The sequence below is a fragment of the Thermobia domestica genome, chromosome 6, assembly GCF_964235325.1.
Source record: "Thermobia domestica chromosome 6, izTheDome1.hap1.1, whole genome shotgun sequence".
Taxonomy (NCBI): Eukaryota; Metazoa; Arthropoda; class Insecta; order Zygentoma; family Lepismatidae; genus Thermobia; species Thermobia domestica.
The window spans coordinates 91,607,791-91,679,879 of record NC_137459.1 but is presented as its reverse complement, the minus strand read 5'-3'; the positions used below and the strand labels follow the sequence as shown (position 1 = coordinate 91,679,879).

The window sequence follows — 72,089 nt, the reverse complement described above, 5'->3', positions numbered from 1 at the left end:
GATAAGGGCAAAGATAGCTTGAAACGCTTTAATTATTTATTCATGGATGGTACTTTCAAGTGCTCTAGTAAACATTTTTCTCAGATTTACAGTATCCATGCAGATTTTGGCAGTACGGATGAAGAAACCAACATCAATCCGGTAGTTTTTGCTTTATTACCCAATAAGAACAAAGATACATATATAAGTTTCTTTCGACTCATCCTTCAGTCTGTTCCGGAGTGGAAACCAGAAATAGTGAACGTGGATTTTGAATCGTCAGCCATATCTGCGCTTCGCCAAGTATTTCCTTCGACAGAAATCAGCAGGTGCTTCTTCCATTTTAAGAAATGCCTTTGGCGGAAAGTTCAGGAGATAGGACTTTCGATGGAGTATCGACAGAATGAGGAAGTCTGCTTGCGTATACGCACGTGTACGGGTCTGGCCTTTTTATAACCAGAAGAAGTGTACAATGTCTGGCTGGAAATACACTCGGAAGCCCCAGAATCAACGAAGATAACTCTTTTCTTCGATTACTTTGTAAATAATTGATTGGAAAACGAGGACATGTGGAACAATGTGGAAATGTAATAATAAACGACACCGAACTAAAATGTCTTAGAGGGTTGGAACAACCGGCTGAACACAATCTTAGGAAGACCAAACCCGCGCGTTAAAAACGTCATTATTTGTTTGAGGGAAGAAACCTAGAGATCACACTGTGCACTTTTTAGATCAGAGTTAAACATTCAAAACTCCAAGAGGAAGAAGAAGTACCTAAAGTATGATGAAGGATAGTAAAGCGCAATTATGAAGAAAACGGAAGTCTAAGATCTTGCTTAAAGGCAATAGTTTAAATACAGAAACTGGAATAAACTACAACAATATTCTGGAATGACAAGACCAAAACATTCTCGCTGCTGATGTAAATAAAATGAAAAGCAAAAAATACACAAAAAAGAAAAGAAAAAGGAAAAATGTTGACAACAGCTTAGCCACAGCTGATTTTAAACACGCCAAAGTAGCTATATTTATACATTATATAGTTATTTTGCCAGTCCAAAGCCTGGATAAAGTGTGATGGAAATCCGCAAATATTCAAATAGTATATGTGCAAGATTCTTGCTGGTATTGGTGTTTCGAGAATCCTGCAGATGTGGTCTTGGTCTTGCATCCCTTAGTCTTGGTCTTGGATCGGTTCTTTTCTCACCACCAGTCTGTTCAACTTTTAACCTTATTTTGGCCGGTATATATGTACTTATATACAGTCCTATCAAGTGGTACGTTTTGTCGCCTATCATTATTTGATGGCTAATTGGAAGACTCTTCGCAAGTAGCCCTTCAGGTAAGTGGTACGTTTTGTCGTTTGTCATTATTTAAAGTGTTTTAGAAAACCCTTCACAAGCAGCCCTCAGGGTAAGTGGTACGTTTTGTCGCGTATTCGAAGTTAGTACGGATATACTCGACAAAGCTCCTATCGGAGCCGCTAGGGGTATGGATCGAATGCAATGTAATTATGTAGTTATTGCTTGTTTTTCATGCTCTTGAGAGGCATGTTATAGGTTCTCCAGACGTATCAACATATATTGTTTATATGTTTTGCATAAGTTTGTGTCCAAACTAAATTTTGTAGAGGTGAAGTGTTGCTTGAATATGCGTTACTTTGTACAGATGTGGTTTAATTTTAATATCTCATAAGTTTGTAGCCAATTGCATGTAGTTATTAAGTTTTTCATGAATGTGCGTAATGTTGTACTGGTTTTGTTTTATTTTCATATTTATAAGTTTGTAGCCAGTTTCTTATAGTCAGTTCCATTTTCTATGTAAGCAGGTATCCACCCCTCTGCGCACCTCGCCTCAGGTAGCGTGAGGATTAGCACGATAATAAATAAAGATAAAAATAACGTGCCGATGTGCACGAAAATCGTACTGTACGGATGTTCACGCGTGCCGATGTGCACCACGCCTTTTGGTGTGGGTATATAAACTCTATGAATGTTTGTAAATACTTAAAATTATTATTAGAACATTTACAGGTCTATTCTACTATGTAAAGAAGGAAATGTATTCTAGGGAAGTCAAGTGGTGATCATTATACGTTCACTTTCAGACTTCAAATAATTCTGAGATTTACACTAGATCTTACACGTAGGCCTTCATGTAGTCTATTTACAGTTACCACTATGACATTTGGAAGTTCTGTGAGGTGAAGGTGATGAGATGATGACCAAGATTGGCATTTTATCATATAATTTTAACATTTCATCTGTCATGTAGGCTAGGTATTGCTTCTATGAGACCGGCATTGTTTATTATTGTTGTACAAGATTATTTTTTTATGTTATTCTGCTCAATATGTATTTTTATGAGACTCACTGGTTTTGAATTGTTTATCTTATGTAGCTACATTTTGTTTGTATTAGCTCATTTAAATGAAAAATAAAAGTTTGTTTAATGAGCAGTAGTCCGTAAACGTATGATATAGAAAATGTCCGAGCGTTCATATGTATGTAATAAATTATTAGAGCACAACATATCTCGCAAAATCAATAAAAAAATATAATGTTGCAAAATTAGACAGCCCTACTGTAAAATAATGAACTATAACTGCGATATTGAAAACAAAAAAAAAAAAAAAATGTAGTCATCTTCAATGAAAATTACAAATTTCTAAAAGCAAAATAGTGGCAACATATACGCCTCTGTTCATTTTAGAATTAACTTATGACACTTCAGCATGCTGCTGTTTCTAATTTTGTAGTTTATAGCATATACAAAAAACAGATATATTACTGCGACTTTAAGCATACTTGCCCTATCTTGCTATTAAAAAAATCCTGATGATATCCCGTGGCCAATGATAGGGGGTCCTGTGGGAAAATCATATTATTCAGTCCGATGCACTCTAAAAATTTTCTGCCTATTTTTTTTTCGTGTTTATTTTTTTATTAAAAAAAATCTTTAATTGTTCGTGATTTATAAGCATTGAGCATTTTACCTGAAACACCCGGTATGTATAGCGTGTCTCTAACATCTGGGTCAAGTTTATACAAATGTAAAGAAGTCAACTATCTGTATGTTGAGATAGGGAACCTAAGATAGGAAACATCTATTGCAAGCGCTATGTTATCTAGGATAAGTAAGAAATTGCAGCAACTATTGTGCTAATCGTGTTAATTTTACATGTTTTATTTTGCATATTACTACATCTGATCGATTAATTATTACACTCTGTAAAGACAAAATAGCGACACTGGTTCGGGTATGGTTTTCGCAACATACTTTAATCAATATGATTTTTTTTACATGAATTCCTGATAATATTACAATGCATATTCCTAATGACCAGTTCATTCTTAATACTTGCGCCAGAGTTTCAGGCTTTTGACATGAATTTAATGAATTTATATGCATATATAAGTAGCTATGTGCAGTGGCGGCGTTTGGAGGTTAAAAGTGGGGGGCAAGACATGATCTGAATATTTGTATGTCAATCTTAGTTTTCCTGGTTGTTTCTAACACTTTGTTTCACGAAAGGTTGTATAACTAATAGGATACTATATTTTTAAGTTAAAATGCTGTATATCGTATTTCATATTTTATTAAGTAAATTGACAAAACCAACGCAAGTAGGTACTAGACCTTTGTACTCTGAAATAACGAAAATGTAAGAAGAGATTTGATTCCTTGCTCATGAACATCTTAAAATTCTGTCTGGAAAATTGTGTAATCAGATTATTTAATAACAAATTTGTAGAAGTAACAATATTAATTATAGTAATGAATAAGGAGTCTTGTTTTGTAGATGCTAAAATGAAACTGGAGATAATTGAACAACTTAATTTTTAGTTCCACACATGCTATTAAATGCATATTATTACTCTTAGAAAATGAAAGACAGTAAGTAGATACTACAAGCATGTGCTACGACATTTAAAGCAATATTTGCTTTTGCAGCTTCCCGAAACATATTCGTTGCCACTAGGTGCAGTTTTCACTTTCTGGAACACATCAAAAGACAACAATACTTAGAATCACCCTACACTTTAGCTATACAAAATAATCCTAAAACCTAGAATTATGTTGAATTCACTAAATTTAATTGTATATACAGTTAAACCCTTAACACACACCACTTCACTCGTATATTACATTACAAAACAATGGAAAAGGTAGAAGTTGTTTCTTATTACGCTCTTTTTAATCAATATTCTTTACTTTAGAAAGAAGATAAAACATTTTAGGAATTGTCAGTTTTTGCGCAATTAAAGAATAACTTGTGAAAGACTTCTTTTTTTGCGAAATATTCTCTCAATTAGTTTCAAAGCGGCTGACTAACATATCGAGCCCTTGTAAGAAGGGGATATAGAAGCAAAACCTGCTAAATCCATTTTTGAATTTTGTCTGGGAACGAAGAAAAAGTGACGCCCTCATGTTTTCAGAATTGTTGAACAACTGTTTTTGTTTAATGGTTGATTTCACTCATTTGTATTAAGTAGGGACCTCTAAACAATAAAATTGTTAAACAGTTCTGAAACATAAGGACATCACTTTTTCGTTTCCTGACAAAACTGAAAATGGATTTAGCAGGTTTGGCTTCTATACCTCTGGATTGAAAGTATGTTCGAATTGTTTGCTCCAATAGGTTAATTTTAGGTTGTTTTCCGTCGCACTTAAAACGCAATTCCTGTAGCTTTCTTAACTTCACGGGTAGACAACCAATACGTACTTACGCAACGGCAAATGTTACATAGCACCATTTTTCTTATGAAACAGTAATACATACATAAAATTTATATTTCCAAATGAAACTACGATATATACATTAATGGGTTGCTTCAAAAAAGTGGGGGGGGGCAACTGCCCCCCTTTGCCCCCCTAATCGCCGCCCATGGCTATGTGTGTTTTGAGCAATAGCAGAAAACAAGAAATGGAATTTCTTAAAGGTAAGACATATTGTGTGCAAACATCGGGTAGTACCATACACCAAACTAGTATTTTGTATGTGCACCATGGGCTTTCTGCAGTGCAGCGAATCAGCGGAGCCCTTTGGTAACAAGGCTATTGCAAAATGCAACCTCGATTTCACGGAATAACACCCGGATTATCTGTTCCTTGAATTCCATTCTATTTGAGATAGTTGTCTATTGAATCTTCTGCTCATATTTATCCACAAATTTTCAACTGGATTATTGTCAGGTGAGTTTGTAGGCCACATGAGTCTCTAAATAGTCATGTTCTTGAACCACGGATTAACGATTTTCGCTCGGTGACATGAAACATTATCGTCCTGATGAAGGAAGTAGTCCAAATTTTCTTCAGAAAAGTCATCTTTAGTTGTTGTAAGAACTTTACGTACCAGAATTTGAAGATAGTTTCGTGCATCAAACGATCCTTCACACATATCCGTCGTTCTGACGTCTTTAACGGTGAACCGAGCCCATACCATCACTCAGTAACTGAATATTTGCATCTCTTAAACAAAATTCTTGTCAAGTTCCTTGCTTGTTCGTATCCACAGCTTCACACCATCATCGCTTCCCACTATTCTAAACTTCTTTTCAACGAAGAAAACGACGTGCTTCCAGTTGTCATAAGTCCAAGTTGCATATCGACTCACAAAACTACATGTTGAAGTCCTGTGTGTTTCGTCAGTTTCGACTTTCTACGCGGTTTCTTCTTTGTAATATCCTCTTCATACAGTCAAGACAATACAGAGTAACTGCAGTTCCAAAATCATGTCAAACTACAGAAGCGATTTTTGGGGAAATCACTCCTTAAATCTGCAGTGCTATTGATTTCATTTAGCAATCTGCTCTGGGTGATGCTTTCTTTCTTTCTTTCTTTTTTCACACTGTTGACGAAGGGACGATTTGTTATGCTGTTTCCACTTGTGAATTACTCTTCCTGCCGTAGAATGATGGATTTTCAGTATTTCATTTATTCCCTTAGATATTTGCCTTACCTGCGCAAAGCAAGAATTATTTATTGTTCACATAACAACAAGTCACATTTCTTACCCACCTTATTTGTTTACAGTCCACATGTAGCAACAATATCACACACAAACAACGCTGCACAACAATTTTGCCACTTGGCACTGTCCAAACAATGAGAAAGGAAAGAACAATCATAAAATACTATCTAACTCAGCCTGCACATCACAAATGCAATGCAGAATTCTCACTACAATAATTTACAAGACGCACTTAGTGTCATCTAGCTAAAATATTACTGATATACAAACAATTGGTAAGCGATGTCGTACACCACAGGTTTCACAGATAACGCAAATGAACTATCCCACACTTCATTTCCTTCTATTCCTCTTCTAACGGGCTGCAACTATGGTGTTCTGTGTAAGTTAGCTTGAGAATTGAAGTGTTGATATTTTTCTTTGCAGAGTGTATTACAAACAAACCACTGCTTTACTGTACATACAAACAACTCATGGCTACTGCATAAACTGGTAACCACTAATACCGATACATCTAGTGCTACATCGCATGATATGTTACCGCAGTCTTTCAAATAGCTGCTGCATGAACAAGCAGCCAGCTTGGTTGCTATAAAGGTAACCAAGAATGTTCTGCCGCTCTTTGCTGAGGTCTGTGTTCAATTGGCTCTCACACTGTGAGTTGAATGCGAATAGAGATAAGGCGAAAGTCAGTTGTTGTTGTGGGTATATCCAACATACTACTTTGTTGTGGCAACCTAGCTACACCGTGAACTTGGGTAAGGAGAGAGTTAACATGAGACATCCACAGAACGACATGAGGAAGTGTATCCTGTACGAGTTCATACTGGGGTCAAACGCCGCAGCAGTGGAACTGAAGATATGCCAGACCATTGGCGAGGGTGTCGTGGCTACGCGGACAGTGCAGCGGTGGTTTAGCTAGGTTCAGGACATTCCAAACTCGAAGACGCATGTGTTCTGTATTCGAGTATTGTTTTGTTCTATTTGTTTCCTTCTACATTCTGCAGGACTTGTAGGACCCTCATTTTTATTGTTTCGAAGAGATTTCTGGAATGACAAGGAAAAACAGTCATTAGTCTAAATATTACTGGCAACAATATTACTCTACTCACTTACAAATATGCCTTTCGAACCAGATCGGGCAAAAACGGGCAACACTTAGTCTTCTTCTCTAACAGATAGCATCCCCTACTATCACATCCAGCACGTAAAAGAACTGGACTCGGCTGGACTCAAAATAAAACTCTACATGAAATTCAATATCAAGCATAGGGGAGAGTCGTATAATATCGGACGTCGGCTAGTATCGGACGATATTCGTTTCTGATAATTGGGCTATAATTGTCAACACTGCCTATGACGTGTTCGTAGCCTTAAACGAGACAAAGTATTTGACGCCATTGTGGATTAGCTGAGTGCGTCGTTTGGAAGCAGCAACATCGTGTGTGTTTCCGTTGTGATTTTCCAGTGCCGAAGTTAAATTTGTGAAACTGTAGCGTACAGCTGGGTAAGTAGATAATCGCATAAACAAATTTTAACAACGTGATGTCATCTTGCGAATATGTACATGAAGTAGTGTTCGTGTAATTTTACTTCATTTCACTTGACAAGACATATATATATATATATATTGGTCTATGCCAGTCGGGTAGTATCGGACAAGGCATTGGCGGCCAGTACCGGATACACCGATGAGAGAATTTTGGCGCCAATGCTTATGGTGTTTTTTTCAGCTAAACATGGGGAAACAAGAGGAAAATGGACGGAAGAGAACATGAAGTTAGCCATAGATGTCGTCAAAAGTGGACAAATGAGCATCAGAAACAAGTACACGTTTTCAAATTCCAAGAAGTACGTTATGTGATAGAGTAAAGACTGTGAATTCAGGGACAGAATTTAATCTCAAGCCTATGATGGAGTTCTTTCGAAATATGTTTACACCAGAAGAGGAACAGCAGTTATATGATCATGAGAAAACCATGGATAACCACCTGATGCCATTAATCAGAAAGGAATTTCTTAAACTTGTTTATCAATTTGCAGAACACTTGAGGATTAATCATCGTTTCAACAAACAAAAAGGTATGACAGGTAAAGATTTTTATTATGACTTCATGCAAAGGCATTCTGATTTGAGTCTGAGAACTGCAGAATCTACAAGTTTACAAAGAGCTGTTGGTTTTAATCAAGAAGAAGTCGGGAGACTTTTCTCTAAACTCACCGAACTGATGGATAAGTTTTCATTCCCTGCTTCAAAAATTTTTAACTGTGATGAAACTGGGTTGTCCGTAGTGCATGCAATCAACAGAAAGTAATGGCTGGGAAAGGAAAGAAACAAGTTGGAAAATTGGTATCCGGTGAACGCGGACAGAATGACACTGTCCTTCTGAGTATCAACGCCGCTGGTGACATTTCCCACCGCCACCCTTCGTTTTCCCGAGAGCAAGAATTGACAAAGATCTCACAAAAGATGCCCCACAAGTCAGTGTCTTTGATGCACAGTCAAGTATTTGGATTACAAAAGTTGGTTTTCTGAAATGGCTCCATTCTTTTGTTGAACGAGTGCATCTCTGTCGAGAGAAACCTGTGTTATTGATAGTTGATGGTCACACTAGTCACAAAGATTTGGAAGTTTTGTTATTTGCTCGTTCCAATCATATTCACATCCTTAGTCTATCCCCCTCCCCCCACACACAACACATAAACTGCAACCATTGTATAGAGCAATAATGAAACCATTCAAGAATGCATACAACGAAGCGCGCTCTGGTTGGATGAGAAAGTACAAGAACTTTAAAATAACCCTAAAAGACATTGCCGGATTAGTCAGAACAGCGCTGATTAGAGTTTAGAGTTTGTAGAATGGAATTAGCTCAGTCAGCATTTGCCTCTACAGGGATCTATCCATTGAATATAAACATTTTCAAAGACTTAAATTTTGATCGTGATATGACAGAAGCAGAAAATGATCATCCACGCCAATCCCAATCCGCCAGTACACCGCCAAGACATCATCATACTGAAGCAACACAGGCCGATGTAGATGTCCCAGATATCCCTTCAACGTCTGGGCCCAGTACATCTCGTCAAATCTTTAGATCTTGTCTGGAAGAAAAATCTCCACTTCCAGGTGACAAAAATGAAATATTGAATGTAAGGAAACGACGTGGAGAACATAGTGAAATTCTCACTTCAAGTCCCTATAAAAACACACTAGAAGAAAGAAGGAGACGCATGATTACAATTGCTAAAAGTGGTATAACCTCGGCGAGAAAAGTAGACTTAAAACGAGAACCTGACATGGGAAATGGTGTGTCTTTTTCATCGGCAAATAAATCATTATTTTCAAATTCTAAAAATGAAGAAAATACTGTATGTTTGGTCTGTGGAGAAAATTTCCAGGAAGACTGGATTCAGTATAACTTTTGCTATGGATGGGCACACGAAAATTGTGCCGATCTTGGAGGAGATTCTTTATTTTACAAGTGTGATGTGTGTAAGTAAGGCGAAGTTCTCATGAAAATGAAAGTGTGTCATGGTGTCCGACCCACCGCCATTTTGCACAGGCTTATCGTAGAGAGTCGAGACTTGGTTTATCTTCTTTCATTTACCACCAAATTTCATACGATATGCAAGTTGACCCCCGTTTTCATTTAAACGTTTTGAGTTGGATCCCGTCTGAAACCCTGCGGGGGAACATGGGACAATTTATTTCACTTTGATACGTTGTATTTTTGAAATGACGAATTACATGTTTTCCTGTTTTCATATCTGTCTCACCGTTTCAGATTTCTCGGGGTTGCAACGGACTTTATAGACAGGTTTAAAGATCTTAATAAAATATGAGTGAAGTGCTGCTCTCAAGTGGAATGCATGAGACCTCCCAATTTTGGTAAACGGTTTTGATCTTATCTTGACCCAAGCTTTCAGGAAACATATACATCACTCCCACTTTGTGGGTTCAGGTTCAAGTACATCCCGGGTAAGACCGTCGCGAGAGCTGCACACCGACGAAATAATAAATTTAATATTCTTGCCGCGTTTAGTTTACAAATACATTTACAAATATTGATGAAAAACTGTAAACCAATGTTATGATCCACAAGAACAAAATATGTTCCCTCCTTTGTAAGTTATTCAGATTCTCTAAGTAGAAACTCAATGTAAAAGATTTTATTTTCCCCCATAAATTATTCCGGACATTGGGGTCTTTATACGAAACGATGGGATAAAGACCATAAAATCGGGACTGTCCCGATTTTCTCGAGACGTATGGTAACCGTATATATATATAAAAAAAAACACAGTAAGGCCCCCCAATCATGAATCCTGGCTACGCTACTGACAATGCCCAAAGTTTTTCTACTATACTTGGAACTTCTACGAACAAATTTAACATCTTTCTTGTGGCTAAGATGATTAGTGTTTTCGATTATGGCACGAGAAACCCATATGTCATCATCGGTTGAAATACTATTACATGCGGTTCGAATTTCATGTCAAACTGCAGCTTGTGGTTCACGATATAAAATATTGTGGGTAAAGCATAAAAACACGAACGTTGAAGGGACAAATTGAAGATTTTTTTTTAAAGGTTAAAATTTTCCATTACATTTGTAAGTTTAGAGCAGTCAATGTAATTGAATTTTACTTCTTTCACAACTTACCTTGTACTCTCCTTTCATTTGTCGTCGTGATCGATTACGTCCATTCCACAAATAAAATTCAAGAACGTCTAAAATCCAGTTTCTACTTCGCGTTTATCAACAGCAAGCAATAATGGAATCCCCTTTGGGATATAATTGTTTCGGCATTCTTTGTTTCCTTTTCCCTTCTCTTTCTTTTTCAGGGGCTTGAATGCTTTCTGTAACATGGAGGACCAATTGATCTTTGTTTCGTTCAATTGAAGTGAGAATGTTTCAGTCACGGAACTAACAATCCTCCGAGATCAATATTAATGGTCCTCTCTGGAGCTAGAATTCCATCTGAAAGTGTGGAAAATACTATAGGCTACACAATCATTTCAATGTGGAGAGTATTGAAATGAACACGTGTTCACGTTGGAAGCACACACTTTAAGATTCATCTGTGTTTTTAGTGAAATAAATGCATAAATAAATAAAATACAGTGAATCGCTGGTAAATTCTATAGCAATGATTCCAGAGATAACATAAATATTAAATAATTATAATTGATATTGTAGGCACGGTGGCTCAGTGGTAGAGCGCTTACCTCTGGTGTGTGGAGGTCCTGGTTCAATCACCGGCCATGTAAGTTTGTGGTGGACTATATCGTGCTCGTTGGTTTTTTCGGGGTACTCCTGTTTCCTCCAATCTGCTCATTCGACCAATTCTTCCATCACCATTCATTTGCTTTAATCATCGTTTCTCTTAGCCTAAAAAGCATAAACGCGGGACGTTAAACTCAAAGGTTTCATATAATTTATAATTGATATTAAATTAATGATCGATATTGAATCATATATGGCAAACCTCTCATTGGATCACTGTGATTTCTAATAGTAACCATTACTGTTAATAGATGTCGACACCTTCGCTGTTGCTTATATGAGATGCTAATAATGCTAACATGCAGACAATTTCCTGCTTTAAAACTATTGTGATAATTTAATTACATCTTAAGAAGTGGATAGTGAAAATGCTGAACATGAACGTGATTTTATAATTAATATGAAAAGAACCGTAGCCATATTTAGATTTCGCCATTAATATCTGCATAATTGCATGTTGGTTCATCGCTAAACTAAAAATAAATAAATAAATTCGTTAAATGCAAACAATTTTAATCTATAATGTACACTGGGCCAAAGGTTCTGTGCGACAACTAGTATTGATAACGATGGCTTACGGCCATATCGACAGGACATTTCGTGACACTTGTAATTATACCAGATAGACAATGGGAAATTTAAGTTCAAATCATCTACAAAATTTCCGAAAACTCCATACTGACTAACGGTAAGTCTTCAATAGCGGCGTAAATTACAGTATTTCGTATTTTTTTGTAAAACACTTTCTTTTAGGGAGCATTCTCACTTTCCGACGAAACCTTAACCTTTAGCAAATGATTTTATTGACAAGAACACAAGATCATATATCGAAGTTCAGTTTTGAGTTCATCTCTATAGATCTGCTTACGTATTACCCCATGCATTACATAATTGTACTTGTTGTGATTAGAATGTTTTGGCGACCTCGGTATGGGATCCAAACTCCGTAGCATCACTGAAAAGAGTTGTTTGTAAGTTATTGTATCGAAACAAAAGTGTGTGAGAACAGGAACAGAAAAAAAACTGATAGAGCAGCTTATCAATTAGCTTGTAAGAGCATATGCATGTATTGCAATAATACAATATATATATATATCTATATCTATATATCTATATATATATATATATATATATATATATATATATATATATATATATATATATGCATATACTATACGATAAGTAGCATAGTATTATACAATAGTAAGGAAATGTGTGTTTGTGTGTGTGTGTGTTGTGAACTTGGATGTAAAAAAAAAATAATAATTCAACTGTTAATTTTCAATATGTACTAAAAGTTTATATTTTCATTTTATGGTTTGTTTATATTTTAATAATATATAGTTTTTTTTTTTTAATTTTGCGTCATGTTTAGGTGGCAGATATGAGTTGTTATAACCATAACCTCGGCATGCAAAATAAGTCGAAATACATAAATAATAATAATAATAATAATAATAATAATAATAATAATAATAATAATAATAATAATAATAATAATAATAATAATAATAATAATAATAAACATGGAATGTGTTTCTCTCTGTGGTTGTAATATATTCCTGATCCCTAAGTGACTCTTGAAAATATTATACACCCACTGCAGACGAATTGGCCATGGGAACCAAGATGATTGATGATCGTTTTTCTATTCAATTTTTCGCACAGTCACCAACCAATCGTCAAGGCGCGAACAGTCTTTCATGCTTGAGCCCTCTCGAAATAATGATCAAAAGAACCACACAAATCCCACTTTATTCAGTTTAGTGATGTCATTGTGTCTCTATCATTTTCAGTATTGTCCATAAAATGAAAGATAGCATTTATAACTCTTCCAGTGTTCAACCACATTCTTCGAAATAATACCCTTTTTCCTAACGTTCGCGATTGTCTAATTCAGTTCCATTTAGTAGACTAAACTTTAGCTTGAAAACGTAGTATTTAGGTGTAATTTTTTTTGTGACTTGTTCTTTCCGCGTTACTCAAGATTTAGCAGCAAAATGATCAGTCCGTATGATGTCTGCAGCATCAATTCATGCAACAAGCTACTGCACATTTTTTTTTTTTTTTTTTTTTTTTGTGAATCAGGTTGATATTGATGAAGTTTTGCAATTGTTTATATACTGCTCATGCACTTTCTATTTCTCAAGTCTCTATATAGTTCTCCCGTTGTATATAGAAAACGTACGCGCTTCTGACGCTGGAAACCCTGATTGAATTTCCAGTGGAAGCTCATGTTGTTTCGATATTCCGTTAAGCTGTGAGTTCACGTCTCATGTAGCATCTGTGCTGAACGGGAAGCCGAACATCAAATCAGCCAACCAACCAATCAAGCCTATCCATTACACTACTCTAGTGGTTCTCAACCTAATTCATATTACGATCCCCATTTTACCAAATCCTCTAACCAGCGACCCCCTTACAATTTCTGATTTGTAATAAGCTTGTGTGGGATTTTTTTAATATACCTATTGCGGAGAGTTTATGATATCCATCTATTTCTATAATAGTAGAATCAATTTTTTTGTATATAGTGGATACAGAAACTTTCCTAAAAGTGAATGAATTAATACCGAGAAGTCCTTGCAACTGGTTTTCTGTAACGAAGACTTAGATAAGCTCTCTCTGAAGAGGAGATAAAAATATCCTGGTCTGGACTCTGCTGCTTTAAAAGTAATAATTCTATTTCTACATCGTACCTCTGCGATATTTTTTCATGTTAAGCATTGAAACAGAGTCAAGAAATCGCTTTACAGTCGAAAATGACTTGATAATGTGCGTCACGAAGATTGAACCGGATATTGCCGCAGTAGTGAAATCAGACCATGCTCAGGTATCTCATTAGCTTTCAATTTTAATTGTACTTCAATATAAAAGTTTTATTCAATTTGCATTTATTTGTTTATTTATTTATTTTTTTTATTTCAATGTGCAGTTCTCATTAGTGTTATATCGCATCGTTCATTTAAATTTATTTTTAAACAACTCTGCACGTATTGAAAATGTTTAGTAGATTTTTTTTGGTTCTTAGTATGCATAAAAAATAAATAATATTTCAAAATATTTTCCAGTATTAGATTCTAATTACATCTACCTCTTCCGCTTAACATCGCGACCTCAAGTTTGAGAAACCCTGCACTACACTCATGACACAGGTCATGCATAGTTCAGAGGTCACTCATAATTATTAGCTAAACTGAACATGTACTGTAAAATTAAATATTAACAATTATGCCATCATTATGCCCTTTAGGTTAAAAGATATGGATGATTAATGAAAGTGGATGACAATGAAAAACAAAATAGTTGAACAGTAATTTTGGAGGAGGAACGCGAAGAAAACGCTTAAACATGATGCTATCCGCTAAAAGCTCGCATATCGTAAGATTAAACCAGAGGCCTGTCAGACAATAGGCAAGCGCTCTATAACTAAGTAACTATGTTTATTGTTAATTCACAAGGAAACATTGACGTATACGTTATTGCGAAATTGAAACCTAACACGAAAAGTTATGTTGGTATGAAAATAAATAAAATAAGAATACATATGTATTTACTTATACAAAGATAACACGTTTTTTTTTTTATTCAATTACATTATTGCTTACGATAGGTATAGCATCAAATTCATAGCAAATAATATACATGCTGACAGTTTAAATAAGAATATTTGTTGCTTAAAATCTTTATAACGTATTTTGTAATACATTTCTTATTTGCTTTTATACATTTGTTCATGTCGTAGATGTAAATATTAGATTTTCTGATTACATTATAAAAAAAAAAAAATCTTCAGTATTTATATTTGCAAACAATACTCATTCTCCGTTTCTAGTTATAAAAAGTGGTATTATACTGGCTAGAGTTCTCCTTCATTGAGCTCGAATATAAAACGTTGAACTTAAATCAGTTCTCGTGCTTTAACATGTGCAATAGCACAATATCGGTTTGTTTCCAACAATATTTACTGTATAATTACTTAACGACGTTAAAACTTTAAGAAACAATGTAAAAAGTCGAATCAATGAAATCTATGGAAAAAGCCAGGCCGAACAAATTAATGCTAACATGTAATTGATGATGATAATCATTTTGTGTTTAGCGTCTACTTCAGCAGCGAGGCAGTATAAGACATGGAGCTACAGCTTAATATGATATCAAAATCCCATGAGCTCCTTCCGGGAATCGAACTCGGGTCTCTCACGCCCTAGCATAAACTTATTTCAACGTTAATTTTATCAAATAGTAATATGTTAGCTCAACGTGACTTATTATACGTATATTCAGTTATTTAATAAACTAACCAACTCTATGGCCTATGGCACTCGGAGGTTCAATGGCACATTCACAAAAGGTCTCCTTTCACTTATGTACTTAGCCAACTGGATCCAGTTTCTACTTTGTATTTATATTTCTGCGAGATCCATCTTACTATTATCTTCCTATTTGTGCCTAAGTCTCCCTAACAGTCGTTTTCCGATTGAACTTCCAGTTAAAACTTTGAAACCGTTCCTACTTTCTTCCATTCTGGCTGCATGTCCTGCCCATCTGTGCCCCCTTGATTTGATTTCCCTTACAATGTTTAGTAAACGGTATAAATTATGTAGTTCCTAATGAAGTGTCCGACATTCTCCATTCCTGTTCCTGTTCCGAATATTTGTCTCAAGATCTCATAATTAAAAGCTTCCAGTTTACGTTCTTACTTAAGAGTAAGTGGCAGTGTTTCGCAACCATACACAACAACAGACATGATTATAGTTTTATACGTTTTAAGCTTCAAATATTCAGTTAGTTATCATTTAGATTTTCTTTATTGTTTGTTTCCACTTTTTTTTCACCCCAGTACTTTAATGATAAACTTAAATTGATGGAAAGACACTATCCTCTTATAAAATCTATCTCCCTACGAAGCATTAGTGAACAATAAATAATTATAAAAAACATTTTAAAAAATATGTTATTATAGATAAGGAACTACCTTGGGGAATAGTTCATTACATTAGCGAAAACCACATCAAATATCAGGTAGTCTAAAAAGTAGTGAGCCTTTTGGGCACGCGATGGTGTTAGTGTATCACAGAGCAGGACACACGAGTACCAGAGGATCTAGTCTAACACTATTTGACAGCTGACAGTCGAAATTATAAGATACATTAAAAAAATAATGATATGTATTGCAATGGGCCGTGACGATAAGTGAACTTTCTGTTTAAGCTGCGCTTCATTTTACAATTTAATACTGATATAGGCGTAAATTCTATATAGGCCCGTGAAGAAAGTGCTATTATGGGTAATATGCTACCAAAAATATCAGCTGAGAGATGGTTCATCTTTTGTTTTGGAAATTTTGATATTCAAGATACTCCTTGAAGTGACTGTCTTTCGTGGATAAAATAAAATAGATGATGCCCTGGCAAAAGCCGATCAAGACCAACATGTAAGCAGTCATGCATGACATCGTCAATGACCCTAACATCCATCGCTAGTTTCAAACCAAATCGATAAATTTTGCTGCGAAATGGTTCGTACCCCTTGGCTATAGGCAACTAATCTGGTGTTGATAATTGTTGACAATCTGTTTATCGCATATTTCAGGATACATATATTTTAAAAAAATAATAATAATTACATGATTTATTTATTTTTTAAATAACATTTTTAAATGTTTCATATGTTGGAACCTTATTTGTGAATGATTTAGTCTACGGCTATCCATACGTTCGCAAGGCTTTTTACGGCTCATGCGTACGCCTGGAATACACTGATCACACATTTAAATGTGGATGGCTAATCCCAATGCGCTGCAAACGCGAAAGTAATAAAAAAAAAATGTGCAGAATACGTCAGCTCGAGCGAATTTGGTGTGTTTGGGAACAATAAACTGCTCGCTCTTTCGGAATCAGTAAAAAGTGTCTAAATATAGGGGAGAAAAGGAAATACTTGCTGCCAGGCAAGGGGATTTTAGAAAAAAACAGCTGCTGGGAGGATGCTTTGTGCAGAGTATGGGAACTCTGGTATTATGAAGTATGTGCGTACATAACAAAAGAAAATTAACAAAAATAAAGGAAATTCCGAAAAATTAGCTAATCATAGAAAAAAATATGTAACACAATAGGGTTACATAGAGAAAAGACCTGGAAACTCTGACTGACTCTCAGTATTTTATAACTCTGGGGAAAGTAACATTACCTAGTAGTCACCTAGGCAGAGTTCGATGCGGAGGTAATGTATCGGAAACGAATCCTCGTATAGCCATACACTTATTAAATTAGTGAAAACCATATCACATTATTATTATTATTATTATTATTATTATTATTATTATTATTATTATTATTATTATTATTATTATTATTATTATTTTAGGTATTCTGCCATTATTGGCAGATCACTTGCCGTAACAGGGAAGTGTTCTACGGTCTTCAGCTGATCTCCTCGCTTTCACGTACGATTTTTTTCTGTTTTGATACCATCATTCAATTGTACCTTTCTTCGTCCCTCCGTTTCTTTTCATGTCACCATAACCTCTAACACGTCCTTCATGATACAATTCCTTCTTAGCAAATCTCCCAACCAGTTTATCTTCTTCTTTTCAATAATACCTAAAATTGTTCTTTCTTCCCTCACCATTTTTAATACAATCTCATTCCTTTTTCCGCTCGGCCCAGCTAATTACCTCCATACTTCTCCACACCCATACTTAAAAAGCTTCCAGTCGTTTCTCGAACTTGGCATGAGCTGGAATCGAACCAGCCACTCCATGCACCAGAAGTGAACGCTCTGCCACTGAGCTACCGCGACCTCACATTGAAATTTTGGATATCTTGTTGGCTGTTTAAGCCTTAGGTTATGGAGAGAGATAAGACATCGTTTAACAAAACGGGAATCTCGAATAGGTACAGAAATATTATTTTTTCTTGCTTTTATGAGATTTTCGAAACTGTAAGCGTTAAAATTTCGCACAGTATTATCCGTAAATCCTAGACTGGATAAGACACGCTTTGAAAATTGCTACTTCTAAGAGAAGGAAAGGGAATTGAACTTATTTCTAGCATTTTATCACATCTCAAAAACATTTGAAAGTAAAATATGAGCATCACATGAAAGAAGGCGATTTGACGAAGTTTAAAGAACTAGGATAAACCCATTAATTTAAGTGTGTGGAAAATTCATTTGAGGCAGATAGGAATATTGGGTAACAGTTTCCACAAAACGAAAATGATCTTCCGATACCAAATGCAAGGAAGTACATTCACCTGATCTCAACTTTGACAACTTAGAGAGACCTCCGCAAGAAAGAAAAAAAAAAGAAAAAAATCGGTGAATGGAGATGAAGTAAATATTTTGTCTATGTACTTGCATAAACTGAGATGAATGCACCATTTCAAGATAAATCCATTGTTTGAAACATTTTTTTCATATATCTTGTTCTTGCTACTTTTGCTAGTGTATGATAGAGACTTCTTAATAAGTAAGCAATTAAAAATTGTTTCAATTCGTTGAAATGATGTTAGACGCTTACTTTTCTTGTATCCATTCAAAGCCTCTCTTTTGATTTATTTATTTCCTCCTTTTGATTCCAGGTCTTCCGGATAGAAGGGGAAAACAGTAACCATCTAGTCACAAGGGAACATGAGTTTTCAGCGCGAAAAACGAACCGGACCAGATATAATTTTGAATGTGACATTAGCTTTAGACGGTGGTTGCCATAGAGGCTTCGAAATTTAATCCGTCTTTTCCCTTCTCAAAAGGATTACTATACTGTGAAATCTCTCGCTTATGAGGTGTATGGATCATCCTCTTGGGATCTTTCAGGTTCTTTGACCCACTTATCCGCTGCTACTGGCTTTAAATTTTATAACGTTGGTGTCGTCTGTTTGTATAATAATACGTGTAAGGCATCATATTACTTTTAATCCAAATAATCATTGTACACAATTTAGTCGAAGTGACAGACAACAAATAATTGACCACTGCATTCGAACCCAATTCTACTTCAATTATATTGCTGCTTCACACTTGCCAGTATTATCCACTCTGATGCTCAAGAAAATCATGTAAGTGCCTTCATTTGCTTCTAATTACACCCAGTTTTAAAGTGTTAGTCTACCTTTGACTTTTTTTAATGAACTACTTTTCTTTTTTCTTTTCTTTTGTCGTTGTCGTCGTTTTTCGTTGGACAATGAATCGCTTTTCTTCGAAAGAATCGAAGGAAAAGAAAGGATTAAAAGAGAAAGCTTCTTGTGACCGATGTCAGACGATGGACCATCGCAGAGGTTGAAAGGGAGATCAATTCTCGGGAACAGAAGGATTGAGCTCTTTTGAGGCGAACTGTGAAACTGGGCAGAGGGATTACTATGAGACATGCCGCATCGTTAATCTTCGAACTGCGCCAAAGTTGCTTCAAAGAAATACAAGAAAGTCGGACAGACCAAGAGACGTATCGGATCTCTGAACATTTTTTTTTTATCTGGGTGAAAGTAGATGTAGATAAACCTTTGCCAGAAAGCAGTTTTATACACGAAGCTCTGGATCAGATTTGTTTGTCACTTGCTCTGGGATTTAAGGGAAAAGAAAAACGAAGCTATCTTGAAGGCAGCAATATGAACTATGTAATACTAGAACATGATTCCAGAATTCTTGTTGGAGATTATATTTTATAGTGGAGAGCTGAATATGTTACAAATATTCACTTTTATTACGCTTATTCTATTGAATGTTATTTTTAATTCATGTAATGACAATTTGTGGACGGATTTACCATGAAAGCAATTTTCTCAACATAAACTTAAACCCTTTGACATTAGATTCTACAAGGTGTTTCGTCCGGGAAGATGACCTTCAAGTGGATGATGTAAGGTCAGCACAGATGATTTTATCGATCTTGTTGCTGGCTTTCTAAATCTGAGTTCGCTATATCTTAATTGAAGAAACTCTCCAATTACCTTACTATGCTGTGTGAACACCTATGATTGGTAATGAACAAACACCGTGTGTTGGGTTCGTTGGATTTCTTCCGTTTTCTCCCACTTTAATCATTCCGCCATTATTAGCTATCTCGCCATCACTGTATTTCTTAGCCTTGGTGCATAATTATTGGACGTTATATATATATATATATATATATATATATATATATATATATATATATATATATATATATATATATATATTCCAACACCAGCAGCAAAATTATTATATTAATTTTTCGAGTAACAAATATATGGACCCTTATTTCAATAAATTAATAACACTCCTGTATATCTTCCAGTTTTGTTCAAATATAAAGGAAACAAGACTGATTAGTACGAAAATAAATTTAACGTAGAAGTTTTGTTAGTAGCTCTCAAAGAATATGGTTTGTGATGCGTGATTATTTTACTAAAGTTCCATTAGACTGGAAATAGACATAAATTAAGGTCTTCTGTGCCATATCGTATCCTATGTGTCGTGCTGTAGTAGCATTACAAACATTATAGGCTACATTGAAGTTTATTTAACAAAGTTTATAATTAATAATAGTTCTGTGGATTCCACTAAACTGACTTATTTCCGCACTACTTTAATGCCAGAGTATCTTTGGAAACGTTATTTGGAGAGGACGGCTCATTTATGTTTTATTTTGCTCCAATAAATCAAAGTATTTATTCGAAAAATTTAATTTTCAGCATATCCTCTATTTTATTCAAATGAAATTGATATTTTAAAACAAAATCTCATTGCCATGAGAACATCCTGAAATATTTTTAGCCTAGTATTGAACTGGACATTGTATTAGGGCTATGCAAACAAATACAGAAATTAAATGAAATAATACATTAAGCCAGATAAACTAAAGAGAACAAGAACAGATTCAAGATCGCCGGAAGTTAAACTTGGTGAGCTTCTATATGCTACACCGAATTCTCTTTCTGATCAGTAACGTTGGGGAAATGTAATTTATTTATTCATAGCAGTCGTGGGGAATTGACTCCCATGGCTCATTGCTTAAGCTCTCTTGAGAGAGGCTATTCACACACCCTGAGAAATCTTTTCGAAGCAAAGTTATAGCAAGAGTGTCCCCTATAGGACCATAAAGAAAACATAACCTTTGGTGTTCTTCTTTCCTAACGTCCGCTACGTTAAGGAGAAGCGTCCTGATAAAACCCTGTCTGTAGATATTTCCTACCCAAAGAGCAATTCTGGAAAGATTTCAGAAAGATGTATTCGCTCTTTTCGTGGAAGTCCCACTAGATTGTACAAGCTTTATATATTGCAAGAGACAAAACAGTTTGGAAACTCATACGAAAATCTTAATACCTTCTTTACGCGTTGCCTTTAAGTAAATTTATGCATGTGCTTGCAGTACTGCTTACCTAATCTACTTCTGCGTAACTGCATGATAAACACAAGCTTCTTTTTTGCTCCCGGCTCCGGATTCGATTCCCGGCTGGGTGCAAATGTGTTTTGCTGCTGTTCCACATGGAAAGATATTGAAAATAATAGGATTAAAATGAAACATGTTTTGGGAGTAGAAATATTCACATAATGACGTTGAGAGCCAATACGTTCGCTACATATCATCCAGTTAAAAATTCATCAATGCAATTTATTTCGCGATGTATTATTGATTATTTCGCTGAGAATACACTGTAAGCGATAGGAGCTGATAAGCTGAAAGTATGTTTCGCTTGAAAGATACATGAAAACCGTATTTACAACGATATCCTCCTTACTAGTCAACAGGCTAGCGGAGACGTCATTGGTGTATGGGTTCATAGTTCGATTCCTGAAGGATATTTTGGAATTTGAACGCGTTATGGCTATTCGTATTGTACCTTAAACTGAAGGTCCAATAGCTAATTTTCATGCTTTAAATAACCGATTGTCCACAACGGACTTCCATGAAGCGAATTAGGTGTTTCGATCTTAATCAAATATTTATTTATTTATTTATTTATTTATTTATTTGTCACCTATAACAGGACTGCTGTCCCAATTACAATAGGCCTACATGAATTAAATTATATTCAAATACTTATATACATGTACAATAATAAGAATAAAAACAAAAATAAAATAAAACGAAAAGAGAGGAAAAATAGAAAGAAAAACGAGTAAATAAAAATAAAATAAAGAAAGATATACGTTTGATTGGCATTGGTGTAAAGAAAAACAAAAACAATGTTACATCTATAACGTAATAGAAAAAAAAGAACTATGTATATAATGTTCGAATAATCATCTGACGCATTGCTTGTCTGATATTTGTTTCAACAATTGCAAATATAAAGGATATAATAGAGAAAATTATACAATATATACAATATTTTAATAATCATCTGACACACCTCTTATCTAATGTTTGTTTTAATAATTTCAAATATAAAGTGTATGGCAAAGAAAGATAAATCTCTGGACTTTCCTTAGATACATTATTATAATTTCGACAAATTCTAATTAGGGGGGAATTCATATGCATAAAAGTTCTAGATTTTACAGTATAAAATAGCGATCTAGTCCGTAAGTTCATTTTGGCAGTATTAAAACTTAACTTACTTATGCATTCATGATTATCTATAATGCCATTCACCAATTTAAATAAGAAAATAAATTGAGATATTTCTCTTCGTGTAGTTAATGGCGAATATTTAAAAATGTCTAATAATTTGCTGTAAGAAACTCTCATGTCATAGGAATTCACCCTGTACATTTTAAAATACACATATCGTAAAAACTTCTTTTGTATTTTTTCAATATTTCTTTCCTGTTGTTTATAGTAAGGAGTCCATACTATTGACGCATACTCTAACTTGCTACGTACTAAGCTATTAAACAAAACCGTACAAGTTCTTATGTTAGTAAAATCATTTGCATTTCTAATTAAAAATCCTAAAGATTTGTATGCCTCATTAATCATTTTATGTATATGCTGATTGAAGCATAGTTTAGAAGCTATAAGGACGCCTAAATCATTTGCATGTCTAACTCTTTGTATTATAATGTTATTCATAGAATAATTGGAATTAGGTAGGGCTACCTTTCTCGAGAACGTAATTACCGAACATTTATTTATATTAAAACGCAATTTATTGTCAATACTCCATCTGTAACAGCTATCTAAATCAATTTGTAACTTGATTACATCACCGTTGTTCTTTATTTCTTTATACAATTTCATGTCGTCTGCATACAACAAACATTTGGAGTATTTTATAACTCGAGGGAAATCATTGATAAACAACAGAAAAAAGTAATGGTCCAAGATTTGAACCTTGTGGTACACCCGATAAGACACTATACTGTGACGAACTTAACTGATTATATAATACATACTGTACGCGATGTTTAAGATACGATACCACTAATGTCAATAATTTATATGATAATCCTAAGGAAGATAATTTTCGTAGTAACATATCATGATTGAGTCTGTCGAAAGCTTTTGCAAAATCCGTATATATGGTATCAACCATAAAATTATTATTTATTTAATTATAAATAAATAAAATTATTATTTATTTATGAGATATTTTGGATAAATGTAATTAAGTTGGTCACAGTTGAACGTCCTGGATAAAATCCGTGTTGATATATGGATATGTATGAATTAAAATGATTAAAAATTCTATTAAAAATTATGTGCTCAAATATTTTAGCCGGAGTTGATATAAGTGATATTGGTCTATAATTTTCAATTAAATTTGTATTACCTTTTTTTCAAATAGGACAAACTTTACTGACTTTCCAAAATTTAGGAAATGTTGCCGTTTTCAAAATTAAATTAAAAATATAATACAAAGAGGAAATTAAAATATTACCACAACCTTTGAAACATAGCTAGGAATAGAGTCTGGACCACTTGCCTTAGATGGCTTTAGTTTTTTGATGGATTCTTTAATTTCAAGTTCAGTTATAAAATCAATTGTTAAATTCTGAGAAACTTCCATAGTACTTATATCAGGAATAACGTAAGAAGAAGAATTTGAACTATACACACTTCGGAAATACAACGCAAAACTGCTTGCAATATCTCTATCAGAGTTCAACTTCTGATTATTGTAAAACATACATTTATTTACAAAATTAGTATTTTTCTTGGATTTAATAAAATTCCAAAAACATTTAGAATTCTTATTAAGAGTATTTTCAGTTTGTAATATATAACTCTTGTACGCAGTGCTCAACATACGTTTTAGCTGTCTACGAAGTTCAATAAATTTATTATAGTTATACTCCGATTGAGTTTTGTGTTTTCTATAATAATCCTTTTGCTTGAGAATAGTAATAATTTCATGTGTAAACCAACAAGGGTAAGTACGTTTCTTAAATAATCTTTTCTTTGGCACGTATCTATCAATAACACCATTAACTACTTCATAGAAGATATCCACGGCCTTATCAACGTTATTGGAGTTAGTTACTCCGTTCCAATTTTGTTTCTGTAATGATTTGTGTAAATTGAAAAAGTCAGCTTTACTGTAATCATATGCAATAATAGGACTTGGTTTAATAGTAAACTTTGAACTCTTAATATAAAGTTGACAGGCTAAAGAGGGATGATGATAATCTTCAGGTAATAAAGGAAATATACACTTAGATACATTTAAACCTCCTTCAATGTTAGAAAGAACTAAATCCAAAGTTTTTCCATTACTATTTCTCACTCTATTAAATGATTGTAAATTAACCAATGACAAGAAGTTGGCCAACGAAACACAAATCAGACTACCTTGCAACAAGTCATAATCAGAATCGGTAATTTCTGGAATATTGAAATCACCGAAAATTAATAAGTTATTGTGCTGAATATCCTTAAGCTGCTCGATTTTTGCAAAAAAATCTTGATATTTATCAACTTTTGTTTTCGGTGGAAAATAAACTACAATTATATAAAAACGATTTATGTGCTAATACCAATTTTATGAACAGTATTTCAATTGTATCAATAGTTATTGGAATATTTTCAACAACAAAATCCTTAACCCCATTCCTGTTTTGCCTGTCCTGTCGAGACACATTATACCTATGATATATAAATTCATTATTATATATACCGTCGCATAGCCAGATTTCAGTTAATAATATAACATCAAAATCAGTCGCAGCGATACTCGAATATATGTCGCTCAATTTGGACCTTAAACCTCTTACATTTTGATAATTAAATGAAAGGTTACGCTTATCATTAACATATGGCGTTTAAGGCAAACTTTCTTAAACCACATTGTGCCTAATGTGGAAGAACATTTTGATCGCATCAAGTTCCTCTTTGCAAGCCTCGTTTTTATATTACTCGTCTTCGAAGGCAAAACTAGCATCATTCAGATGAGCGTGATAGTAGTTGTATCAAATTATATTAATCGAGCAGGTTAATAGAATATGAATAAAAATGCTCTCAAAAAATACAAGTCAGATATTTTTTTCTAACGAGACAAAGATAAATATATATTTTTCAATAGAAAATATATATTCCAACAGAAATATATATTTTTTTTCCAGATGAGACGTCACTTGACAGAGTTTTAGATACATCAGCCTCACTTCTTGTATCTTCTGCATCCCTAGGTATGAAATAAAATTCTTCGTTTAACATATTGCTTGAAGAAAAAAAACTAATTGTATACTGCGCGGGAGAAACTGTATGTGTCAAAAAACACAAGTTTTCAAGAGGCGACTTTTTATTTTACCAAGCACAGGTATGAATCACTTATACTAACAATATCAAGACGCAATTATTCAACTCACATTTAGAATTTACTTATATCGAGGTAAACGGAGGTGGAGCATGACACATATATTTACAATTTTGACTTGTCTACTTTGGGCCAATTTCTGACTTTGTTTCTCCCGCGCAGCCTAGAATTGGTAAAATGAAAATGATGGAAGAAAACATAAAGAACTTGTATAAAACCCACGTACGCTATGCCGTCAATACATTCGATGAAGTGTGGGATAGGTAATGATGAATGGTCATTTTAATGCATAAACCGATGTGAATGTGTAAAAAGACTTAGTAAAACCGCAACCGTCTTATTTGCTAACAAGCGTGTATATCCATTGAAATTTTATCACCATATGTTCTTCTCCCTTTTCGTCGCTCAAAAGTAAAAATCACAATCAAGCACCTATCTCGAAATTATGCTCGAACACATTCACAACACACATACCGGTATATACACCATACACACAAATATAGACTTTTGATTTTTAGTCCTTTCAGCAGCGAGGCTATTTGAGACGGGGACCTACAGTTTAATGTGGAATCCAAACCACGTGAGCTCAGGGCGGGAATCAAAACACACGTATATATCTATCTATTAAAATGCTACAATAGCAATTAAGAGTGATTTTTTGTAAGTGACTAGCCGTTCCAGCTAGAACCCTGTTAGAGGGTTATGCCCTCTCTTAGGGAACTGAAATATGGAAATAGTTGTTGTGTGTGACTTTGTGAGGGTCTCAGAGTTCTTTATTAAAGCTTATTATAACTATCAAAGACTTAAGGACCTTTGCGGGCTTTAACATCAGGTAGAGAAAGGGTGGCAGAGCAATTACATGATGCACATGAATGCTAAGTCTCGAGGACGAGTAAATAAGATGCGACTTAGTTGTCATTATATAGGTTGCATGCTGTGGAGATGAAAATGGTAGATGAGGCGAGGTGCATGCTCGCATCATAACACAGGGAAAAGTTAGTTGACGGGTGAAGTTATCTTCTCGCCTAGGAGCTACTCTAGGCATTGATGAAGACAGTCGGAGCCCATGTTAGTTGTGGATGGATTTATTGTGCAACATAGGATGGAAAGATGAGCGGAAGATGATCATGAATTTGATAGTCAGCAAGTAACTCCAGATCTAGTGCATCAGGAGGTAGTGTGTAGCAGTACAGAGTATACAGGAGTGAGAGCGGTAGATGGAAATATCGAAATGCTGATGGGTGGAGTGCCATATGATGCATAGTAGTCAGAAGTAGAGGATGGTGTGCTTCATAACGATTGTGTATGTAGGTGAGACGTAACTTTTCGAGATGAAACTGTAGAGATGGAAACTGAATGCAGTTGTATAACTCTGCTGTTGGGCTAGGTAACTTAATTCGAAATGCCATACGTAGTGCATGTCTTTCTAAGATTAAGAGCTTTTCGTAGAAAGAGCGTGCAGCAGATATCCAAGCAGTGTGACCGTATGTTAGAGTCGGTTGTAGGAAAGCCTTGTAGGTATTTAATACTGTAGTAGGTTTGAAGCCCGATGTTGTTCCGGTTAACCTCTTTAGGAGATTTAGTCTATTGTAAGCCTTGGCGGTGATTGTTTGAAGATGAGGTTTCCATGTTAGATGTCTATCGAATGTAATACCCAGATAGGTCACTGTTGAGCGTGCCTGTATAGGTGTATGGTTGACATGAAGTGTGAGGCGGTTGGGATATCGACATGCTCGTGAGGTTTTGCTTTCGAATGAACACGCCCAGCTTTATGGTTAGTTGGCGTGGGAGACCCGGGTTCGATTCCCGGCGGGAGCTCATGTGGTCCGGATTCCACGTTAATCAGTAGGTCCACGTGTCATATAGCCTCGTTGCCGAACGGGACGTTAAACTCAAAATCAACTCAACTCAACTCGTGAGGTTTTCTTAGAGGGAATGAATACAATCACCTGGGTTTTCGTGGTATTAATTGTAAGTTGCCATTTATCACACCAGCGGAGAAAATCGTTAATAGCTGTTTGCAAAGATTTGTTTATTGTTTGGATAGTCGATCCCAAAGCAAGGAATGCAGTATCATCGGCGTACTGAAAAAGATGGACTTTATCTGGTAGTGGAGGCATATCAGCAACGTAGAGAATGTACAGAAGTGGCGATAAAGCCGATACTTGAGGAACTCCGGATAGCAGAAAAATAGGGTGTGATAGGCAGTTGCTAATAGAAACATAGGAAAGGCGACCCACTAAAAAAGTTGTAAATCAGACGGATATATGTGAGTGGAAAACGGTGCCGTATTAATTTATAGATAAGTGCTAAGTGCCAAACTTTGTCAAACGCTTTCTCTAGATCAAACAGTACAAGACATGATGGCTTGACGGAATTATAATGATGTGTGACCATAGTGGATAAGCGAAGCAGTTGGTCGTTGATAGAATAGCCTGGTCTCAATCCTGCTTGATGGATGGGAAGAAGGTGGCGTCTGTCGATGTATGTATGTAGACGTCGGACAAGAATGCGTTCTAAGATTTTACTGAAGGTAAAATGCTAATGGTAAAGGTGCTGCTGTTATGAAATGGCTGACCAGACAGGAAAGGCGTTTTGAAGTTGGTAGGAAGTCAAAGGAACAGCCCTGGTATAACGATGTATTTGCCTCAGCAGAAAACAGACTGAGATAACGTGATGATCACGGAAAAATGACAGTGACATTCTTACGTAAGAAAAAGCGACTTTTTCCTTCCAGTGTGACTATTTTTCTTACCGGTTTGTTTCCTGTATTTTATGGTATAATATATTATAATACAATTGCATATGTATCCTAATGTGCCTTTACTTTTGTTTGTTCTGGATGCCAAAATTTTCCTAAATAATAATAATAATAATAATAATAATAATAATAATAATAATAATAATAATAATAATAATAATAATAATAATATTATTATTATTATTATTATTATTATTATTATTATTATTATTATTATTATTATTATTATTATTATTATTATTATTTGGTCGCAGGTGAACCTGATGTACTGGACAGAACACTGATTATATATCAAAACGAATGCTAACTAAACTTTTTTTCTATACTATACAAAATTTTTACTAGTGTGGAGCTGTGATTTCGCTGAATTTTAGGTCCTGCCTGATGGTGTGAAATAGTCACATTTTGGTCTCCATCTATATGACTCAATTTAAACCTCAGTAACTCAGCCCCTAATTAAGCTAGAAAGATAATTTTGGTGGGAATGTGTTTCTGAAGGACGAAGCTTTAAGCTGTTATGCATTTTATGTATGTGGGGATAACACGGCGAACGAGGAAGGATACAATTCATGCTTTTTTAATATTTGCATCAGTATTTTTTTATAATGGCATTCCCTCCCCTTTGTGGGCACACTCATATCTTTTTTTTTTATATATATATGTGAACCAATAAAATTGTCCACTATACGGTAATAGACTGTGTGTGTACTTATTGTTTATATGGGGGAGAAAGGAGAGAACAAATTTGGCTTTTTTTTGAGTCTCAGTTTGAAAATTACATTTATTTTCAGAGCGGCTCCATATAATACTTCTACGCAACAAGTACACACATATAGGACGTTGAGAACTTCGTTCTTTTCTTAAAGAGACAACTAGACGGTGAACGGATACATTTACACAATTCATAACTGTGCAACGTATACTCGTCATCGGATTACTATATGAACAGTTGTAATGAGAATAAGTCATTTACAAGGTGAATAGAGTGCTAGCTGAAAAACCTCCGATTTTTTTAAATGCCGTTGGGTAGGCCAACAAGAAGATGAAAAAATGGTATTAAGTGTTTTAAAAAAAGTATTGTATCTTTTACACACGAGATGGCGCTAGCGTCCAAAATTTCAGGGTAAATGAATAACGGCATGCCAAACCTAACGTAACTTGACAACTTAGAGATGACAAGTAGTTGATTTGCGAAAGTGTTGAAATAGCTATAATCAGACGTGAGATATTGCGCCGTGAAGATGAGTTAACTTTGTGGAAAATAGAGCTACATTTTACAACTTTATTTCTTCAAAGACGTAAATTCTGCACAGGAGCGAGAAGAAATGTTTGTTGTTTATGGGCAAGGTACATTAACAAAATTAACAGCCAAAATATGGTTCAGTCACTTTCGTTTTGGCAATTTCGATGTTCATTATTACAGAGGGCGACAAATATCAGCAAGAGTGGAATGTATTCTGGCAAAAGTCGAGCATGACCGGCATATAAGCAGTTCTGACATCGCCAATGACCTAAAAGCATCCATCACCAAAGTGTTAAACTTTCCAAGCTTGGCATGAAGAAAGGAAAGAAAAGAAAACATAGAAAGGAGAAACAAAGATGAAATAAAAGAATATCTCGAAATTTGGCTGCAACATGATCTGATTCAAAAACATTTATTCGATCTAATTTTTGTCTGCGAATCTACTGAAACGTAACAAGCTCGAGAAATTTTTGATGTGGTTTATCACGAGTGATGAAAAGTGGACAACCTATTTTATCAATGTGCAAAAGCTATCATGGTCGAAGAGAAGAGAAGTGTCACAGCCTTTTCTAAAGCCAACCAGACTTACTTCTGGAGGGTTCTGTTGTGCCTTCAGGATATTAGAAGGGCATTATGCTTCACGAGCTGCTGTCGCTGGGTAGAGTTACGCACTTGAACCTGTGCTGTTGGCGAATACAATGTCTAGCAATTTAAAAAAAAAAACGATCGGAACTGGTCAACAGGAAAGGTCTCGTGTACCACGCTGACAACGTCCAGACCATATACATTTTAACGACTCATCAGAGATTGAGAAAAGTTGTCTGGAATTGCTCAATTCATCTACCGGGTAGCCCAGATCTGGCACCGTCATACTATTGTTTATTTCCATCTCTGCAAATCTGCCTGAATTGCGTAAAGTTAGTTTGAAAAGTGGTCTGTGAAAAATAGGTGATACATTTTTTCAGGTCAAAAACAACGGAAGTTCTATAGTGGCGGAATTTTGGTGTTGATGTAAAAATAATAGAAGAACAAAGCTGTGTGTATGTGGTTTCATACTGCTGTTTTCAAATTACTGCTGTTTTCAATTTTGACCTCAACAGCCTCAATATTTTTTTAAAGTTACCTGATATAAATCAAAACCTTTAACAATTATTATTAGCCAATGTGATTGGATTGGCAGAGAGTAGTAATTAAGATAGTTTCCTACGATGTTAAACTTGTAAGTTTTGCAAGCTACGAGTCAGATACTAATGTCTTTAAGACTATTCGTTGATCTTTTTTTTAATGTGGAGAAGTAGTGCAGTAATGATTGTTTTAGCTGGAAGTGATTAATATATTGAAACATTATGTAAATGAAAACAATATGCTTAATTTATCTTATGGTTTATCTGAACAATCAATGTTTTAAAACAGTCCACAAAAACCGGGATCGATGGTAGTGACTTTAGTTTTTCATTGTCTGTTTTTGTCACTTGAATTTACATATTTTTTTCTTTATTCTTGTTTGATCTTCCACCAAAATGGAATTGTTGCGTGTATGGGTGTAGCACATTCACATTCAATTTGCTTTTATGAATATCTACTTTGAAGTATACATTTCTAAGAACTTGCCGTCTGCTCTGTGGAAATTTGCCAGCTTTCAAACAATTTGTCCGTCTGAGTGAAAATAAAAATTAACGAAAAAGAACCGAATTAACAAATGAACATAAGAGGAAGAGAGAGAGAGAGAGAGAGAGAGAGAGAGAGAGAATATATATAAAAAAAAGAAAATTAATTTCCTTCCGTAAGGTGTCTTCAAAGTAATGCAAGTACAATGTGTCAAGTTGAAATAAGTGCGGGTAAGACTTTTCATATTGACTGAGTATATATTATGTCAATGTGTGTGTGTGTAACAACTTAAAATACACGATTTGTAGTTCAGCATTATTTAGTCACGCGAAACACTAATTTGTTAACTAGAAAAATCAATTAAGCATACAAAGAAATGCAGACGTAATTGAATAGATGAAAGTAAGGAGGAATATATTCAACCTGTCCTTATTAAAAAAAATAATAATAATAATAAATGAATAAAACTCCTTTGAGGCCAAACTGAGAGTCAGAACCAAAAGTTATAAACTACTTCCTAAGACCCATATAAACTTCTTTATATGCTATTTTTTTAATTATTTTTTGTTTGTTTGCATCAAAAGTTGATGGAATATCTTTTCTATAGTTCTTTCTTTAAAAAAAAATATTTGTAGAAAAGTACAAATGAAACAGTATGAATATATCTTAATAGTATTTATTACTGTCGGCTCTTGACAGAAGTCACATCGGTAAAGGTTTGAAATTTATCGCTGCAATCTGAACAGCGAAACCTACATACAGCTTCAGAATGTTGTACACAAATATGGACACTTTTAAAATAAATTTTCTTCTCTTAGCTTCTAACTGATTATTTTCTCAAGGCCTACGATCAAAATAATAACTATTTTGTAATTTTCTTGTTTGTAATTTAACAATGAGAGACAATAATAATAATAATAATAATAATAATAATAATAATAATAATAATAATAATAATAATAATAATAATAATAATAATAATAATTTTCGTCATATAAAATAGGCTTGAAGCAAGGGCGCCGATTTCTTTGTAAATTTGGGGGGGGGGGCATTTAGATGCAGAAGGTATATATATATGAAGATTTTAAGACAAATTGCATTCACATTTTGCCAAATATTGTATATTCATAAATAAAATAGGGGGGGCACACGAGCTTTGGGGGGCTGCCCCCCAGGATCGGCGTTCTTGGCTTGAAGTAAGGTACATTTATAACTAACGCTATCCCTTGATGGTGCATTAATTGACCAAGGCATTTTTTTTTTCTGTCGTCTGGAACATAACGAGTGACTTTAGATACTTCTGTAAGCTATTGCTTTTGATGCAAACTTTCCCATAAGTTTATCAATAGAAACGGTAACCTCACCGCCATTGTACAGTTCAAACACCTTACTGTTAATGCCATCAACATAGTCATGTACAGTCGCATAACTCCTTTGATAGGTAACTGTTGATATGATACTTATTAAGGTGGGAGTTATGTTTGCTGCCTGGATTTGGAATTAACGTTGCAATAGTATAACAAGTAATTAGATAATCAAATACAGAATTTGCTAGATAATAGACATTTTTCTTAGATTAACTGTTGTAAGAAGGTGCCAATGCAATATTGTCTTTGTTTTAAAATAGCATTACGTCAGTGTGTCTGACAAGTCATATTTTACAACCTATATATTCTTATATATTTCAGTGTAATAAACTATACCATGCAGACAAGTGCTCAATACTGTTGCTTTCCAGGACTCGGGATCCGAAAGTGTACTTTTATTAACGTTTAAACGTTTTAAACACGAACTAGTCATTTTCGTGTATACTTTCGTGAAACAGTTACTAAAACACAAATGATTAAACGATCGGTCTAAAGAGAAAAAGAAATTTCGCAATTTTAAACAATATATTCTTTACCTAGTCCTATTGAACTGATCTTGTTCAAAATTTGCATGCATACTTTTCTCCAATGACATATCTTTTTCAATCAAATTTCGACCAGCATTCTTTATATTACTCACATTAAACTTATTTTTTCGACTACAATTGGATAGGGTATATTACTTTTAAATTTATCATATATTTTTAATACACATTTTAGTAACATTTGCCACTTGATAGTATTGTTTTATCCTTTGCTTGCACTTTGAGATCAGGAAATATTATTTGATGATTTAATACTATGCTCAAAAAGAAGAGAAAACACATGTTATTATTATTATTATTATTATTATTATTATTATTATTATTATTATTATTATTATTATGCTTATTCGATTTGGTAACAGCTTCTTTACATTTCATTTCAAGACTATCAGTACAATGCGCTTATATTGATAAGCTTAAGCAAAGTGTTCTCCCTTTCAAGTGCCGTATCTGACATTTCATTGTAAATTTAAAACTTAGTAAGTCCCGGTCGTGTCTTTTATCTCATCACGTAGAACATTTTCTTCGAAAAAAAGAAAAAAATGAGCTTTCCCAGGTATCAAAAGAAGTGCACCTATTTATACATTCGTAGCTTGGGGAGACTATATGCCGTCGAAATTTCTTTTACTGATGGAATGCCTAAAGAGGTTGTGGGTTTGTCTAGAACGTCGGCTCATGTTCGAAACATTTTGACGTGTGTAGTAGATACCTGCCAACCGTTGAAGATTTCCAAGCTTGTCTTCCGTGGAAGTTGCTTTGCATACGAGGTCAGAGCCTAAGACGTGTGTGATGAACCTAGCGTTCATGTATTGATACTTGGCCGTCCCACTGCAGTCCTTTTTTCTTTCCTTCTTTCTTTTATTTTTATTTTCTTGTTTTAAAGGAGAGGTGCTACTGGTCGCCAGAAACTCTTTAGTAGACTGCCTATATGATCAGTACACATCATGATGAACAACCAGAGGGTAATGAAATTCAAAGAGGCGGGTACTTAAAAAAAAAGAAGAAAAAAGTTAAGGGAAAAAATAAAACAGCAAGCTTCCATTCCCACCCACACTACTTGACATTCTTGACAACTTGTTATGACAGTTCATCTCGCTGTAGATGTGGGGGGCCTAAATAAGTGACGGGTAGGTGGAAAAATACTATTATTTCCAAAGAGGCTTACAGTTTTCTTATTCGTTTCAAACAAAGTCAAAAATAAAACAAAAAAAGAAAATTCTACTATAAGTCTACTTTCAACGCTCATTTCACTTTCCATTTTACTTTATTAGCTTTTATGATTTTTTTTTAAATATGCATAGCAGGAACGTAGTATTCTTATTGAGATACCGCCGTCTTTTCGTGCATAATTAAGTGTGGTATTATTTATTGTTGCAGATAAGTATGCTTTGTTCAATTTGCAGTTATGGAGGAAACCAATTAGAAGTATTAACATTTCATTTGGTTTGATCTTTCTCATTCTTTGAGCCACAATCTTATAAATTAATAATTCACATATACAGGGTATTCCGCGAATAAACCTACAAACTTCGCGCACGCGTTCAGGATGTGAGTAAAAAAAAAAAAAAAAAAAAAAACCTTATTTGTGACTTTGGTCGTAACCGTCTAATTACTGACATGTGGGATGATGGGGGATGTTCAAGGTGGTTAGGGAATTGGTAGAAGGGTGACTATCTTAAATTGGCTCTACTTCAGTTAAAAGGTATTTGTGACCAAAGTCACAAATAAATATTTTATAGTGTTGGGTTTCCAAACACTATGCAACGTTTGTCGATTGTTTTACTCAGTTTAATCACTTTAAGACCACCAGTAGGTACTTTAAATTTCACCCAACTCTGAAATTAAGTGTTTGCGATCAAAGTCCATACAACCATTTTTTTCTTGTATACATATTTTCTTTTTCCCTAGCAATAATGTACACGCAACTATCAGTCCTTTGTTTTTCCCCATAATAATTGTCTGTGAATGTGGCAGAGTGTTCAGAAAATGCACTCTATATTTACGAAAATTTACTTTCAAATAACTAGGTTGGGTGCGGCCTCAATTTTTTTTTTTTTTTTTACTACGATAATGCTGCAAGTAGTTACATTAGAGATAACCATTCTTTTACTGGACACTTAAATTATTTCCGGCTTGTAACGATAATGCAGTAGTATTGTTCAAGTATGCAAAATACCCCAATTCATCTTTTGTGCGTAGGTAATATCGACATGTCTTACACGAAGCGAATTTCCTTTATAGCCAATATATTTATGCCTGTTCATTTGAACATACCTCTGATACCTCTGCCTAGCAAACATTTCTGGGAAGACCTTACTTCTCTTGGTGAATCTCTCTCTCTCTCTCTCTCTCTCTCTCTCTCTCTCTCTCTCTCTCTCTCTATATATATATATATATATATATATATATATATATATATGAACTAAATAGGTATATTCCCTGTATAAGTTTCAAATCCACTTTTCCTATTACTATTATTTTTATACACCCAAAGTTCAGTTTTGCAAGATGTCTCGAGTTATAACACAGGCTGGAAACAAATTCCGTCGTATAAGAACATATCCTTTTGTTTGTTTGTTTTTGTGAATAAATTTTGGTATCAAATGTTGTAATATGTTTAATTGATGAATTCGAGTTTAGGTACTCTTTCAGCTGCGAGGATATTCATAAGACGTAGACCTACACATCGACGTGCGATCCAAAACACATGAGCTCCCATTGGGAATAGGCTATAATAAGAAGGTCAAATCGAGTCTCTTTATGTTTGCATATATAACGAGACAGAATACCGGCAAAAATACCCCCCTCCCTCACGGCCTGGAATCACATATAACGCTACACTAAGGCTCAAAAGTAGTTATTTTAGAGAATTTAAATATATTCAGTAGAACGTTTTTTCACTGCATATCAACTATCTGCAATATCAAATATTAGCACCATAAAAAGTAAAAAGAAGCAACCGAATCTGGTCAATATATATATATATATATATATATAATTACATTTCTGCAAAAATAACTGAATATTGTAATTTAGAGACGTCTTTTTTGCATACTTTCTCATTTTCTCATGCCTTTTGTTTGTGTATATGTATACAGTATGTTTAGTACTGCAGAGTAGTTTCTTTGCACAGTATAAAGTAGCATAGTATGTTATAAGAAAACTATAAATATCACGGTGTGTTCTTTTCTTTGCTAAATGCAAGTGTGTTTTATTATCCGCAAAAATTGTTGTCTGTGCTACCTTCAATTAAAGTTACTGGGAAAGACGGCGTTCTATTGTCATTATATATATATATATATATATATATATATATATATATATATATATATATATATATATATATATATATATATTAGGGATGGCCAAAATTTTCCGGAATCCGGATTCCGGAAATTTTGTTTTCCGGAATCGGAAAATTTACTTTCCGGAATTCGGAAAAATTCCGGAATTCAGAAAAAATCCGTAATTCGGAAACATTCCGGAATTCGGAAAAATTCCGGAATTCAGAAAAATTCCGGATTTCGGAAAAATTCCGGAATTCGGAAAAATTCCGGAATTCGGAAAAAATCCGGAATTCAGAAAAATTCCGGATTTCGGAAAAATTCCGGATTTCGGAAAAAATTCCGACATTCGGAAAAAATCCGGAATTTAGAAAAAATCGGAATTTTTCCGAGATCCGGAATTTTTCCGATTTTACTTTCCGGATTCCGGAAAGTAAAAATTCTGGAATTGCCCATCCTTAGCTAGTAGCTGTTAAAAGGAAACACAATAATGAATAGGCTATATATACTGTATTAATTTCTTGTAGTTGGATATGTCTTTATCATTTACGTAGACAATTGCTACTGCAGTTATTTACTACTTTATGAGAAAGGTCTTATTTTCACACACAAAAAAGTCGCCGGTATGTCTCAAACATTATCGCGTTCCCACCTGCAGCTGCTCCAAAGCACTGCAAACTACTTTTTAAACAGGCGAAAGGCAGTGAAGGAAAATAAATCTCAACAAATATTCTAATAACATTCGCTTATTGTCAACATACCTACAGTGAGCGCAGAAAGTGTTCGTACACCGTGCATACTTTATATTGAAAACAGCTAGCATGAGAACGGGAGGTGGAAAATATATATATAACCAGAATTAAGACTACACATTCATACATTTTATTTCTATATACAAGAGAAAGGCCAAACAAACACAATCATTTTTTTGTTCAGAAGAAAAGAGAGAATTCCTTTTTTGTAAACGCAAAAAGTCACCGTACACTTCTGCTTGAATTAATGCTTATAAAGTATATTACGTTATTTAATATTTTGTGGGAATACCCTGTGCGTTAATGATTGTCTGTAGTCTTCGTGGCATTGATTTCACCTGTAGTAGTTCGTAGTTCTGTAGTTTCGGGACTGATTATGTCCCATTCTTCTTGAATAGCTTTTCTTAGGCCTTCTTTAGTAGACAAGCTGTGCCTTCTGATTCTTGTCTCCAGAACAAATCATAGATGTTCTATGGGGTTCATGTCTGGGGATTGGCGAGGTGTGCGAAGCTGTTTCAAGGTATTATAGAGTCAGGGGCGGATCCAAAGGGGGGCGATCGGGGCGATCGCCCCCCCACAAGAGAAAACTTTCTTATTTTATATATAAATAAACCCATCCATAACAAGTTTGGAGCTCTTAAAAGTAGCAGTATTACCGCCGACCGCCCCCCCCCGAAGTCCGTCCTGGATCCGCCCCTGGCAAACCTTGCAGACAGGCCTCGTTCAACAGTACAAACAATAATTGCGATGTATAATGTTTCTATCACTGTGCGAAACCATAAAAAAATAATAATAAATAAAAAGAACTGGAAGACCAAGAGTGTTGAGTGAACAAGATAAACGTTACATTATTAGGGAAAGAAAAAAGGTTCCAAAAAGTAGTGCTGTGCAATTGGCAACGGATCTGGAAACACGCGGTGTTAAAGTATCAGCTAGTACAGTGCGAAATATTTGCAGGGTATCATGGTCGGATAGCCAGGAAAATGTTCTGGGTAAACAAGACAAATCGTATAAAGAGACTAAAGTTTGAAATAGAGTATAAAGATAAGGGTTCAGGCTTCTTTCTGGAATAGGGTCATATTTTCGGACGAAAGTAAATTTAATTTTATCGAGTCCAATGGGAGGCGTATGGTATTGCGCAAGGTGAATACAGAGATGAATCCACAAAATCTCGTCCCTAAAGTAAGACACAGAGGAGGATCCGTGCTCGTCTGGGGTTGTATGAGTGCCTCAGGAGTGGGTCGTCTCCACCTTATCAATTGAGTGATGATCCACAAAGTGTATATTAACATATTAAAGGAATATCTCCATACTAGTGCGCAGAAGATGGTTCTTGAAAACAATTTATTGTTCAGCAAGACAACGACTCCAAACATACAGCGGAAAATACTCGATTGTGGCTACTCTATACAGGGGCGGATCCAGGACGGACTTCTGGGGAAGGGGCGGTCAGCAGTAATACTGCTACTTTTAAGAGCTCCAAACTTGTTATGGATGGGTTTATTTATATATAAAATAAGAAAGTTTCCTCTTGTGGGGGGAGGGAGCGATGGCCCCGATCGCCCCCCTCTGGATCTGCCCCTGAGGTTTGCTATCTTTCTCAAAGACTTACCCTTCTTATGCACTTTAATAATTACTTTTCTTGTCTCCTCATTTGTTTCTGTTCGGTTGCTTCCCATTTCGACATTTTGCAGTTTTTTCACTCCTATTCACAACTAAACTTATTCTGTTACTCGTCATGCTATACAGAGGTGTATACTCAGGTGAATACTAGTGAACCCCAGTTGTGGTATCTTTGTTTCGTATTCGTACGTCAGGTGTACGATCACTTTTTGCGTCTACTCTATACATTTTCTACGGAATTTATTTACTTTCTGACCATTAAACTTCTCTTTGTGGTTCTTTATTGATATATTCATAAAGCTTAGTTTTCATTATTCATATTGTGTGTGTTATTACACTTCTTAAATTTTCTGTTTCTTTTTCGCAGGCATTCTCGTTTCAATAGCATAGGTGTACGAACACTTTCTGCGCTCACTGTATGTACAGTAAATACAAATTTATAATTTTTGACTTTACGAAGTATACAATGCTATCATCATAGGTATTCTGCCTTTATTGGCAGGTCACTTGCCGCAGCTGAGAACCTTCCATGCTCCACGGTCCTCCGCTAACCTTTTCGTCTTCGCGTATGATCTTTCTGTTTTAATATCATCCATTAATTGTAGTCTCCTTCGCCCCCTCCCTCTCTTTCCCGCCACCATACCCTCTAGGATGTCCCTCATGATACAATCTCTTCTTAGGCAATGTCCCAACCAGTTTCTCTTCCTCTTCCTAATAATATCTAGAAGTGTTCTTTTCTCACCCACCATTTCTAACACTCTCTCATTCGTTTTCCGCTCGACCCAACTAATTATTTCCATTCTTCTCCACACCCACATTTCGAAGGCTTCCAGTCGACTTTCGTCACCTTTACGTAATGTCCACGTTTCCGCCCCATACAGTACAACACTCCACACGAAGCATTTTATGAGTCTTTTTCTCAACCTTTTGTTCAAGGTCCCACAAAACAGACTTTTCTTTCTTTTAAAGGCTTCTTTCGCCATTCCTATCCTTGCTTTTATTTCACGTTCGCATTTCATGTCATTACTAAGAATTCTACCCAGGTATCGAAAACTATTCACTTGTTCTATTTTCTCCTCTCCTACTTTTATATTTGACACAGACCCCTTCGTTCCAATCACCATGGCTTTTGTCTTTCTAACATTTATTTTCATCCCATATTCTTCAAAGCCCTTTCTCATTTTTTCTAACATTTTATTGATTTTCTTTTCAGATTGTGCAACAAGCGCCATATCGTCTGCAAATCTTATACATCTAATCATTCTACCTCCTACCGAAATGCCATCATCATCATGTAGGCTCTTTTTCACTATCTCTTCTAGATAGACATTAAATAGTGTTGGCGAGAGGCAGCATCCTTGTCGAACTCCCCTTCCAATTGCACTCTCTTCCGTCAGTTCTTCCCCTATCCTAACACTTACTTGTTGGTTCATGTATAAGTTTCTTATTAGTCTTCTATCTTTCCATTCCAACCCTATCTTCGTTAGAACTCCCAGCAACAATTCCCAATTCATGCGGTCAAAAGCCTTTTCAAGATCAATAAATATAACATACACCTCTTTCCCTTTTTCTATAAATCTTTCACCGATCGCCCTTAATAATCCAATTGCATCTCTTGTGCCCTTGCCTCTTCTGAGCCCGACCTGCTCCTCCTCAACCTCTTTATTTGTTCTTTCATATAACCTTATGTTCAGTATTCGGAGCAGAATTTTAGCTGCATGAGATATGAGACTAATAGTTCTATAATCCTCACATCTCTTTGGTTTCGATTTCTTAGCCATCGGTATCATGATCGTTTTTAGAAAGTCTCTTGGCCATTCTCCTGTTTCATATATTTCATTGCATAGTCGCCACAATTCTTTCTTTCCCTTGTCTCCTATATTTTTAATGAATTCTATTGGTATGTTATCTATTCCTGTTGCCTTTCCATTCCTAATCTCGGATATAGCCTTTTCAAACTCATCCCGAAGAATGCTAAATCCTTTATCATTATGTAATTGTTCAATAATTAACATAAGCAGACATTCATTAATTTATATTAATATAATAATTAACAAAACTAATAAGATTGATGACTCAGTGGTAGAGTTTTCATCTATGGTATTCTAACCCAGGACATGTGGGTTAAGAGCTGGCACCACATGTGCTCACTCAGGTCACCTAATTCCCGTAAATTCCGGGAAGGGGGGTGATGTGTTCTGACGTCACGTTCAATCACATCCCACAAGGGACATCACTCAAATGTCCGGCTCCAATTTCAATGAAACTTTTTTTTTCTGATAGAAGGCATGTATGCATTATTACTTGTGATGACAACTTTTTGCCATGGTGCATGTTTTCTATTTTTTTTTTAATTAACTTTTAAGAGTTGTGATGTGGTTATTAGAGATTACTACAGAAGTCCCTTACTACCCTTTGTAAACGGAGCGTTAATGAAGAAAAGTGAAGAAAAACCATGTGGATACATATAAGTCCTGGGGGGAAGTCGTATGGTAGATATGACCTTGATGGCAGCCATCTTGAAATCCACCATTTTGAATTAAGGTGAAGTTTTCAAAATGGGAGTAGGGTAATATGATACATAATTTCGGGCTAGAATTTAATTAAAAAAATAATGGTGAGGTTAGTTTTAAGATACACCCATTTGGGGGAAAGTTACAGGCATAGTAATTGTTTTTACTTACTGTGTGCGTAAGTCCCTTCTTACTTTCGTCTCAAGACCTGTAAATCGATCGCAACGGCAGAGCCCGGTTTCGCACTAGTGTTTAGAAATCTTTAAACTCACTTGAGGCAATATTTGTGGATTATTGTATTATATTTTGCCTTTAATTAAATTTGAACCCACTTCATGATCTTGTGTAAAGTGTCACTAAAAGAGAATTTCTGTTTTTATTTAGAACGTAAGCATAGTAATTATAAAAGGTGAGTAAGGTGCGTATGTATTTATAAGAAAGTTTATTTTACGAGTCTTTTGTGGTTCCGCCAACCTATTCTTTAGTTGTTTTTTTTAAATACTCATATCTCATAAATAAAAGAGCTATTATAAAATCTCTTACCACTATTCTTTAATACTTATAAAATTTTATGTATTGTAAAAGCACTGGCGAGATATTTCTTATCGCCCACTAAAATTATGGTGGAGCTCCTTCGTGGCTAACGGTTAGCATACTTGCCTTTGGCGTGGGAAACCTGGGCTTGATTCCCAGTGGGAGTTCATGTGGTTCGGATTCCACGTTAATCAGTAGGTCCACGTCTCACATAGCCTAGCTGCTGAACGGGACGTTAAACTCAGAATCAATTCAACTCAAAATTATGGTTTTGACTTTATTATGATGTCATTAGTTTAAACGCCCAACTGCCCAGTAATTATAAACATTGACTACATTATAAAATTGTAATTTGTGACGACTAAAATATCAGAAATTAAAGATTATTCTTTGGGTTTTGGAACATTTTGAAAAACGTGAAAAACTGGTACTGCACCGATACAACACACCTTTTGGATTTGTCATTGTGTAAAGTGATACAAACTAAAGAAGAATTACAACTTTATGAAATTGTATTAGGACTTATTATTTAGAAACAAACACCAAATAAGTGTAATTGAATTGTTTACAAAACTAATCATGATGAGAAAACTCTTGAATACTATTATACAAACAATTATTCTCTTTTGTTTATTAACACTGTAATGTAGGATATAAAGATCCAATAGTCAGAGAAATAAATATAATAATAATTGTGTTTGAACATAATTCACGGTCGTTTTCTACAATCCTAAAACACGATTGTCTAGTTTGTTCAGCATTGTTTATTAAAAGAATACTTAAGAGCCTGACCCTAAATGATGTCTGTCCGACCTAATCTTCAGGCCTGATTACGGCCATGGCTGTCAATATGTTTCCCATACTAAAAGAATAAGCCTTCAATTTAATTGATTTAATTGTTTTTTTTAAAAAATGAAATGAAATCTTCGAGTTTAACGTCCCAGGATTATGTCTGTTAGGCTAAGGGAGATAATGATTAAAGTAAGTGAATGATGATGGAAGAATTGTTGGAATGAAATTATGGGAGGAAACGGGAGTACCCCGAGAAAACCCACGAGCACGATGTTGTCCACTACAAAACTACTTTGACGGGAATCGAACCACAGCCCCACGCACCAGAGGTAAGCGCTCTACCACTGAGCCATAATGCTCCATCTAATTTGTTTAAATAATAAACTAAGTAGTAACAAAGACTATTTCAAAACCACTGGTTATTTACTAAGTAGTATTTTGTGCTCGCAAATATGATGTACGCAAATGTTACCACCAGGTCTCAAAGGGTTAAACATGCATTTCGCGGTCTGCAACCCGATTTCCAATAGTGATTCTGGACAAACATTCATCTACCAAGTGATAGAAACACGCAATGAACCCAGGAACATTGTCGAACATGATCGTTTTGGTGTACATGTGTTCTTGTGTGTGCGATTAAAAAAAGAAAGAAAGAAAAGAAAAGAAAATGAGTTCGTGGCTTCTATTGCTACTAGTGTCGCATTTAAAATAACATATAGTAAATAACTATTAGTCTTGTAATCTTTTCTTTAACTGTAAAAATTTGAACTGCCCGGTAAGTTTGTCTAGGGTAATTAACAAGCACAGAATAGTACATATCACATGTTTAAGGAAACTTTGATAAATAAAGCATTTCCACAGTCCATACAGGATATTTTGGTGCTTAAGAATGGTGCTCTGATTTGAGAAGAATTTCCTTTAACTACCATGAAATAAAAGACCAACTTTTCAGTCCGGAGAAGAAGTCGCCTACTTAAACCTTCATGAAACTATAACTTCAAAACGATTTTCTTTAACGCAGCTAAGCTGTGCTTCAATCATGAGAGAGCAGAACATGTGTTTTCTTACATCATACTCCCTCACATCTAAAAGACAATTTCAATAATCAGAAAGCTGTCTGGCCTAAAGTCCTAAACATGGAATGGTCTATAAACAGACTCTCCATCAAAAAGGCTAATTCTGTTACTTATAGGATTGAGTTGGTTGAATATAAGAAAATTCCTCTCACCAGAGAAGTAAAGCGCCTTCAGCAGAATCTTCGTTTGAGGTTAGGTTCGCATCGAGAACTAGTCCAGTATTCTATAAGTTCACACTCAGTTGAATACAGTCAGACTGTGGTTTAAAAACAGTCTTTGAACCTCGTAAACAAGCATCCTTCTTGCTCACAATTCAAATAAGGCTCTCACTCTAAAATCCCTACGACTTGCTCCGTTACTATGGAAACCAGGTATTGCTAGCAATCTTAAATATACGTGGAAATGTCAATATTCATAAAAAGACACTGTCTCCCGTGAAAATGTTAGATGTTCCCTACTAAGAAATAACATAAGAGTAATTTATTTCTCTATCCGGGGATTGATTTACCTTGCCTTAACTAGAAACAAGTCGAACTGACTCAAAATAGTTCTGAATTCCACTCATATACTCAGAAATTACCTATTTCAACAGTATGCTGCCTGCTTCAAAGTTTGTTATAGAGAATACTGCTCCAACTCGAGTTGTATATCTGATATATTCCAGATAATCCATTATTCTCGAAGAGAAACCTTTAAGTCAGGGTTGCCACTCTTGAGACAATCGATGATGCCAAACACGGGCCTGAATTACCATATATTTTTCTAAATTATGCCAGATTCTTTACTAATCTTTCCACACTAGTTTTAAAGACCAACCACCACTTATTTTCATTAAGAGGAGCTAACTGTATTCATGTACTTGTATTAAAGTAATAACATGACTCTTTCATATATATATTCAATTTTTGTTTAAAGGTATTTGAATGACTTAAATTTATATTTGTACGTTTTTAGTTCATATCCGTATCAAATACCAAGTTTATAATGAATCAACTACACAAAGTAGGATCCATAAAACGCTCATTGCAATTTGTTCCATCCTTCAGTCTAACCAGGAACTGAAACATAAAGAGTGACATTTTCTTTTTAAAGATACTTTGTCCAGCTGAGTATTGTGAAGGTTTATGCCAGTAGAAGGAATTGCATTCCATTATACAAGCGCAATTTCACAACTTTATGTACACATTACTAAATATCGAACACCCTTGTCCATATGATTAGCGTACGCGTCTTTGGTGCGGGAGACCTAGATTCGATTTCCGATGGGAACTCCTGTGGTTCTGAACCCACGTTAATTTGTAAGTTCACGTCTCATATAGCCTTGATGCTGAAAGGGACACTAAACTCTAATCTAACACTAAATACAAATATTTAAAGAAAAATGATGACGCACCAAGATGACGTGAATTTGGCTATCAAATCCATTTTGTGTTTTCAGTTATTTTCTAGTAGTATTTTTTCTAGGGATCCTTTCAAAAGACAGTGATGCAAATTTCGTAACTGCGAATTCCTGTTAGAAGCCATGAAATTATCCGATTAGATGCAAAATTTCCCGTCCACTAAAATAGATACCGTAAATTTACAATATCTAACAATAAATAATTTTGAAAGATATCGCTTTCGAGGGAAAAAACGAAGTGAAATCTTTGAGTTTTACGTCCCACGGTTATGCCGGTTAGGCTAAAGGAGAGGGGTGATGATGAGAAATTAGTGAAATCGTGGAATGAAGAAAGTGGGAGGAACGGAAGAACCCAGAGGAAACCCACGCACACGGTGTTTGTCCACAACAAAGTTCACTTGGTGCGAGTTGGGATCGAACCACGGTCCCCAAGCACCAGAGGTGAACGATCTACCACTGAGCCCCCGCGGCCCCGCTTGAGAGGGGCCATGACGTATACTTGAACTCATTCTCGTAGCATGAAAGGCATTATTTATAATTATGCATGATAGGATCACAAACAAAATTTAAAAATATTATGTGCACTTTCTTTTAACAAACATTAAATTGTCTTTTATGGTGTGAAAGGGAATGTTATGTTCGAAAAAAAAAAGTCCTTAACACGATTCTTGTTGCTACACACTGCATGTTCCTAGCCACAGAAAAGATGCAGCGATAGGTAGGCTATTTTTCAATTGCTTTACATTAGCTTGATGTTTCAAGTCTTTTGTGTGTTTCTGAAGTTCACTTTTACCACAAAAGAGCTCAATATTAACATGTCTTACATAGCTTTGGTTCGATTCTCAACACGGACTGCAACTACCCGTTAAATTGTGCATCCGAAAGGCACTCTTTGTTAAACCTCGCTTATCACCGCTCATCTTAATAATATATATAACTTCACCGCGAAGCAAATGTTGCATTTCTCTCTTTCATCCTAACAGAAAACAAAACTAGCCACAGCTGTGACACGAAGGAGCTATTTCGAAAAGAAACAAGCTGTGCTTCATAGAGATGTGTACCAAATGATAGAAGTATAAAGTATTGTTTTCTTTCCTGTTTATTGATATCAGTTGGTGTTCTTAATGAGTTTACTCATTAGTTTAGAAAGAGTATATATGGAATTTGGACATATGTTGTACGTATTCTCCTGAGAAATTGATGAGACCAGAAAAATTATAAGGACAGATGGAATAGGTTTAAGCGCATCTACGTGACTTTATGAAATATTTATTCTCCATAATGGTACCACGCGGAAAACTTGGTATAGGCCTACTTTTATCTTTACCTCCCTCTGTTAGCTGTTTCGTATCATATATATCGAATGGTTTTGATATTTCTTCTGATCATTAAAACAACAATGGTACCTGTGTGCGTGCAGAAATGCAAAAGCACAAGGTAATTTCCTATTTGTTTTGAAAAAAAAACAAACCCATTTCACGTGTGCGAGAGAAATTGAGCACAGCGAGATCGGGTGTTTACTCACGGTCAGTTCGCAGCAGGAGTCCATGGTAAAAGATTTGGCTATCTCGAAAACACTCGCAAAACCTTACAAATACAAAAGACTGCGCTTCAAAGAAAGTTTAGACACAGATGTTTCAATTTTCTTTTAGCATCTTTCTTCAGCAAAAGAGTCGGTTCATTGTATTCGAAAAAGGGAAGGGAGAAACGGTGAATTTATATTTTATGTGGGGGTTAACGTTGTAAGTAGTATAAACAATACATACCACTTCCGACTCCGACTCATCCCACCTCAAGTTGTAAAGTAGAAAGGGACAGAAGTAGTCTATTCAACATGACTGCGCACTTGAGTTTCAGTTCACAATTCTAAAACCAGTGAGCAAGTAAACAGTCTTTTGTAGGATCGTGTTTTACTTCTTGAATTTATTTTTGAGCATTTCTGTGAATTCAACAACAGAACGCAGTAGAAATACGGACTAGTTTTTACTCCAACCATTACTTTTGCTCCAACCCAGGGATGCCACATTTATGATTTCGTACTAGATTTAGTGATTTTACTATTGAACTAGTGATCTAGTACGTACTTGGGTAAATAGGCACATTCTAGTGATTTTTTTGCATTTTTTTTCTGATGCAGACAAATGAGAAGGAAATGGTTCTTAAAATAAAAGGAAGAAGTATATTGCAGTTCAAAACAAATGTAGAAACCTTAAATTATTTTTTCTTTTCCCTCTGACTGAATGAAACCCCTGCTGTGTAACGACCTTAGGTAAACAACGGCTATCTTTGGTCCGCTACCTCCTTTGGTTAGCCGACATGAGATGGGTTATTTTTTTTTTTTTTGGAAGAAAGTGAAGAAATAATTATCCAGTACATTTACGTTTTGTCAGGCACACAGGCGCAGTCTGTACTTGTTTTCTAACGAATTTTAACAACATAACATAAATGAAACATATGTACCAGAAAATAGAGGCAGTACAAACGGAAGGAAATTTTCATCTGTGACACATTTGATGAGAAATATAGTTAGATGTCACGTGCAAGCACTCTAAATATGTCCTATCCTGTAATTCTATTCGTATGTTTATGTAGGTGAGACTGAGAAATCGAGAAACAATAATAACTGGTTTTCTTCCAGGGGAAAAATCTAAATGTGAAGGGGTGTTACACTGAGACTTTAATTGCGTCCTTTGTACAAGATTAACAAGTAATAGCAATTTTTTAATTTATCTTAGTTCTTGGGGAGAGGAAGATGGAAGCGAACCTTCGTAAGGACCTCTGCAAGGAAACATGAATACTATCCGCCACTGTTTGTTACATTACACAAAATAGTTATATATATATTGAGTTTTAGTCAGGGTTTTCATTCTGCAGGAGAGGGGGGGATAGTAATACCTGACGAACATTTTCTATTCTCAGAGTGTTGAAATGATAGCATTTCCTCCATTATAACTTGGCCAAGCTATTGCATTATATATAAGGATTAAGTTAGCCTTAATTTCTATGGCTGTTTTACTCTGTACCCATGTTTCTCATTTTCGGTCTACGGGACTCTGTGTCCGGAAATTTTCGATGACTTCCAAGTCGGAAAATAAGTGTATCAAAGGCATATATATTATATCTATGGTTATATGAGGCATGGATCTACAGTTTAAAGTGGGATACCGGTAACAACATCATGAGCTTCCACCGTAAATCGAACCAGAGTCTCCCGCGATCAAGGCGTATGTGTTAACCATACAGCCACGAGGAAATTCACATAAGCACACACACATATATATTGTTGAGTTGATTTTGACTTTACCGTCTCTTTCAGCAGCGAGGATATATGAAATGTAGACCTACTGATTAACGTGGAATCCGAACTACATGAGCTCGCGCCGGGAATTGAACCCGAGTCTTCCAAGGCAAAGACGCGTACACTAGCCGCGGAGTTCACACACACACACACAGAATCAGAGTCCTCACACACCAAGGGTGAGAGCTGTGCCACTGAGTCACAGCGGCCACGGGGCTAGGTCGAGTCCACTTTACGTTCATAGTTTCTTAGTACATAAATGTTACGATTATGAAATAGATTTTCCTTAATGAGCTGCATAAAAACAAAAGCTTTCGAAATGCATTAAACAATTAGCTCGATTTGAGTGTGAACTTAAAGTTATATCAGAGTGTAAATACGGATACGCACCAAAGCTCGAAAACTTAATACACTATTTCTCCTATATAGTCAGCATGTATCAAGCAATCGTTCAGCTTTCATTTGAGAGGATGGAAATCGAAGGCCCCTGAACAACTATGTTACTAATGTGCGGAATGTATTTATCTTACAGTGAACTGCTTTGATGCCAAGTGGCCTAACTCCAAAATTGAAATTTTCCAGGAGTGAAAGTTGAAGTTCAATATCTCATGAACAATCCATATTTCTTTTATGTTGGGAACCAAAACCATAACTACTGTATGTAGTTCATTGTTTTATAACTTAGTGTTTACAAAAATCCTTTTTAAAAATACCTATTCATAGAAGTGAATGGTACTTATCTGTACTAGTTCTTGGTATCCAAGCAGTCCATTTATTGTAATACTAGCTTAATATACCCATTCTTCGCATGGGGGCTGTATTTGGAAGTCAACACCTGTGGAAGTATCACAATTCATTTCAGTGACCGCGAAAACTATGGATTTGACACTAGTATCAATCAATATGGGCTATTTATACATGTCTCGGTATTCCTCACCCGCTGACACCCGGCCGGCATAGAGTAGTAGCTGGATTTGCAAGTCATCGCTGATGGAAGTGTCACCATTGATCTCAGCGACCGTGAAAACTATGGATTTGACACTAATGTCGATCAATTTGGATTACTTTTACTACATGTCTCGCTAAACGCCCCCCTGAGACCCCCTGGTTCCAATTTTGACAAAAACGCTTCGCCTTAGACTGGGACCTGGACCAAGGTATCCGTGACCAAAATTTGGTAACTCTCGGTCAACTTGTCTAGTCCCCAGGTCGGTCCCAGTAAACGTCCCCCCCCGAGACCCCCCTGGTTCGAAATTTAAAAAAAAAACGCTTCGTCTTGATCTGGGGCCTGGACTAAGGTACCCGTGACCAAATTTTGGGAACTCTCGGTCCACTCGTCTGGTCCACAGGTCGCACAAAGACAGACAGACAAACACACAAACAAACCCTTTATTTTATTTATATTAGATAAGATATACTATGTAAAATAGTCTCGTATCATAATATGTGATGTTCAACAAATGTTACATTATATATTATCCGTAGCTCGTGATATGCTGCAACATATTAAAGCCTCAGAATAGTTGGGAAAGCGAATAATCCAGAAGTTACGTAACCCTATTGCGTTCATGGGAACGAAAACACAATAATTATAACTATGCTAAATTACTATAGACTACCAACTGCTCATTCAGAGGATTTATGAAGTTCACTTTATCGCAATAGTTTTATACAAACTAGATTTAGACTACGGATAATAGTTTTATTCAAACTGGATAATCAATTATTATTATTATTATCATTATATTTGCAGTACAACCAAATACAATGACATTAACTATTAGTTCTAATTAACTGAATTGACCTGAAAATTAAATCTTGATCTTTAAAGATTAACTATTAATTTTATGCGTCCTGTACTTTTCTGAAGAAATAAAAGCTGGAATTGGTTTCAAGGCTGTTTCTGAGTGAATACTTTCTTCAAAATAATATTAAAAATTATAGAAAGATTTTCGAGACATTCGAGTCGAGTCGAGATTTTTAAGAGCCGTCTCGACTCGACTCGTGTCTCGACTCGAAAATTCGAGTCGAGAAATACGTTTGTCTCGACTCGTCTCGAATTTTACAAAGTGTGTCTCGACTCGAATCTCGACTCGAATTCGAGTCGAGTCGAGTCGAGATTCGAGACGTCTCGACTCGAGCGCATCCCTAGGAGTAACTCACTGAGACGATGAGAGGCAAGCCTAGTTCAAGTGCGAGTGGAAGTTACTTTAAACAATACAATAATAAGTTGAATTGTAGGGCGCTAACATCCCAGTGCAAATATATAGCCGGTGCATTTTCCCCTCTTTTTGGGGTAGGGCGCAAACATCCCAGTGCAAACATATTGCGAGCGCATTTTTTCCTATTTTTGTGGTAGGGCGCAAATTTCCCGGGCGCAAAATTCTCGCATTCAAGGAAAATATAATGTCCATGAAGTTGACAAGCCACTTATGTCAGACTCCAATTTCGACTTTAAACGTCGCTAGTGCTACGTTAGTGTTCGATAGTGACGCAAATCGTTAGTACTCCAACTGCATGCCAACACGCCCACTTCTAAGAATCATCTCAAAAATGAGGTTAACCGTTAGAGCAAGTAAGTGCTCATTGGTGCCATTAACATTAACGTTAATGCCTCCATCGTACGGCCCTTTGAGTAATAATAACACCACGTTTTTTGCTAGTCTCAATGCGTCCCTATATTCTCTCAAACATTCTGACGTGCCCAAGTTAGTTACTTTTTTTGGGGGGACTATTGTTTATCTGTTATTGTTTATTGTTTATTGCTAGTCTGCAGAGTAGTCCTTACATTAATATGCCATTGTCCTTGATAATCATTGCGTATTTACAAGCAATTTGGTATTACTGTTAGAAAATATCAAAAAACAACAGATAAAATCTACTACTTAACGGTTCATATTTTTCTTTTACAGTACATAAACGATTAATAATAATAATAATAATAATAATAATAATAATAATAATAATAATAATAATAATAATAATAATAATAATAATAATAATAATAATAAGACTATTCCAGCATAAAAGTTATCAATTGCATCACACTGGCAACAAGCGACGCATATTTTAACTTCATAAAAAATTGTTTCTCACGATTTTCTGGAAAACTACGTATGATAACATCTTCATTATGTCAAGTTGTTTATCTCAGTGTGATATATGTCTTACCTCTGGACAATATCACAGTAAAACAAAAATTAAATATTAGGAGTACATCGTACTTTTGGACTACATCTCATTAACCATGGGAAGATTGAGTAGTGTATACTTTAGGATGTAAGTTTCAGCTTAACTTGCATCATACATTCTTACGATTACAAAAAGGAAATTTGTTCGTTTGCATTTGAACAAAATTCTTAGGATTACAAAAAGAAAAAAATAATTTTTCCGAATTCCGGAATTTTTCCGAAATCCGGAATTTTTCCGAATTCCGGAATTTTCCGATTTTACTTTCCGGATCCCTAATATATATATATATATATATATATATATATATATATATATATATAATATAAACTGCTATGGAATAATTATAATAAAACTCCTTGACGATACAAGTTTCTAATTGTGTATGAAATACAAGCAGGAAAAGTAAAGAATGGAATATATAAATATATGGATGTGTGATGACTTTGGTTTCAGATTAGCCCTTGTTTTTCTTACTCTGAGATATAGATAATCGAAACTAATGGAGATTTTGCATATACATAGGACTAATAATGCACATAAGTAGTTATTTTATTCAGGTACTTATGTTGCCTTTCTTTCTTTCTTTCTTTTTTAAAAAAAAAATCTGTTTGCTAAGTAAATTTTCTTGAATGTCAAGGATAGAGGAGACAATGCACTAACAAGGGAAGGTCCCACAAGTTGTCACTGAAATCTGATTGCTACATTGCACACCTGAAAGAGCATTATGAGAAATGAAAATCAGCAAAATTTAAGGAGTTATGGACCAGAAGGATAGGAGCTACAGGGCTTTAAAATTTGAATATCCAAAAAAATATATCAGGGAGATACGTACGTTTAAATTAAATATCATGAAAACCGTTAAAACAATTAAAACAAAAGTTTTACAATATAATAATAACAAAATGCCCTGTCAAAAACTACAAACAGTGTTGCCATAGGCAGACTGTCAACTCAGTATAAAAATATTTTGTTTGAAATAGCACCATATACAAATGCGCACGTATTTAAAATGCGCTAATATCACGAAACGTAACAGTGAAGTGTAGTTATACAGTGTTGCATAATATTTGAACCACGTGTGCTGAAAATGCACAATGGAGAAGTCTGATATGTGCCACAGAGGGTAATAAAGGAATGTATTAGAAAAAAAAAAGTGATTGACCTGCATTACACTTCCATGGCCCAGGTGAATAAGCAGATAACTCGGGAAAACAAAATGTTACACGCGAGGAAAGAGGCGCAAGTTTTCTAATTGTGTAAACTACTTTTTCCAGATTATAGAGATTTTCTTGGTTTATGTATTTCGTGTTAAGTGACATATTATTTTACTTTATCTCCTACACATCATATGATTATGTTACTGTACTCTGTAATATTACCATATCCACATTGGAAATACATTTTTTTTATTACTACCTCATTTCGTTTTTAGTCGGCCGGGATAGCCTTGTGGTCTAGAAGCCTAGGTCAACGACTTATTAGGGATCGAGGGTTCCAATCTCGCCTTGGTCATGATTTTGTTGTACTTTTCACCTTACATTTCATTGTTATCTTTCTCCTTCATGGTGGTTCGGATCGAACTTTACACTATAGGTCCGGTCCTAGATAGCTTTCGAGATGACATAGGAGGTAAAAAGGACATCACTCAATTTCGTTTTCAAATGCGTCAATATTTTGTGACACTGCTGATATTTTGCTATGTTATACTACCGGTGAACCAAATGTATAGTAAGAGACCCAGATTCCTTTATTGCCATTTGTTGTCTCATATCAGACTTACCCAGTGTACATTTTCAGCACACGTAGCTCCAATAGTGTGCAACAGAGTACCACTACATTTCACCGTTATGTTTAGTGATATTAGTGCACTTTAAATCTGTGCACAATTATATATGGTGCTATTTCAAACAAAATATTTTTATGCTGAGTTGGCAGTTTATTTCTGACAACACTGTTTGTGGGTTTTGATAGGACATTTTGTTCTCATTATATTGCGCAACTTTTGTTTTGATTGCTTTAACGGTTTTCAAAATATTTACTTTAAACGTAAGTATCCCCATGATATAGTTTTGGATATTCAAATTTTGAAGCCCCTTATATCCTATGCTTCTGGTCCATAGCGCCTTAAATTTTGCTCATTTTCATTTCTCGTGATGTTCTATCAGATGAGCTATGTAGCAAATAGATTTCAGCGACAACTTGTGGGATATTCCCATGGAAGACAGGAGCTTGTTAAACAACATAAAACTTCACTAGGTATGCAATATTTGCAAATTTGCACTGAAACGATCGACCTATGTTGATTATTCTTAGAATTTTTAGTGTATCAATTGTTTTCGTGAACGAACACGACATTAGATTTGGCATATCAGCGAAAAGAATAATGGCTATGAAACATTGTGTTCGCAGTACAAAACGAAAAGTCTTCACTCCATTTATAGTACTGAAAATTTTATTTTCAATTGTTTAGAATGAGAATTCTCACGCCAGATACTTTCCTAAGCCTATAGGCATCCAATTTTTTGGTGGTTATTTTTCAGTGGTATGTCCAATCGGGAAATGCGGCCCTTATGACGCTCTGCGCGCGCTCTCGAAACCCCACGTCAAATTGGGTAAAGGACGGTTCTTGGAGGAGTATCCGGACAAACTAACACCTAAGTCATGTAAATAGGAGCTTCTCTCTAATGGTAAAAGTGCAGAACAATCGAACATTTCGTTCTAATTGCCTTCTTTATTATCTCAAGCAATCACAAATAACCAAGCAGTTCTTCCAGAGGTACTTTGAAGAGTAAAATTTCTGGTCCACATTATAAATGATATCTTTGAAACCATAAAGTTGTTCATCTCTACAAAGAGTGTTAAACCAGAGAGTCAAATAATATCTAAAAATTACAATAAAACGTATCTTGATGATTTGATGTCACATTTGCATTCTTTTAAGTGGCCAGTAATAATATACTGTGCTTACTTGTTATCACCACACACATTTCATTAACTCGGTTTCTCGCCCTTTATATATAAATAAAATTGTAGCTTATGCGCTATCCCGTCATGAAATGCCTCCACTAATCATAACATATAACTCCACACTTTTTAGTGACACAAAAGGGTTAAAAAGAGAAGAAGTGTTGACTCTTTTTAATTGTATATTAAAGTGGTAATTTTAGGGAAGCAACTAAGTTTGCTCGCCTGGGGAACATTTAAACTTTGAAAATTTTGTGTCTGTGTTGGGAACAATATGAACAACGTTAATTAAAGTTATTAAATCTTGAGATAGTATGAATTCTACTACTTTCGCATCGGAGGAGGCATATTACGTACTTTATGTGTGCGCACGACACAACTTTCACAAAGCAATAAGATATTTTTTCTCCCCCCTTTTTTTTCTAGGTAGACAATCGTAGCAAAAGGGCGGATATAACGTGAGCTTTGTTCACCCACCACACTGCTATAAATACGAGCACTTTCCGTTGCGCTATGTCCCTCTTTCATAGGACAGAGCACTGATTACCCAGACTCATTTTTCATTCCAAACTGGTCCGCTTTCATTGTTCGTCTTGGTAGAATTTGATGATATGAGCTTTTCATATTTAGCGGCAACCGTTAAAAAAAAAAGTTCAGTTAGACTGGAGCAAACGTTGGGAGTCTCACAGCCCTCCATCTGCTATTTTGATCATACTACGACTGCAATATAACTGTGAGAGAGATGCTTTTCAGCTAAAATTGGTCTTATTGTTTCCATGGATGTTTTTTTTTTTTTACTTCCCTTTTTGCTGTATACCTCTCTACACCGACAAAATGAAAAGTCTTCTTCACTCAGATAATAAAATATAGTTTAAATTTCCAAAACAGGCACCCACAAACTCCACTTATATATATATATATATATATATATATATATATATATATATATACCGGATGGTTCAGTAATGTTGGACAGCCCTGAATAAATCGGAAACCAGAAGAGATATTAGCAAGAGTGTGGTGGATCCAGATACTTGTGGAAGGGGGACGTCTTTTGAGGTACCACACAATGTTACCAGGTCAACAGTGTTGCCAGCTCAGTACAAAGTTTTTTTTTTTTAAATAGAACATATAGAAGTTTATGCCATCAAAAGAATTAGTACAGAATGTGAATACCAACAAGCGAAAGCGCATCTGTCAGTGTTGCCAAATAAGGAAGTTATAAAGCTTCAAAGAACAAGAAATTAAAGTGTCCGTAGGGCAAAACTAGCAAAAAGGCAAGAAAAATATTACTACGGAATGAAAAGGAGTAACCGAAAGAGTAAACCAAAGAACGCACAGCATCCAGTGAGTAACAGGGTTGCCACAGCAAAGGGGGAAAAAATTGAAAATTTTGCAGTTGCTATAGGAGGAAAAGTGCCCATATGACATAATGCTGGAAACACCATAGAAAGTCTATGTAAGAGTCAGGAATCCTAATCGCGTTTGTTCGAAAGCGATATCTCTAACCGTTTTCGAGATACACCAAAGGTGTGCGGGGTTTGCAACACTGCATAATTGATTTGATGATTAGACCCGTGTAGTTATTACATTTTGTTGGGCGTATCATTTTCATTACTCGTTCCTGTAGTTTGGAGGGCGAGGAAATTATTATGCAGTGTTGCAAACTCCGCACAGCTTTGGTGTATCTCGGAAACGGTTAGAGATATTGCTTTCGAACAATCGCTATTAGGATTCCTGAATCTTACATAGACTTTCTATGGTGTTTCCAGCATTATGTCATGTGGGCACTTTTCCTCCTATAGCAACTGCAAAATTTTCAATTTGTTCCCCCTTTGCTGTGGCAACCCTGTTACTCACTGGATGCTGTGCGTTCTTTGGTTTACTCTTTCGGCTACTTCTCTTCATTCCGTAGAATTATTTTTCTTGCCTTTTTGCTAGTTTTGTTCTACGGACACTTTAATTTCTTGATCTTTGAAGCTTTATAACTTCCTTATTTTGCAACACTGACAGGTGCGGTTTCACTTGTTGGTATTCACATTCTGTACTAATTCTTTTGATGGTATAAACTTCTATATGTTCTATTTAAAAAAAATACAACTTTGTACTGAGCTGGCAACACTGTTGACCTGGTAACATTGTGTGGTACCTCAAAGGACGTCCCGCTTCCACAAGTATCTGGATCCACCAAATTCTTGCTAATATCTCTTCTGGTTTCCGATTTATTCAGGGCTGTCCAACATTACTGAACCACCCTGTATATATATATATATATATATATATATATATATATATATATATATATATATATATATATATATATATATATATATATATATATATATATATATATATATATAAAGGTTTAATTCCACTACTATTCATTAGCGTGATTGATTTTTAGTGCAAATGTATTACTATCACAAAACTGTTCGTGAAGAATTTTACTAACATCGTCGAGTCGATTTGATATTTACTTATAAAAGAAATTAGATTCCAGCTGGACAGCTCATAATTTACCATTATTTCCTTCAGTGTCCTAGATCCAGCATCCATTTCTGATTGGAACACACAAACACAGATCCACCTCTTCCATATCGATGGAGCTGAAGTGATCGCTGTCAAAATTATCAGCCAACTTTAACGAACTAGAGAACACGGTGGCTTAGTGGTAGAACACTTACTTCTGGTTTGATCTCCGGCTAAGTGTGTTTGTGCTGGACGACATCGTGTCCGTGGATATCCTCAGTGTACTCTTCCACCTTATCATTCCACCAATTGTTCTATCATCGTTCACTTGGCTTAATCACCTGTCTCCTTTAGGCTAAATATCATAATGTGGGACATTAACTGAAAGATCTCATTTCATTTCTTTTCTTTTTACCAAATTATATTTTTAACGTTAAAAAAACATAACCTTGTTTGTTGGTGGTAAATACATAGCTACCTAATTCGACTAAGACGACAATTATCCACTTTCTAACGCCCAAAAAATATTACTCAGTGTGTTTTCAATATGTTTTTTCACATACTTAGTGGATGCGCACAATTTCGTCGGCCACCTTTTCTACAGCAGTGGTATTCAAGCTGTATATGTTACGTATCAGTAGCGAGAATTTGTCAAGTTTATATGTCCCGGATTTAAGCTATCATTAATTCAAACTATAGAAAACTATACACTAAAATGATTTATATATTATTTTAGTTATTAATTAAATAACCCAGTTTTACTGTAAATAATATAATCATATTATAAATGTAATAGAACCATGCCAAAGAATAGAACTATATTATTTCAAACTTCACGTACTCCACATTCAATAAAAAATGGTCTAGAGGAAAGTACATTTATGATGGCAAAGCGGATGACTGAGTGCTAAGAAGGAACAAAATCTCATAAATTACCACCACCATGAAATAAATTCCGATATTTATACATCTTCGATTCAAACGTAGAATTAACAATGACAGGTGCATTAAAAACATTATTTTTTTAAATTTTGTTGACTGTTGTGAATAGACACTTAGTAAGTCTTAGGAGGTAATTGTTCTACCACTAATCTAACGAAATTAACATTAAATTTTATGTATTAATTCTATTTTCTTTGTTGAATAGACGGATACGGCATACTAATCAAACCTTTTATTAGATGTGTTTTATTTATAACAAAGAGAAACCACAATAACAATTTGATTATGTAACATATGTCTTGTCTGTTATTTCTACTTGTTTGAACAAAGCCCCACACAGAGAAAAACAATATAATCTGGAAGGTCCCTACGTTAATCTTTGAACTTCCGAACCAAGCAGATCTCAGTAGAATACATGATGCTGCGAACGCAGAGAGTCAGCTGGAGGACAATGAAGCACCCACACACTAGGTGTAAGAACAAATGCTAATTGCAACTGAGATCAAATCAGGGACCTCAAGTGGGAGAGGTTCACTCTCTACCACAGAAACTCTGTGGATCACAAAGAGAAAGGTAAGGAAGGTAGTAGTTAGATATCGAGAGATATACTAAGGAACACTACGCGAACGCGATACCGGAATGACTATAAGTAATTTTAGTATTATTTGTTACAAGAAGGTGTACGGGAAATATACATTTGGCGGTAGACAAATACTAAATGATGACATGTTTTAAAGGCAACCTGACAATTACAGGTAGGGAGAGATGTGTTCAGGTTCGTCTTGGTAAAAACAGGAAAGAGTTACAATGGACTGAGAAGGGGCAACCGTCTATAGGCTACTGCCGACAAGAACATTGCAGTGGGGGTTTGATGAAATATGGATGTTGTTATCGTTTTACCTTTCCAATCACTTTCGTGTCCCATTTCATTCTATCCGGATGTTTACTTTCCATATGCCAAAGCGGTACGAAAATAGAAGTATAAAAGTTGTTAATAAAACTAAAGTTTTAGGACTCTGGGTAAATGACACACTGACGTGGGATGAGCACATCAACACACCACAACAGAAACTTTGTAAAATACACTATGCATTAAAAAGTGTGGAAACTGCATTCAACATACTAATACTTAAAATAAATTTACCATAGTCAATTTGAAACGCTACTTCCATATGGAATAGTACACTGGGCAACCTCAGCACAAAGTGAGATAATATTCAAAATTAAAAAAAAAGAGTAATACGAACATTAAAAGACATTAAATCAAGGGCTTCATCTAGAAAAAAAATATTCAAAGAACTAAAAACTCTTCCCCTACCTTGTCCCTACATATTACGGATTGCAACTTTCATAAATAAACATCTCAAACCGACACTTAAGTGCAAAGGGACTTACATACTTACAATACAAGAAAGAAAAGAGATTTGGGTATTCCTACACACAGTACAGCACTTTACCAAAAAGGCCTTAAATATGCAGGAATATTAATCTGCAACAAATTACCTAACAATATAAAATATTCCAAATCGGACAAAATTTTCAGAGAAAGACTAACACGATATCTTTTATCACGTTGTTTTTATTCTCTTTCTGAATACTTTGAACGTACACAAGAAACTTGTAAAAATACAATTAAATAAAAAAGCTAGTAGCTATAGTTATAATAAAAATTGACAACTGTAAATAATACAGCACGTAGATATGTAAATAAGAATAGTAATATGTATGTATAGTGACATGTATTAGTAATATATAAGTTAACTCTGTGTACATATATATAATTTATGTACTGTGTATCAGGTGTACTAGTAATGATATGTACGGTATATGATGTATAAGATGTATTAGATGTATAAGATGATCCTTGTTATTCATATAGAAATATTGACATGCTCTATACCTCATGTACGTATATACAAACGTACAACACTGTGGTCGCTTGAACGCAAAATAAATAAATGAATAAATAAATGCACACTCCGTACAAACGAGTTTTAAATTCATCCACCATCTGCACCAACAACAGATCTCCCTCGTGGCTTAGCATTTAGCGTACGCTCCTTTGGCGTGAGAGACCCGGTTTTGATTCCTGGCGAGAGATCATGTAGTTCAAATCTCATGTTAAGCTGTAAGTTCATATAGCCTTCTCATATAGCCTTGCAGCTGAAAGGGGCGCTAAACTCAAAATCAAATCAAATCAAATTAAATACACCAACAGATGATAACAGATCATACAGGGTGGCCCAAAAGTAGGTATACGGTCCCGCAATGATCAGATTACTGCATTTTATTTAATTTCTTGTTGCTATCCATCAGGTAGACTTATTTTCTTTATTATTTGTTCTTAAATACTTTTTTCTTATGCCTTAAGCTCGAGACAGTCGGAGCAAATAAACTCAAAGTAAAATGCTATACTTGATCAATGCAGGGGCGAATGCCTACTTTTGGGTCACCCTGTATATACTGCGGCAGCATTGGGTGAGGTCCATCCCTAACTGTTATGGATACGGAAAACGAAACGTTTACCGTGGTTTCAGAATAAATTCTGCGCTGTCGGAATATAACTGTTCTCTCCAAAGAGTCAGGATTCAACTTTTTTTTTTTCTGTGCAAGGATGGGATATAATTACAGTTGCAAGTTGTCATCATAATGCTTTTAACTGAACGGTAAGTACATGAATTTTACAAACAAAACTGAGCTCTCTTACGATTCTTTCAGAAAATTGAGTGTGTCTCTGAAATATTTCATAGGCTAGCACTTCCAAAATATTTTCTATAGTAAACTCCAAACAAACAAACAGTTTTGCTTTGCTGAATAAACACAATACATGTATGTATTTCGTTTCGATGATAAGAATTTCTTAAGTGGAGATTTTTGAAATCTTGGGGCCAAACGTGTTGTGATCGTATGTTAGAGAAAACGAAAATAGTTTATTTGTAAGGCTTTTTGTGAATTGAAATAGCTCGGAATTCCACTTTCATTTTTATATTGCTAGCGGAAATATATTATCAATTCTTTGTTGTTTTCGAGAGGAACATGAATTTCCTCACAGACATATAGAATTTTCAGTCTTATTTTTCTCCCGAAATATATATATATATATATATATATATATATATATATATATATATATATATATATATATATATATATATATATATATATATATAATCGCATAGGGTCTAGGTTTTTGTGATTCTAGAAAAAAAAATGTTCACTTTGCGAGAGTGAATCTTGGAATTGATTTTCTTTTTCCATCATCCATCTATCAAGAAAATGCATTTTTTACATATCTATAAAAAGTAGAGAACACATGGTTGCCCCAGATCTTTACTGCATGATGAAGTACAAACCAACGGCATGTCTGTGCTAACGGGTAAACATATATGATAAGGTTTCGATTGAATGTAGGTGAAAAAAAAAATGAAAATAAATATAAAGCAATCGAAAGTTAAGATTAAAATACCATATTTGTACGTTGCCAACGATTATATGTGCTGCAATTTATCCCCATATAGTGTTTCTAAATCAATTTATTGAATGACTGTTTCATCTGTTTTAACTTTGTTTTTAATATTATGTTTGGTATCATTTCAACAGGTATAATGTTTCAGAATTGAACAAGAGCGTTTATATGATTCATTCATATTTAATAAAGTTATTGTTTTCTCATTTGTAGATCATATTGGTAATACGAGGATCATCCAAAAATGCGAAGAGATGGCCCTGATATCTAGTGACATGTTGGAGTACCTTAGCATAGGTCTTGATCAGTGCTTTCTAAATCGGCAGAAGAAGAGTGAATCCACCTGACAATTGTAATGATATAAATTAATATGCTGGTGAAATAAACCGAAATAGTCCATCCTTGCAGTTGAGTTTTATTTTTTTTTTTAGTTTATCTAATGAAGTTGAGCCTTGATATTTACATATTTATGCAACATCAAGGTTATGAAGGACATATTTAAATTGACTTAGAGCGACGTGCTGGACTTGAATCCGGTTCAATTAGTAGATGCACAGACCATGACAGTATATCAATATTCACAATATAACTCGTTCCTCATTACTACAGACCAGACGTTAGCCAAATGCCTATTCTTTAATATGAAAGATATGGTCAAAAATAGAGTAACTTGGGTAAAGATGCTCCACTTTTTCATTATTACCCATTTTCCACTCCTGCAATTGAGGCGAGGTTGTTGAATTTATGATCAATTAGAAGACTGATGTCTTGTTTGTAATATCTCCAAAGGCAATTTTATTTCAGTAAATTTAAGAACTTAAAATAAACCATTTACAAATACCTTCAAGTGGGGCATCCTCAGCATGCATGTGGGGGAAAGATGCTCCAGTTTTACAATTTTTAATAATATGTTCATAAATATAATAGAAAAAGGCCACTATGTTTTTGTACCATTAATATTACTAACTTTAATTTCTACTAATTGTATATGTAATTATATAGAAAATTTTCAACAAAATGGCAAGTATTCTCTATGTATATTTTCTAAATCCCTTTGTAAACAATGGTTAAAAATAAAATAGAAAAAAAAGAGTTGTGGACCTTACATATTGTTATTATTTGTTCAGTTTTTTTTTTTTTTTTTTTTTTTTTTTTGTTTTAATCTTTCTTGCTATCACAATTAATGCAGTGAACCTACAGTTTAAATCCCAGCTATCCTGATCGTTCAAATTTTCCAAGGCGTTCACACCGGCAATCGAACTCGTGCACCAAAAAGACACGTACTAGCAGCTAGACCAGAGAAGTGGACGGCTTTCTTTTAATATGTAAAAATCTGCTCCCTGAGAAAGTAATACCTCCCCTTATAACAACTTGCTAGCTACAACAATGGTACACCTATGATGATATCTGATTTATTAGTGGAAATGCTCTTCATTTTGCAATGAAGGGATATTTGATTCACCCAGAAATTTACCTTTTAAAAATAATTCAACAAGATAAAGGAAGTTGTGACAGATCAAGTGTGTCGCAGGACATCCCCCCAAGGATATCTTTTTAGTATTGTGAACAACCCTCATACATATTCAGCTCGCACAAATGGTTTAAAACTCAATCCATGTACATTCTTTTGATTTAGCTTGCTAGCCAACTAGTGTCATATACATTATGTGAAGTTCATTCAGTCCAATATTGATCACATAAAGAGCGAAAATATAAAAGTTTGTAAATGTAATATTACATCGTTGAAAGCAGCAACCCAGCCAGGAGGCCAAGCCACTACCCCAAACGGGAATTTCTCATTTGCTTCTGAATGAACAATTAATTACAAGTAATTACAGAACAATATTCAAACCAAATATTGCTTAAAACATTCAAACGAACATACAAATCCTCCCAACACGTCATAAACTGATTGTCCCAAACATAAATCTTAAACCTTTAATGTTATAAAGTGGGACATCTTTGCTTCGATTTCACTGGTGCAACTTTCCCAATTTTGAAGCAAAGACGCCGCAGTCGATTACGTGACATGCTCATGGACGCAGAAATACAACAAAGCACATAAGCGTTTGTAAAAGACTGAAGTTCTTAAGCAACTATGTCTTATTCATATACTTCTATTTAACTACCGTCAACAACATTGCTACGTTTCACTCTCTAAAATATAGACACTGAAATAAGAGTAACTTAGCTTCGTGAACAGGCATGAACAAAAGCAGTTTCTTTCTCCGATGCAACTTCCACATATATTTACTCAAGACTGTGTACCTTTCAAGCGCTAGCAAGTCCAGTGACCAGGGGCGTCAGTTAGGGGGGGTAGAGAGGGGCATTTCCCCCCTGAATTTAGAAATTTATATAGATGTTATCAATATAATAGTAGTAAGTCAGTGAAAAACGCGAAATTTTACTTATATCAAGGGATCTTGCCCCCAAGCCAAATCTGAAATGACATTACTGCCTGTGACCAAGAGTCACAGGCTTTGAGTAATTCGAGCAGGAGCGTCTTCAGTCAGCGGGGCATCTTTACCGAAGACACTATAGTGCTTTAAAGTGTAAATGGGCGGCTATGGTTGCGATTTAAGACAATTTTATTTACCTATTTTGCCTATTCGCCCATTACTGCCTAAATAGCTTACCCAATGTTCCTATCTTATGCAATTTCTTCAAAATAAGCCTTCACTGGGAAAATATATTGATTATATAATATAAATAACACACACATATGTATATTAGGTGTTTGTAAACACAAGCATGTTGTACTTTATATATATATGCAGTAAAATATATTAAGTAACAGGTATGTTTCTATAGTTTTTGAACATTACCTATTTTTCAAATTGTATTGAGTATTTACCTTCATTATTTCGAGTTACATTTTGGTGCTTATTTTACTGCCTATTTTGTTAAATTTTAGGCTCCTATTTGCCTGCCTATTTTCCAGGTCTTTAATGCCTAAACATCCGGTCTCTACTCATTACACTCTATTGCCGCCAAGAGAGTTGGATTGTAGAACCATGCCACCGATACGCGGTAAAAGTAGTTAATCTAGAAAAGTGGCTCGGTTGAAAATTATGGTATGTCACATTTCCTAACTTTCGAGTAAATTCAATGCATGACACATATCAAATATTTCCCTGTCATCCGCAGGTGCATATCAAAAATTAAGCTACATGTATACTATTCCGTATTTGTTGGATCGCAACGCATGCCACTAAATATCTCTATTTCACCGGAGTTGGTCCTTACCGTATATATGCGCACATCAAATGTCTAGGTTGGAAACGGTCTGGCGGCGACCACAACGCCCTGGCAGTGTTGCTAGGAAGCGCCGGTCAGCAAACTCTGTCTGCAACGTGAGAAGCAAAAGCACAACTATGTGCAGTGAGCTGAGCAGATGGTGATTGCAAAATAGGCAACCTATTTGCGTTTAAAAGGGGGCAAATTTTGGCGTTTGGTTAGGCCTACTTGACGCGAGCGTGCCGAAAGTAGAATGGCACATGAATTGTGTTTGTTGCGAGGGACAGTATCCAAGGTAATGACTACTTAACTAACTGCTAAATCATGTCAGCGAAGAGGAACAGTACTCGACATAAAACCTTCAGGGACAGACCCCGCTGAGCATTAAAGTTCGGTCCCGTTCTCGGCGGGTCCCGTACTGGCGCTTACCGGTCGCGTCACTACTAGGGCCGCGGTGGCTCAGTGGTAGAGCGTTCACCTCTGGTGCATGGGGTTCCGGGTTCAAACCCTGCTCCCGCCAAGTGAACTTTGTGGTGGACAAACATCGTGTGCGTGGGTTTTCTCGGGGTTATCCCGTTTCCTCCCATTTTCTTCATTCCACCATTTCATTCATTTCTCATAATCATCGTCTCCTTTAGCCTAACCGGCATAAGCATGGGACGTAAAAGATTTCATTTCATTTCGCGTCACTACTAGTGATTGCGTGCATCTTGTGGTTCAGGTGCTGTTTACTGGAAATTACGTCATATTCCATGATGATAATGCGACCATTCGCACATCTGGAGCTGTTGCGATATGGATTGAGGAACATTTGGGTGAACAGGAAGGGAAGTGGTCATGTCCCCTGGCCTGACCAATCCTCAGATCTGAACTTAATTGAGCAAAAATGATCCGATTTGGAGACACAAATCATGCGGAGATTTCCGCATCAATTCCCTCTCGGAACCGAGTGATGATGTAAAGGAATTGTGTAATATTTGACTTGCTACCATTCATGACCTCTATACGTACACTCATGTCCAACATTATTGTCGCATGTCTATAAATGTGTTGTTGTAGGAATATAATTTTATAACGAATTCGCCCGGTATTTATTACAACGTTAGTATGTGTATCTGGCAAATTTCATGTAAAATGAGCAGTAAATGAGAACAATAAAACGAAAATGAAACTTTCTTGTCCATTTAGCAACATTTTGTTTTACTTATTCTAATATTTTTATTTAGAATTCTTTCCTTATGAAATCTACCACAAATATACATTTCCCGATTATTTGTATTTATTCATTTATTTATTTATCAACACAGCAGGCGTTACTGCCCAATTACAGTGTCTACATATGAATTTAAATACATAATGTTACAGTACAACGTAAAACTTGAATACAAATAAATAAATTATAATAAACCTGATGCTTGAACACATAATATTAAATTAAAATAATACATTTTACTTCCATTTTTTCTCAATACTAGTTTTTTTTTTTTTTTGAATGACTTTTCTGAATAGTGAAATATATCTACATATTCATAAACTTTATTGAATTTATTGAATGTAGCACAAATTCCCCATGTAGGTGACATATTCAGTGCATTTGTACGTGCCTTTCTGCAGTAGAATAAGCCACTATTTCCCTTGCGTGTTTTTAGCAGTGTTGGGCAAATTTCAATTGAATTAACAATTAACAATTAATCTGTAAATTTAATTGTTAATTGCAATTAACAATTGAAATAAGTAATGGTTAATTGTTAATTGCAGTTGGCCATTGAAAAAGGAGAATCAATTGCAATTGATCAATTGATTGAAAGTAATTGCAGTGGAAAGTAATTGCAATTGCATTCTGTAATTCAATTGCAATTGAAATTAATTGGCAATTGATTCAATTGCAATTGATTTCCACAGCAATTACTTTCAATTGATTGATCAATTGCAATTGATTTTCACTGATTAATTTTCAACACAGTAGTTCAGAGAGGGCGTGGGGCAATGAAAACTTTAGCCACGACCAATTGACTCACCACCCGTCGTGACCCACGACCCACCGTGACCCACTCTGACCCACCACCCACCATAAACCACTCTTACCCACTGTGACCCACAGACCCACTAAAACCCATTGTCATCAACTCTGACCCATGATTCACGACCTCTTCTCTACTGACTAAAGAGTTTAAACTTGTAATAAAACAAGCCTATGAAATTATCACTCATCGGAGTTTGAATTTCTACGATCAATCGCTCAAGCACCGCACTAATACAATAACGGCGGATCTGACCTTTCTAATATAAATAAAATAGAGTTTGTTCGTGTGTCTGTCTATTTATCTTTGTGCGGCCTGTGGACGATACGAGTGGACCGAAATTTTTCAAAATTTGGTCACGGGTAGCTTGGTCTAGGCCCCAGACCAAGACGAAGAGTTTTTCTTTAATTCCTTACTAGGGGGTCTCCAGGGGACGCTTACCGGGACCGGCCTGGGGACCAGAAAAGTCGACCGAGAGTTACCAAATTTTGATCAAGGATACCTTGGTCCAGGTCCCACACCAAGGCAAAGCGTTTTCAACAAAATTCAAACCAGGGGGTCTCAGGGGGGCGTTTACCGGGACATGTAAAAGTAGAACGATATCAGTGTCGATTTCATAGTTTTCGCGGTCGCTGAGATCCATGGTGAAACTCCGATCGCATTAACTTCCAAATTCACCGTGTTCGGCTGCGGGCCGTGGGTCAACGGGGGGGATACCGAAACGTAAAAGTAATCCAAAATGACCGATATTAGTGTCAAATCCATAGTTTTCGCGGTTGCTGATATCAATGACGACACTACCATTAGCGATGACTTTCAAATTCATCCACCGTTGTATGCGGGCCTTGGGTCACCAGAGGGGGGAATTCCGAGACATGTAAAAATAATCGAAAATGACCGATATTAATGTCAAATCCATAGTTTTCGGGATAGCTGAGCTCAATGGTGAAATTCAAGACCACGTTTACTTTCATATTTAGCAACCATCAGCTAAGAAAGGGGGGCATTTAAAGGGGATCACGAGACATGTAAAAATAATCCACAATGACCGATGTCAAATCCGTAGTTTTCGCGGTGGCTGAGATCAATGGTGATACTTTCATTAGCGATGATTTTCAAATTTAGCCACCATTGTATGCGGGCCGGGAGTCACCGGGGGTGGGGAATTGCGAGACATGTAAAAATAATGGAAAGTGACCGATATTAGTGTCAAATCCATAGTTTTCGCTGTCGCTGAGATGAATGGTGATACTTCCACAGGCGTTGACTTCCAAATACAGCCCCCATCGGCTGTGGGCCAGAGGCATTGTTTTTTTTTTAATTGGAACCAGAGGATTATAGGGACTTTTACCGGCATATGTAAAAAGTAGTAGAAAATGGCAGATGCTAGTGTCACATTCATAGTTTTCGCGGTATTGGTTGGGGGTTGGTGGGGGCAGAGGAGATTTTTTCACAATACGAACTAAGGGGGTCTGAGGGGTGGTTCACCGGGACATGCAAAAGTAGTAGAATTTGTGTCGAATCCATATTTATTGGGGTTGCTCAGACGTATAGTGACACCCCCGATAGTATATACGTTCAAATTCAGCCCCCATCGGCCTTCCCAATGAAAACACATGTACGTTGTTGGATGTATATTCACACAAAATATATCCAATTTTAGAAATGTTTCTTAATTGTTCTCCCGTTGTTCAGTTCGTTCACATTGATATTTTATCTGATCCATGCGAAGAACGGGCATAACAGCTAGTACGAAATGGTAAAGTGTTTGTTATGGAACAAATTTCAATGAATTCAATTGTATAGATAATAATTATAATTAATAATTATTTCCTTGTTGAATTATAGATACTTTTCGGTGGAAAACTGAATAAAATTTAAAAGTCCCAAATCAACGTAAAGTAGACCAACGTAAAGGAAAAATGTATAAAATTTTCCATATAATTAAGCTTACAAACTTAAATGGAAATTTAGCTTAATTACATGGAATTTTTTGTGTCGTTTTGTGCGTCTATTTCCTCGTTTTCTGCGTCACCGAAAATGGGTCAATGTTATCCTACAAATATGGTGGAACAAGTTAATGCTGTTCCGTCAGGAACGATTTCGAGGTCGTTTCCTTCACATCATCTTGTGCGTGTTTTCTACCGTTTTGTAAACCTATTTCCACGTTTTGCGAATCAATGGTAGTGGATCAAAATGGGCATTCAATGTGGGAAGAAAAATGATCCACTCTCCCACCAGTATCGAATTTCAAGGTCGCTTTTTCGCATTGTTTAGTGCATGTTTTTACCGTTACTGCGCATGTGTTCATGTTTTATAGGCCAACGAAAGTGGGTCAAAGACGACCTACAAATATGGCAGAAAAAGACATATCCATTCCACTTTCAAGGTCCATTTTGACCCTCTCCCACTGATGCACAAAGCGATACAAATCATGCAAAAAAAAAAAAGTGAAGAAAACGACCTCGACATTAGATGGTGACGGAACAGCATTAAGTTATTCCGCTATACTTGTAGGCCATTTTGACCCATTTTCGTTGTCGCACTAAAGTGGAAATAGAAGCACAAAACAGTACAAAGCAGGCACTATACGATGCGAAAGAAACGACCTCCAAATTCGATAGTGGCGGAACAATGGCTCTATTTCCTCACACATTGATCGACCATTTTGACGCATTTCTGGTGATGCTCAAAACGCGGAAGTAGGCGAACAGAACTGTACAAAATACACACTAAACGATGCGAAAGAACCAACCCCGAAATTCGATAGTGGCGGAACAGTGAGCCATTTAACTCCCACTTTAAATCCCCGTTTAACTCACCTCGGGTGATGCACAAGACGAGAAATAGGCGCAGAAAACTTAAAAAAAAGGCACTAAACGATGCGAAAGTAACGATCTGGAAATTCGATAGTGTCGGAAGAGTGGATCATTTTCGTCACACCTTGGAGGCTCATCTTGACACACTTCTAGTGACGCGCAAAACGTGGAAATAAGGGCACAAAACGGCACGAAACATTCACTAGTCGATGCAAAAGGAAGAACCACGAAATTCGGTAGTGACGGAGAAGTGGGTCATTTTCGTCACACTTTGGAAGCCCATTTTGACACACTTCTGGTGACGCACAAAACGTACAAAACAGGCACTAAACGATGCGAAAGAACCGATCCCGAATTTCGATAGTGGCGGAACAGTGAGCCATTTAACTCCCACTTTAAAGGCCTGTTTAACTCACTTCCGGTGACGCACAAGACGCGGAAGTAGGTACAGAAAACTTTTTTAAAAAATAGGCACTAAACGATGCAAAAGAAACGACCTAGAAATTCGATAGTGTCGGAACAATGGGTCATTTTTGTCACACTTTGGAGGCTCATTTTAACACACTTCTGGTGACGAGCAAAACTTGGAAATGGGGGGACGAAACACCACGAAAATTCAGTAGTCGATGCAAAAGGAAGGACCTCGAAATTCGGTCGTGGCGGAGAAGTGGGTCCTTTTCGTCCCACCTTCAAGGCCCATTTTGACCGTCTTCCAGTGACGCACAAAACGTCGAAATAGACGCACAAAAGGGTACGCAGTGTGAAATTAACGGCCTTGAAATTCGATAGTGGCGGAACAGTGGGTCATTTTCGTCCCATCTTGGAAGCCCATTTTGACCCACTTCTGGTGACGCACAAAACGTGGAAATGGGGGCACGAAACAGCACGAAAATTCAGTAGTCGATGCAAAAGGAAGGACCTCGAAATTCGGTAGTGGCGGAGAAGTGGGTCATTTTCGTCCCACCTTCGAGGCCCATTTTGACCGTCTTCCAGTGACGCACAAAACGTCGAAATAGGCGCAAAAAAGGGTACGCGGTGTGAAATTAACGACCTCGAAATTCGATAGTAGCGGAACTCTTGGTCATTTTCGTCCCATCTTGGAAGCCCATTTTGACCCACTTCTGGTGACGCACAAAACGTGGAAATGGGGGCACGAAACAGCACGAAAATTCAGTAGTCGGTGCAAAACGAAGGACCTCGAAATTCGGTAGTGGCGGAGAAGTGGGTCATTTTCGTCCCACCTTCGAGGCCCATTTTGACCGTCTTCCAGTGACGCACAAAACGTCGAAATAGGCGCACAAAAGGGTACGCGGTGTGAAATTAACGACCTTGAAATTCGATAGCAGCGGAACTCTTGGTCATTTTCGTCCCATCTTGGAAGCCCATTTTGACCCACTTCTGGTGACGCACAAAACGGAAGTAGACGCACAAAACGATGTGAAGGAAACGACCTCGAAATTCATTGGTGGCGGAAGAGCAATAATTTGTTCCGTCATATTTGTAGGCCCATTTTGACCCACTTCCGGTGATGCACAAAATGTGGGAATAGGCGCACAAAGCGACACAAAACACGCACAAAAGATGCAAAGTATCTCGAAATTCGTTGTTGGTGGAACAAGTTAATGACGCCGTGAGCACCAATATAAGTATATACTGTAGTTCTTACCAGGGGGCGCGGTGGGTCAGTGGTAGAACGTTCGCCTCCGGTGCTTGAGGTCCCTGGTTCGATCCCAGCTCGCGCAGTTTGGACTTTGTGGTGGACAAACACCGTGCTCGTGGATTTTCTCGGGGTTCTCCCGTTTCCTCCCACTTTCTTCATTTCATTCATTTCCCATCATCACCGTCTCCTTTAGCCTAACCGGGATAAGCGTGGGACGTAAAACTAAAGATTTCATATAATTTTTTGTAGTTCTTACCATCAAAGCTGAGAACTGCACGGTCCAATTTTTTAGCCAAAGTAGAAGCCCAACCGGAATAGTGATGTCAACCAGCCCGGCTCGGTTCAACTGAGCGTACAGCTTTAGCTGGCATGGTTGGGATTACCCATCGACTGGGCTCAATTGAGCCAATGGCTTGAACCGGCTCGGTAAAGGCGAGTTATCGACTCGGCTCGATTGGAGCCAATGGCTCGAACCAGCTCCGTTGAAACGAGTCCATAGGCTGGGTTCGAGTTAGCTTAACTGAGCCAATGGCTCGAACTGGCTCGGTTGGGGTAAGCAATCAGCTCGGTTCGGTTCGGCTCGAGCTGGCTCTGTTGGCTCG

The 72,089-nt window shown here is 35.8% G+C and overlaps 1 long non-coding RNA gene across 1 annotated transcript; it reads left to right on the top strand.

Moving 5' to 3' along the window:
* The first annotated feature begins 11,811 nt into the window (after positions 1-11,811).
* LOC145687704 (uncharacterized) lies at positions 11,812-62,154 on the top strand. The gene is made up of 2 exons (XR_014131719.1): positions 11,812-11,935; positions 61,964-62,154. It is a non-coding gene; the product is annotated as an uncharacterized LOC145687704 (long non-coding RNA).
* Positions 62,155-72,089: the final 9,935 nt, after the last annotated feature.